A 72,089-nucleotide genomic window follows, 5' to 3' on the forward strand; every position below is an offset into this window, starting at 1 on the left:
ATGCATGATACGCATACCCTATTTCTGAAAATGATAACATAAAGAGACTTCTAAAAGATAACATAATGATATCAGAATGTTAACCAATGTGCCGTTTTTTGAGAACAGAAAGATATTATGAAACTGATATCTAAAAGATTTCTTAAATCGGATATCTTTAAACTGCAACTAGAGAAAAATAAAATAAAATAAAAAATTCATTTTTTTAAATTTATTTTTATCAACAATACATACTAAATTTAGGGGAAATTTTTATTAATTAATTAAATATAAATTATATTATTTTATTTTATTTTTACTTGCCGTTGGTAGGTTCGAACACGGGACCTTCCCAGGTAGCAAGGTGACGTTAATACGACGTCAATAATTCGTCATTTAAGGTCGCAGACGTCATGTTACCAAATTAAGACGTAATAGTAACGTCATTTTTTGACCTATTAATTACGTCAGTCATTTATCCATCCTATAACGTATTTCCGACGTCATATTCTTGAATAATTAATAACGTCAGTTAATTGATCATTTTACGACGTATTAATAAGATTTTATTAGTGACTAATTACTGACGTTAACTATAATTCTTTGTAATAATTGACGATTTGACCTCAAATGACAAATTATTGAGGTCTAGTGGACGACACCTTGCTACCTATAACTATCATTATTTAAAGATTGGTTAATAAATAACATTATTAAAATTAATATAATATTTTATATAATTAATACTATCAATATTTTAGAATTATCCCAGGCAGCACATAATATTTATGATAAATATTTATTAATATTTATTAATATTTATTTTTTTAAAATATTATATAAATATTTTACACATATTTTATATATACGAAAAAAAAATCTTTATTTAACATATTAAAATATAAATTAAATATTTTATATAATATTTATGATAAATAAAAGATAAAGATTTGTATAAGTAATATTTTGTAAATATTTATAAATATTTCATAAATATTTTTATAATATTTATGATAAATTTTTATGATTTGTCAAATCTAAGACCACAAAAATATTTATAAAATATTTAGATAAATATTTATAAAATATTTAAATAAATATTATAAATATTTTATAAATATTGCGTTTTGTCTGAGGTATAATTTAGCTTTATCAAAAGAACAGAGCAAAAACATATTTCTATAAGTTATTCCACGTGTTATTTTGCATATGTAAAAATCAGGAAAAAAACTGTAAATTTATATTTATTTATAAAAATATAAGTTAACTACAAGTTTCATGTTTCTCGCATCTATTGAACTGATCTATAACAAATATGTATTCATGATCATCAAGTGTTCATGGATCATCATAAAGGGCTAAGTAGCGTACGATCTTCGAAGTCAAGCAACGTTGACGGCGGTTCAGAGTTGGATGGGTGACCGCGGAAGTTAGGCAATTCCAAACGTGACTATGGTGTGGTGGGTCGTGATGCTTGTTGAGAAACAACGTAGATTTTTTTTATATTATAATTATGTTATTTGGATATTTTCATAATGCAAGTACTGCATATATAGGACATGTACCCAAAATATTTTCTAAAACGTCAAAATAACGGCTTTTACTACCTGGGATAGTCATAAAAATGACGTTAAAATGTCGTCTTTATTAAATGTAACCTAAAAACCTATATTTTTTCATAAAAATAACAATAAAATACCGTCAAATGTACGATACTAGCTTCTTGAAAATGACGTCAATAATATGAAAATAATGACGTATTTTTGACGTCAATATATGACGTCGTTAAGATGAGACAAATGTACGTCAGTTTTACGACATTTAGACGTCATTTTATCTCGACATTATGACGTCTGGTTCGTCATAAAATGACCAAAAAATGCCGTCAATTAGACGTCACCTTGCTACCTGGGTTGTATGACAAACCTTGTACTCTACCTGCTACGTCAATTTGACTCGATATGGGTACTTGTTATTGTCTACATATACCTATATGTTATAAACTGACTCAATTATATTATTTTTTATAAAAGCAATTAAATTTTGCAAAACATTAAAAATAAACAGCATTAATTTATTTACTTACTAATTTCGTTGTTAAATTTATCTTTTTCCATAATCTTAATAATTTGATGGAAATTGCGATTTATTTAGCACTAATACTTTGAAGCGTTTAAATGGTTAATTAGATGGTTAAGATAACTATATAGATCATATAGTTTAAGAAAAATTGAATAGTACATTTATTATCCTGTTTTTGTTCAGTACATGATGAATTTAGATTTTGTGCATTTTTTGTGCGCAGTAATTGTAGACAAACCGTTATTTTTGAAAACATTATCTTTATGATAATTTTTTTAAATATCAAACAGATCTCTCATTCAGGATATTATAATGTCTGATTTCTGAGTCAACTACGACGCATCGTTCCGTAATAACATTGATACAAGCGTGTTATGTTACGATTATAAAATTTTTTTAACATAATTAACGCCAAAACGATATATAACAGTTATATTACTTGCGTATAACAAATGTTACATAACAGGCTATTTCCATGTTATATAGCACCTACATATCACAAGAATAACAATGTTACATGACATGTAACTTTCATGTTATATTGCCGCTATAAAACGTGTTTACTGGGTATTTATCATAACTATTTTTCCTTCTTAAAAATATTTTATAAATATTTTGTGCTATCTGGGTTATGACTAACTAAATTTATTAGTTTTTCTAACTACGTGGCTGACATCCTTAAATAGTTATGAAGGCGAAGGTAGCAAAATTTCTCTTCAAGTAGCAAAATTGGAAAAAAGAGCATGATAAAAACCATGCTCTTCTCTTTCTTTTAAAATTGAAGCCACCCAAAATCTTTTTTTCTTGTAACGTTTTTCATTTACAAAAAGAGCCACAACTGCAGCAATGTTTCTTTTCCTTGATATTTCTTCATGTTCATAAATAATTTGCGCACACTGTAATAATCACTCTTGATATTTCTTTTGATACTTTAAATAATTACCTTCCGAAATCCACTCCATTTTAGGTTAGAATTTATTTGACGCTCCAAAAATCGCGCGCGCAACAGTCGCTGAATTTAAAACTTAATCGCCGCGATTTGTCGCCCATGAAAAGGATTCCTAAGAGCCCCCGCACAGCCTTTTGCATAACACATAACATAAATGCACAAGAAATTCGATTGGTTGAATTTCTTATGCACTTTGCATATGGACCAATCAATTTGCTTATGTACATACGTTATGCATTATGCAAAAGTCTGTACGGGTGACCTAAACATATAAGGGCCGCCGCACAGACCTCTGCATAACACGAAATGCATAATGGATAAGAAAATCAATCAATCAAGGCTTTCACACACAAAATGACATAACCCAGATAGCCAAATAAAGGCAACATGTTGTTATTTTGCTGTCACTTATTCCCTATTAATTTTATCAAACTAAAGCCAAGATGTTTCCTCAAACTGTCTGTTGTTCTGACATCATGTAAAATTCTACATTAGAATTCAACAAACTGACGGCAAGTTGTCATCATGCATGCACAATTGCTGTCAATGTGACAAGTTTATTATTCCTTAATACATGCACTTATAATTTTATAAACTCATGAAGGTTATTTGCTCTCCTGATTAACTTCGTTCCACGTTAAATTACAATGACAGCAAATTGTGGGCAAGTTCACACATACATGCAGTGCATTTAGCATAAGAGCTCTAGGCTAATGGCCCAGATAGCCAGTTTGGTATAATAAAGATATTAGCATCTTCCTATGCATTTATGTCGTCCGTTGTGCTGTTGTTTGCTAGCATTTGATGTCGGAAATAAAATTCTTTGCACGTTTCAAACATTATGGCCGGTATTCATAGTCGGATCTTATATTTAAGATCATCTTAAGTACTGTCTTAAGATGTCATCAGCCAATCACAGAGCCGTATTAGCATCTTAAGACATTGCTTGAAACGATCTTTAAATAAGATTCGACTATGAATACCGGCCTATGCTAGCATTATTTAAGATCAGTGTCGAATGCTAGCAAATAACAGCACAAGGGACGACGTAAATGCATAGCAAGATGCTAACATCTTTATTAGCAACATGAGAACAATTTGTGCTCATACATACATTTGTGGCTATCTGGGGGCCTTCACACACGAATTGACAACCATAACAGTATGATTTCGACCAATCACGTACTTGATTCAGCCGGTTACGGCAGGTTACCGTTACAGTCGCCCAATCCGACGCGTCGAAACCTTATGGACGGGATTCATAGACCGATCTTAAGCTCAAGCATTGTCTTAAGTCTAGCTTCGAGCCGACTTGAGACTTACTTAACCAATGAAATAACAGCATTGACGTCTCAAGATCGTGCTTGAGCTGGAACTTGAATAAGATTCGACTATGAATTCCGGCCTATGTTATGGTTATGTCAATTCGTGTGTGAAGGCCCTAATAAGCATCTTATGTATATCAATATGGCGACTTTATGCTGGGAACTGATTGGTTCAACGTTCTTATGCTATGCTTATGCAGATTATGTCATTTTGTGTGTGATAGCCCTAAGGGCCCTCCATAAGGGAGCGTCCCAGATGTGCACAGTAATAAACGGACACAGCAGGCTAAATGAAACGGACACAGACCAAATGCGCACGGACCAAATGCACACGGACCAAATGCGCACGGACCAAATGCGCACAGACCAAACGGACACAGTAACCAACAAACTTACCACATGAGTTGCGACTTTTCGGGCACCTCTACCGACGTCGTGGGTGCGGAAGAGGGGGCGAAGCCCCCCCTTGCACCTCCTCGTGTGTGTGTGTGTGTGTTTGTGTGTGTGTGTGTGCAAAGCATTCTCTGCACTACATAGGTTTGCAACTGTGCGCATTTGGTCCGTGCGCATTTGATCCGTGTGCATCTAGTCCGTGTGCATTTGGTCTGTGTCCGTTTCACTCAGCCTGCTGTATCCGTTTATTACTGTGCTCATCTGGGACTCACTCCTCCATAACGGATAACATAAATGCATAAAAAATTCGATTGGTTGAATTTCTTATGCACTTTGCTTATGAACAAATCAATTCCCAGATAGCCAAGCCTGCAGGAACAGATTTTGAGCAGAGCATGCTATCAATTTTTGACGACAGAATGGCAACAAATTTTATACAGAGTCTGTAATATCCAACGATGTCGGCAAACTGCTGTCAGAAATCAAGCAGAGCTTGCTAACATAATCTGACAACAGATTGGTAGCAGAAATCGAGCAAAACTTGCTGATATAACTGACAGCAGATTGGCAGCAGAAATCGAGCAGAGCCTGTTGACATAACCTGTAGGTAGATCGGCAGCAGAAATCAAACAGTATGTCCGTTTATAATCTTAATTGCCATTTAAATGCTAATTAAAACTTGCATTAATATGTTTCTATAGAAAAAAACGTAAGAACAAAGTTTGCGGCAGTAGAAATTATTGAGAAATTAAATTATATTGTCTAATACTTTTGGCCAATCCTGTATACATACATATATTTCTAATATATTAGGGATCGTAAGGAAATAAAATAATTATTAATTGTCAATACATTTTTAATAAGAGTTTAATTGTTCTCTCGCCGATATACATTGTATTGAAAGATTAAGTACTTTATTGTATTGAGCTACCGCGCGATAACGGTAAATTTGAAATAACAGAAATGATGCCTAAACTCTTATTAAAAATGTATTGACAATTATAATAATTTTATTTCCTTACGATCCCTAATTATATAAAAATATATGTATGTATACAGGCTTGGCCAAAAGTATTAGGCAGCTATATTTTTATAATTTATCTGAAGTTCTTTTATCTATATTATTTCCTATTGGTTACTTGTATTATACATAAGTTTAAAGTATATGTATAATACCGGCAACCAATAGAAAATAATACAGATAAAAGAATTTCAGATAAATTTAAAAAGCCCAGACAATACGCTTGTCTGAAAACTTTAAGAGAACTTTTTAAAGAAAACATTTAGATATCTTGGAAATGATGTCAAAATGGTAACATTTATCAGAGATATCTAAGAGAGGTCTTTGAGATATCTTATTGAAGAGTTTCATTTAAGTTTCTTAAAAATGTTATCCTTATGATATCAGCTTAATGGCTCATAAAAGATATCACACAATGCTGTCCGATTTTTGAGCCGTCCATGCGCGTCGTAGCAGAAATCAGACAACATTATAACATCCTGAATGAGAAATCCATTTGATATTTAAAAAAATTATCATAAAGATAATGTTTTCAAAAATTACAGTTTGTCTACAATTACTGCGCACAAAAAAATGCACAAAATCTAAATTCATCATGTACTGAACAAAAACAGGATAATAGATGTACTATTCAATTCTTAGAATATATGATCTATATAGTTAACCATCTAATTAACCGCTAATTGAACGCTTCAAAGTATTAATGCTAAATAGATCGCAATTTCCATAAAATTATTATGGAAAAAGATAAATTTAACAATGAAATTAATAAGTAAATAAATTAATGCTATTTATTTTTAATATGTTTTGCAAAATTTAATTGTTTTTATAAAAAATAATATAATTGTGTCAGTTTATAACATATTGGTATATGTAGACAATAACAAGTACTCATTCCGATGAGTCAAATTGGCGTAGCAGATAGAGTACAAGGTTTGTCATCCTAAGATCCCGGGTTCAAAACCTACCAGCGGCAAGTAAGAATAAAATAAAACAATATAATTTAAATTTAATTAATTAATAAAAATTTGTCCTAAATTTAGTATGTACTGTTAATAAAAATAATTAAAAAAAATGAAATTTTTATTTTATTTTTTTATCTCTAATTGCACTTTAAGATTCGATTTAAGAAATCTTTTAGATATCTGCTTGATTTCTGCTGCCAATCTGCTGTCAGGTTATGTCAGCAGATCCTGCTCGGTTTCTGCAATCAATCTGCTGGCATGCCATGCCAGCAGGCTTTGTCAACAAATACTGAGCTTAATGCGGACACAGAATGCTATGGATCTGTAATGGGTATCTGATTGAATTTGCTGCCAATCTGCTCGCAATCTGCTAGCATTTTGCTATTAGGGTAACTGTAAGATAAATAAGAACCGGATATTTGTAAAGGCCCTTGCACGTGCACTGTCGGATGATTAAAGAAATGATATCTCTTCAACTGAATCCTCAAAGATTCAAACGGAACTGTTCTAAAACAAAATCTGCTATTATCAACACGACGGCGACAGGATGTCGCGCCTAAAGAAATACAATACGAAATTAATCCGCGTAATATCCGGACTGCGTGTCGGAAGATCAGGTGAACCATAGCTAGGCATTTAACATAAACAGTCCGTAAGATATCCATTTCACGTTGGCGACGAGATGTCGCGCCCAAGAAATAATTAAGATTGATAAACCGGCGAGATATTTGGTAGTGAAAGCGATCCTAGCCGAAAAATATTCCGGATCAAATGATCGACGAAATCCTAGACGAGATATCTCCAATAAACATCCGCACACGTGCAGACGGTCTCACGCGCCTTATCAGCGGCCCCCGAAACTCGGTTCCCGCCAAGCCGCCGAATCACTCCCACTCTTACCGACTCTTGCGCTTCGCGCGTTTTCCCTACTCCGGAGCGCTAGCGGCCGCTGAGCGCAGCGCCGATTTTGCTCGATCCCATTGTCCGCGCCCTATTTAAATCCGCGCACAGAGGCCGGATCATTCATTCATTCATTATTTTTTTGACACTCGTTCAGTATACTATTCAGCGATTAGTTCAGTCACTAGTTCTCAGTCACGCGTCACTCTTTAATCTTCAAGTTATCCGCAACCTCTCTCGTACAGCTTTGCGATCAACTCATTGTCAATTAAGTTAAACAGTGCGTGCTCCGACAGACTGCCATCATCGACATATCTCTGCGACCACCTTCAACCGTCAACCTACATCTAATTGGAGCTATTGCTTCAAACTATATTATAACTCGTGAGTACTGATTAATTATTATTTACTTTCGCTCCCTAGAATATTTTCCGAAATCGAACTGTGCCATATTATAAGGAATCCTTTCGATAAGGATTAATTGTCGATCCACTTCCAAATAATTATGAAACAACTCCTCTAGGTACAACCCTCTCCCCTCCCTTGTGCCGCGATGAATTCTACAACACCAAAAGTGAGTAGGCTCAATGATTAAAACATCATCAGTGAAATTAGAAAAGCCGGTATATTCGTGCTTAACGAAACTATAGATTCCGCTAGCGAGCATTCTATCGCTTGCCAGCGATTAGGTAAACAAAACCGTAGATTCCGCTAGCAAGCATTCTACCGCTTGCCAGCGACATAAGTGAACAGAACCGTAGATTCCGCTAGCGAGCATTCTATCGCTTGCCAGCGATATAAGTTAGTTAATTATTCACAAGCACGAATATACTCGACGGCCCTAATTTCCCTTGACGTAGAAAAATGCTTAACTAAGCGTTCAATCGCTTAACCAAGCGTTTATTTGTAGACCATCAAGAAGAATCGCCACCGCGCTGGGAAAAAAAAAAGAGAAAAGATCCTCAAAGCTCAACAAAAAGCCCTAGAGCGGGCTTTCGAGGAAATTGAGAATTTCGTGGGCTACCCGCTGGAACACACCCCCCTTCCTCCTCCAGTCACAGACGCTCCGCCAGGAAGAGCAATCTCTTCCATTGACTTGTTCCAAGAGGACACCATTCCTCTGGAAAATTATAATCAGTTAACGTCCAACGCGCCTGAAATAATTACGCTCAGCGATTCCGACGACGATCCCCCAGAGTTGGAACCTCTAGATCCAACAGCAGAATACCATAGCGATACAGTAGCACAGATCATTGTATTTCCGCCAGAAAATTAAGTGATACATGTAATAAATACTATACGTTGTTTTATTAATAAATATATACATATATATATATATATATATATATATATTTCTTATACTTAACTACATCAAGGTCACACTAACCAAACCCCACAAGGTTTTCCATCGGCAACAAGCTCTCGCCATACCCGGGTAGAGTCCGTGTAAGCGGGCTGCCCGAAATTCGAAAGGAGAGCCCCCGCGTCGGTCAGGCGACCGAGGCGTCGCGACGCACACATTGAGAAGAAATATCCCTAGACCCGGACGTTACACCGGGTAGTTGGGAGCTCAATTGAATGTTTCCAAAGTGGGAATCCGAACGCTATGCTTAGTTACTTTGAGGAAGGTCGGATAAAATCTTGAAATAATAATTTCGTCATAATTAATAAAATAAAGTTAGTATGCAAAAATTCCTTATAATGTTCCGCAAATGTTCGATTAGCAGACATAATATCAAAAATCATTTTCTTTTACGTCAATCGATTCGAAATCATTTTCAAAACACATCTGTAAAATTTCAGAGTTTTCGAAATAATAATTTTGTTATAATAATGAAATAAAGTTAGTTTCTAAAAATTTCCTATGAGTTCGGTGCAATTAGGATAATTATTCAGTTTTGGGTCTCGCACTCAAATATCGTTCTAATTATGCTTATTCGACGCAGTTTTGCTTCAAACAAACGAATTTGGTAGAAAAAGGCGTCGCTCTGCCCAGGAAAGAGTGAGTCCCAGATGCGCACAGTAATAAACGGATACAGCAGGCTGAGTGAAACGGACACAGACCAAATGCGCACGGACCAAATGCGCACAGTCGCAAATCTATGTGGTGCAGAAAATGCTTTGCACACGCGCACGCACGCACACACACGGGAGGAGGTGCAAAGGGGGACCTTTGGCCCTCCTCCCGCACCCACCCCGTCCAAGTCGTTAACCTATGGGTGAATTCAGTAGCACAACCGCTCACTGAGCGCTCAGTAGCTGCTAATTGCGCTCTCTATATTTGTGTATTGGATGAAATCGCTCATTAAGCCGCTCACAGTGAGCGATCGCCATTTTGGCGTATTACGTCGCTCACTATCGCTCACTAGCCACCATTAATTCAAACCATTGTACTTGGTCTCGCGTATGTTAACCTCAATTCTTTTATATAATAAATAAAATATAAATAATAAGTTTATGAAACAAAAGGTTTATTTATTAAATAAATATCTCTCTCTCTCATTTGTTTTTATAAGAAAGTTCTTGTTGCAAATAAAACTACACGTTATATTCAAATAACCTCTACAAAATTTTAGTCATACGTAAATATTGAAAATAATACATTTATAAAAATATACTTTTTTGGTCCGTATTCTGAGCTGACATTTATCGCTAATGTACTTCTAAGTGTGCCTAAGATAGCATCTTATTGGCTGATTGGCATATTTTGTTGCATTTAGCAATAAATGTGAGTTCAGAATACAGACCTTTATGTTTACATATCACGTTTTGTTGTATTTTTCTGATAATAATTTTTCTATATTAATTATTTTATAATTATTGTCTAATAGAAAAGCAGTTGTCTAATAAATATATGTTGCTAGACAATATAAAATTATATATTGTGACGTGACAGCCGCAGGCTGCTGTCCATCACAAGGACTTGAGCGGCCCTTACGCGTTAACATCACGCGGATCCTGCGTCAATACAATACGGATACAAAAACGTATTATCTTGTGTTTTTGTGTGTGTGACGTCCAATGTGTTGTCCGTTTATTGATCGTTAAAATTTTTGCGAGCGCTGCCTCGCGAATGCGACGGAAATCGGTGGCCACAGCGATCTATCTGGTAATTTTTGGACATCTCGTCTCGTCGGAGAATTCTTCCTGGAGGCTTCAGAGTGAGCGGACATCAAGGGAGTATCGGAGACCCTTTTTGAGCGAGGGTCCGCAGGTAATACCGCCCTTATCTTGCCTACAATTTGCATCGTACGAGAATTCCGATACTGCCGCCGAATCACGCTTTCAGGATCCAGCGAAGGCACGTGAGGCCGGTGTTCCGACGGGGCGACTTCGAATCCGATCCCGCACAAGTCCCGACGGAGATCGCGACGGCTTGCCATCAGTAAACGCCCTAGTCGAGGAGGAAATAACGTCCCGGTGACGGAGGATGCGCTCAGCAAGGAGAAAGGAATCTGCCGCAGAGGAAGGCGCCAAAAATTCTCGTGCACGGGGCCCCACAATATCGACCACCGCGCTTGGATCGATCAGCCAGCGACGGCGTGTACGCCGCGCGTTGCGCGAAAATCGATTTCGGAAAACCGCGGCCAATAAGGGCGCGGCGTATCGGAGGCAAGATGGGGCGCGTCGCCAAGCGGCCCCCGTAAGATCCAGGATCCCGCACTCGTGCTGCGGACGTTATCTGATATAATGCGTGCAATCCGGAATCCCGAGCAGCGAACTTTGTAAGAGAGGACGCAGGAGCCAGAGCACATCCCGATCTGGACGAGGCTGAGACGAAGGAGCCGGCTTGGTGAGACGAGCGTCGTAAATTGTAAAGCCACCGATTTCATGATTGGGCGACTCACGAAAGAGTTACGCATTTATTATCTTGTAGCCAGTAGCTTAGAGTCACGGATTTATTAGAGTATCGTTGCTTCGCCCGATCGCGCCTGCCCGCGTGAGTTCGATCCGTGCTGTTTGTTTCGTGTTACAATTACGTTGTGTGTGTGTCCCGATTTGCAGCCGAGTCAATTATAATTTCGTCCTGTAGTCGTGTCGCGAGTTATTAACTGCGCTGTAAATTGTCGCGCATTTATAATTTACGGTTAGTAAAATTGGATTTAATCTGTCGCATCGGCATCGTGAATCTCTGTCAATTGCGCTTTCGTCTAATTTCATATCCTTGTCTTGTACTGCCTCGTTGGCGAGCTCAGAATAATTATCGCGCATATTACTCGCGGGATCTTGTAACGTGTGGAAGAGCACGAGTCCGTCACGTGCCGCGCGGGCTCGGAGTTACTGTTCGTCCCGATCGCCCTTGGCGAAACTGTTATCCCATCGGGAGTTAGGCATCCACCAACGACGCAGGATAAAGCGTAAACAAGTCGGAGAATTCCCGCGTACGCAAAATAATCCGTTCGTTAATTATCCCGTATTCGTGGAATTTAATTCCAAGCGGTCGTCAGCTTGTGCCGCGCGCGAATCACCATCGCCGCTCAACAGAGCCGTATAATCTTGTATCGTCCACTGCTAAATATATTTGTTAATCTTGTTAGATTTACGTAGTCTCAATAATTCTCTCGCCTCCCCGATTCCATCCGCCCGCGTCGAACTCCCCCCTCTGCCATTTTAGGGCTGAGTAGCTGGCTATCGGAGCCGCTAACGCCCCGGTCGCCAAGGCTTATTCTTTTCGCGACTTAGCTAGTTTGAGCGCAATCTCCCGTGGATTGCGAGAAGAGTGATCGTACCTGGCGCCCAATCGAATATTTTTGTAGAAAACCTTACGAGAAACGGTCGCCCCGACACCCGGGCGGCTAAGGGCCGCGACCAGGGACGGAGGCGAAGTTGGCCTTCGCTCGCGAGCACGGTTACAATATATATATATACAGTGGAACCCCGCGTTAGCGGACTGTTCGGGGCTCTGAGTCCGCTAACGTGGGATTATCTCCTATTGCTTGGTTTTACACCCACTCCGTGAAATTCAGGGACGTAACGGTATTGCCATCTAACCAGTTAATGTTTACGCTTAAGACTAAATGTATTCGATCATAAAATTGCAAGCAGAGCGTCTCAGATCAAGTCAATCGTATTTATAGCCGTCCGAAAAACTCACATCTCGTACCTCTGTAATAAATTATATTCCCGAATATTTTATATTCCCTACACTTCTAATTTATTATTATTTTCCAACATATAATTTATAAATAAAATATTATCAAATTAGAAATCCAGCTTTGATTGCAATCGGTGTTTCTTTTTTTATGTGATTACATTTAAACAATTTACTTTAAATTAGTGTTGGCTATTTTATTTACATGTGCGTGAATTTTTCAAATAAAAATTTATATAAAAATATATTTTGATTTATATTACACAAATAATATTTTGAAACAATTTTTTGAGACAATTTTTAATGACCATGTGGACAAAATAATAAATTCTTAAATTTAAAAAAATAGTAGCCATTTCTTAGTCTTAAACGAATTAATTACAGATTAAAATCTTGCACAAATCTTTAAGAATACGTCGTAACTGCTTACATACTACGTGACTACATTGCTATCCCCATACACGCTACTCATGTAGGCCGAGTGCATATGGAGGGGATAGTTTCCGCTAACGCGGAGTACGCTAACGCGGGGTTCCACTGTATATATATATACATATTCCAGGTAGCAAAAGTAGAACTGTACAACTGTGTGCAAATGTTTGACAATTTTTTCATACATAGTGAATTAAATGAAGACGTTATCTATTTTTTTGCTACATTTGTGTTCTACGAAATTATTTAATTTTTGCATGATGAATTAATCAACAAATGTCTGCCAAATGTATTCTTACATGCATCTTAGTAGGATGAATTCATCGTGTAAAAATTAAATAATTTTGTAGAACACAAACGTAGCAAAAAATAGATAACGTCTTTATTTAATTCACTGCATACGCATGAAGAATTGTCAAACATTATTTATATATAGTTGTACCTTCTACTTTTACTACCTGAATATATATACAAAATTAAAGTAATTAAATAAGTATTAAAGTAAAATTATAATATATTTGTAGATATCATGGCTCTTATAGAAAGTCAATATCTTATTGATGGTGTCTTCTACACTATAATAGAAACAGCAGATATTCATGAAAAAATACGAAATGGTGAGTTAAATAACAAATATACATAATAATTATATAGTTTAATTAATTAATGTAAAATACAAATCTATTTGAAAAGTATATATGAAATATATGAAAATATATTAAATATTTCTTTATTATATATTTATACACAGATGCTAACTTAGCATTACAATATGTGGATGAACAAAGGTCACGATTAGAATTTCAGCCACAATCTGCAACAGAAAAAGAAAATGGTAAATAAAACAAAAATATATCTTAAAAATAATAACAAAAAATATGTAGATGTAAGAGACATACTTTATTTTGTGTATTTTCTTCATATAATTTTTTTATGATAGCATTTCTACAATAGCAGTTCTTTTCTCATGGCCTTTCTCGATTAGATTTCTTATTCCTTCCTGATTATTTTCGATTTCAATGATTTCATCATTATCGTCATTTTCTATTTCTTCTTCAAAATCTTTATCGCAATCAACTTCTTCTGTTAATATAAAGTTATGTAAGATGCATGCAGATGCAATTGCATAATTAACTAAATTTAGGTTATACATTTCCAAATATTTTAATTTTTGAAACTTTCCTTTTAACAAGCCAAAAGCTCGTCCTATTGTCGATCGAATAGAGCTTAATCTTTTGTTATATATAATTTGTTCATTTGTTAAGTGACCATTGTCTTTATATGGTACCATTATATATATACTCAATGGATAAGCCGTGTCACCAATTAAGTGATTCATATCCGGAATTAAATTATGCTGCATGATGTTTTGATGGGAGCGTCCCAGATGCGCACAGTAATAAACGGACACAGCAGGCTGAGTGAAACGGACACAGTAACAAACGGACACAGACCAAACGGACACAGTAATAAACGGACACAGTAACAAACGGACACAGTAACAAACGGACACAGACCAAATGCGCACAGAGCGAAACGGACACAGTGCGAAACGGACACAGTAACAAACGGACACAGACCAAATGCGCACAGAGCGAAACGGACACAGACCAAATGCGCACGGACCAAATGCACACGGACCAAATGCGCACACTGCACGTGCGCACGGACCAAATGCAATCCATGTACATTGCAAGCAGAGTAAAGTCCACATAGGTTAGCGACTTGGACGGGGTGGGTGCGGGAGGGGGGCCAAAGGCCCCACTTGCACCCCCCGTGTGTGTGTGTGTGTGTGTGTGTGTGTGCGTGCAAAACATTCACTGCATCACATGGGTTTGCGACTTTCCGTGTATGCATTTGGTCCGTGCGCATGTGCAGTGTGCGCATTTGGTCTGTGTCCGTTTCGCTCTGTGTCCGTTTGTTGCTGTGTCCGTTTGTTGCTGTGTCCGTTTTGCACTGTGTCCGTTTGTTACTGTGTCCGTTTCGCACTGTGTCCGTTTATTACTGTGTCCGTTTGGTCTGTGTCCGTTTGTTACTGTGTCCGTTTCACTCAGCTTGCTGTGTCCGTTTATTACTGTGCGCATCTGGGACTCACTCGTTTTGATAAAGAGGGCTATTTCGAAAAACGCGTGCATCGTGCATTCTTCCTGGCATGCCTATGTGTACGTCTATAAATCGTTTTTTGCTGTCATATACGGCTTGCAAAATAACACTATGAAAACTTTTTCTGTTATAATGATCTGTCGGATTATTATATGGTTGCATTATCGGAATATGACAACCGTCGATGGCACCGATTACTCCCGGTATTCCACGAGAACGCTTTTCGAAATCCTATAAAAGGAAATAAATAATTATGAGTTAATTTTAATATTTAATGTTTTTTAGATGATTCCTTTATGTGGACGAAGAATACAATTCGAATACGAAGATTACTTCTAGAAGAATACGAAAAGAGAAAGGACAAATTTAGAAATTCTTCTATCAAAAAGAAGCTCTTATGGACTGAGATAAAAAACGAATTCACCAAGCATAATTATGTAGTAACTAATGATAGTTTAGATAAAAAATTTAGAAATTTGAAAAAGACATTTAAAAATACACGATAATAATAAAAAAACAAATACTGGAAAAGGTGCTATTACTTGGGAATATTATAATATGTTTACAAATATATTTGATAACGATAAAACTATTTCCATGGATCATGTCCTAAGTAGTATGAGATTTATGGATGAAAAAGATAAAACTGCAAATTCAGAAGTTATAGGTATACCGTCTATTGATTTAACAAATCGTATTAATATTTGTAAAAACCAATGGATACAGATTCTACCTGTAGTAGCACTACTGAAAGCACAATTACTAAAAGTGCAAAAAATTCAACAAGAGTCGTTAAACAAAATTATAATGTTTTTCGAAAAGATTTACTAGATATGGGAAAAAAAAAATTACAAGAATCTAAAAAATTGCGTGAATCAATAGACGAAATAGTAAACGTGCAAAAAGAACGAAATAAGATACTCTCAAATTTAACGGAATATTTTAAAAAGTCATGAAAGTAATAGAAAAGTACATAATAGAATTATTTACTATTTTTTAGTAACAAACTATATAAAGTATGTAATACATACTTGAAATAGTTATACTATATAATACGTATGCAATATGTTATAACTACATATATAAATTTGTTTAAAATAAACAAAAATATAAAATTAAAAATTAAAAAATAGCAAAGAATTCTATTACTTTTCTATTACTTCTGACTTTTTTAAAATACGTGACAAATACTTTAAATAGTTATACTTGAAAAGACTTATTGAGTTTATTTAAATATATAATTTTAAGTTTAAATACGAAAAGATCTCAAATCTCAAATACCTTATTTTACGTTAAATGTATACCTAGCAAACAAAGAACATTGCAGAAACATTGCGGCAAGTAAGCGGGTTTTCATGAGCGCTCAAGGAGCGGTTTTTCATGTACTGAATATACACTCAAATATCTCGGTCATTTATTACGGTGCATAAGTTGACAATTGTAAGTTTGTAAGAAAACAAACTTGATAGTAAGCTTATTAGAAAACAAGCTTTTATATTTTTGAAACAATTACATGTATGTAATAATAATAACATCCCACTTCTGAGATGTAAGTTTCTTTTCGGAGCTTGCTAGATTCTATTGGTCGGGAATTAATCTTTAAGGAATGGCCGGGAATTTCACTAACAACCACCGAGATATAGTTTCATAAAAAACGTAAGTATATATTTGTACTTGTTACAGGATTTCACCGAGTAACATTAGAGTTCTCTCCGCTACGTCTACTCTCGCTCCACTTCGACTTACGACTCTGACTGACTGACTCCAACCGCCGGTTCCTTCGGAGCTGCGAGCATGTATCCGGAAGTTTCCTTCAACGCCACCTAGGGTGCGTTCCGTTTCACGCATAGACCGCATGAGACAACACATCGCATGAGCGCATGAGTCCGTTCCGTTTCTCTATGCGCAAAACCAAAATGGCTGTCGCGCATAGACATCGCATGAGCTGCCTCATCTCGAGAGCTGAGGCAGTTCATGCGTTCTCATGCGCTGTGTGGTGGGGCGCGGGAGACCATTCCCATGTGCGCATGAATTGCGCATGGAGTGAAACGGAACGATCTTCAAGTTTTCCATGCGCTTCATGCGTGAAACGGAACGCACCCCTACTTCAGTGTTGCACGCCATCTCTTACGCGACTCGCACGCCACTCTAGTGCTGCCAACATTATTCTAGGGTCGCTATTTTTGGTTGCTCAAATCTAGGTCTTACAGCTCGGCCATTCTGGAAATCAGCTGCGTCTCGAAGCTGCGCGCCAAATATACAGGTATATATATATATTATTCTTATTCTAATTTTATTCTATTAACAGTACTTATACAATAATTAATCAGTGCTTATATTATTCCTTTTTTTTAGCTTGTTTGACGACAAGATCGTGTTCAGCGGTTTTGTGGTTAAATCCAAGGGCCTGATTCTTGAAGTCATTCGCAAGAGAAACGTATACGCAAATACTCGGTCTAACAGAAAGTTGTAAGTTTATTGGTTAATAGCCATACGATAGCCAATAAATTTCTAACTTTTCTGTAAGAATAGAATTTGCGAATACGTTTCTCTTGCGAATGAATTCAAGAATCGAGCCCCAGGTACGTCTTTAATCACGTAACGATTAAAACCAAGTTCTTTGTCAATTATATACGGTCCTTTGTAATTAGGTTTCAGTTTTGCACTTTGCCCAGTTTTAACGCGCGTTTTTCTGATTACCACAAAATCGCCTTCCTTATATATACTAGGTTTACGGGATTTCTTATCGGCGTATTGTTTATTGTAGAGTTGCGGTGAAGCAGTCGCCTCTGCCGCAATCTGTCGCTTATGAGTACGCTTTTCTCTTAGTTGCCATCCGTCAAGGGAGCGTCCCAGATGCGCACAGTAATAAACGGACACAGCAGGCTGAGTGAAACGGACACAGTAATAAACGGACACAGTAACAAACGGACACAGTAACAAACGGACACAGACCAAATGCGCACAGAGCGAAACGGACACAGTGCGAAACGGACACAGTAACAAACGGACACAGACCAAATGCGCACAGAGCGAAACGGACACAGACCAAATGCGCACGGACCAAATGCGCACACTGCACATGCGCACACTGCACGTGCGCACAGATCAAATGCAATCCATGTACATTGCAAGCAGAGTAAAGTCCACATAGGTTAGCGACTTGGACGGGGTGGGTGCGGGAGGGGGGCCGAAGGCCCCACTTGCACCCCCCCGTGTGTGTGTGTGTGTGTGTGTGCGTGCAAAACATTCATTGCATCACATGGGTTTGCGACTTTCCGTGTATGCATTTGATCCGTGCGCATGTGCAGTGTGCGCATTTGGTCTGTGTCCGTTTCGCACTGTGTCCGTTTTGCTCTGTGCGCATTTGGTCTGTGTCCGTTTCGCACTGTGTCCGTTTCGCTCTGTGCGCATTTGGTCTGTGTCCGTTTGTTACTGTGTCCGTTTCGCACTGTGTCCGTTTGTTACTGTGTCCGTTTCGCACTGTGTCCGTTTATTACTGTGTCCGTTTGGTCTGTGTCCGTTTGTTACTGTGTCCGTTTTACTCAGCTTGTTGTGTCCGTTTATTACTGTGCGCATCTGGGACTCACTCTCCGTCAATGAATCGAGAAAGTATTATTTGTCTTATTCTCGAAATTGAAAGTGATAATGATAATATTGCACAAATCATAACAGATTATGAAGATTTATTTGAAGATGAGTTGTTTATAGAAGCTCATAGATCATTACATGTACGTAATGAAAATTATTATGAAGTGACAGTTTCGCAATATTCTCTAAATAATTTTCATACTCATTTTCGCATGATACTTATTTTATAATATTGCTGTAATGTTGTTACCATTGTATAACATTTTATAACATTGCCGCAATGTTGCTGCTATGTTTTGTGTTTGCTGGGTATTTTTGTTTAATTTAAATTTTATTTTGTTTAAAAATAAAAAAATCATTTTCGTGTCAAATATGTATCTCAAATATGTATGCCAAATATGTTTTCATTTTATGTTTAAATTGCAAAAAAGCAATATTTTATTACAATTATTTTAATTTTTGAAACTTTTAATAAGCGAAAAATCGCCTAATATGTAAGACCAATTTTGTTGCGCCTTGCGGTACAACAAATGATTTCTGCCGTACCTTGCGGTGCGACAAAAGATCTTTAGGGATTCGTTGCTGCCCAAGGAGTAGGAACTCGCGGAAAAAGGCGGCTTTTGTTGGCAGGGTCCTCAAATCACTCACTCACTGATTTTACGTGAATTTAATAAAAAAATTTATTCTGCTTGTAATGTACAATAGCGGCGGTCGGCAAAGGTGCCGCGTCGGGTTACACTTGATTAGATACGGCGCGTGACTCGGAGTTAACGCGTCGTCTCTTCGCTCGCTCGAGGTTTGCTTGCGGCTAAGTCCCGAACTCGTAATTTACTCGTGCGGGCCGTACGTATCGGCTTGATTGCTAATCACTGATCCCACGGGCCGCTGTTCGGCAGCAGCTTAAATAGTGTCGCGGGTTTGATTATTAGTGGGGGCATCGGGCCCTCCGCATGACCATATATGGTCATTCCCGCGCGCATCTGGCGCGCGGGAAATATTTGCGAGTTTAGCAACAATTGCCAAAATGCAGGTATGCATTTCCGGTGGCATGATTGTTGCTAAGCTGGCTTCGCTAATTCCTTAAGGTGGCTGGTGCGTTGCCTAGTGCGATGACCGGCCGGCAGCGCATGAGGCATATGTTACCTGTGATAGCGAGCCTTCCTCGGCGAGCTATATGATAATTTTAATATTTTATTTTCTATATTGTATAATATAATTTTATTGGTTGTGAGTGTTTTGCTCACAACAAATTTGAAAAATTATTAGATAAGTTTAATATAAAAGAAATGCTTGCTCTATATACAGAATAGCTTACTTAATAAGATTATGTTTACTTAATAAGATAATCATGTTTACTTAATGTTTTATTTAAATATTAACATTTTTCATATAATTTTCAATTTTTTTTCTTTCTTCGACCTGACATTAAGTTCATAAGTTTATTCTGTTGAAAATGTATAATAATAAAAATTCTCTGTTTTTTTATCTGTCATGATATTAAACTTACACATTAGGCCTTAGAGGATGCCGAGTCGTAAAAGAAAATAAAATTTGGATAAACTTCCGAAAAGCCCATACCACCGATTTTTTTTATACTCTAGATTCTTACGTATTTCGACGTGCTGATTACGAATATGATAGTGAAAATTGGCGCAAATTTGATTTTCATGACGAAAACCTTGAAAAAACCATAAAAATCATGGTTTTTTTCTATTTATTCCCCTAAATAATGAGAATTTTGAAAAATACTTTAGATAAAAGTTATAGATCTCATCGAAATACACATTTTATGTTCTATTGATTTTTGCCGTAAAAACAATAGTTTTTGAGAAAAACTAGCAGCGCCCCGAGGCAGGAAGAGAGTGTGAGTGGACCTCGCTATGCGTGGAAAAGAGAAAGAGGTCGACTACTCCCAGTTTATTTTTATACTCTCATTCGCAGGTGGCAGAATTTACTAGGTGGAAGTAGTCGGCCCCCCCCCTCCGCGGGGGCTACGCCCCCGCTCCGGGTAGGGGCCTCAGATGGCTGAAAGTGGGGGTTAGCCGGAGTAGGGAGCTCCGCGTGGAAAGTCACAAACCATTACTGTATGCGGACCCCGTCCCCTCCCCACTATCAAGACCATTTTGGTGCTAGTGATGGTCAAAAACTTATACCACACCTAAAAATGGGTGGATCATGCTTCGCATGGAAAATTCCAATGGTACAGAAAACACATAAGCAAAGCTCACTTCCTTCCAGTATTAACTAATAAAATTAACTAATAAAACTCGAATTGTGTTACATGAGTTATATAAAGTTTTGAACATTTAACGTCGTTTTTCTCAAAAACTATTGTTTTTACAGCGAAAATCAATAGAACATAAAATGTGTATTTCGATGAGATCTATAACTTTTATCTGAAGTATTTTTCAAAATTTTTATTATTTACGGAGATAAATGGAAAAAACCATTTTTATGGTTTTTTCATGGTTTCCGCCATGAAAATCAAATTTGCGCCAATTTTCACTATTATATTCGTAATCAGCACGTCGAAATACGTAAGAATCCAGAGTATAAAAAAAATCGGAGGTATGGGCTTTTCGGAAGTACACCCTAAAATTTTACTGATTAAATCTTCCACGCTAAAAATAAAAAATATATTAATATTGACATCTAGTTTGTGTTTTTATAGTATACTCATTGCGCATTCTTTAATGGAAAGTGCTAAGTACGTATATTCTTTAAAAAACTACAACTTATTTATACGTTTTTGAATGATACATTTCTTATTTTAAGAATATACATTTTACCTGTTTAGACGATTGTTTGGTACCAAATTGTACCAGAACCAATAAGATAAATTTATTTATATCTTATTGGTTCTAGTACAGTTTGGTACGGTTTGATACTTGTACCAAACAATCGCCAAAAATCGCCTTTTCATAATAATTTTGTTATTTAACATTATTACATAAAATTATTTTAAACAATTAATAAAGAAACGAATTATACATGAATATAGTGTCATTTGTTAATTGTTACACTTACATTATGTTTTTATTTTTGAAACACAATAATTTTCTAATACAGGGTTTTTTTACTTTTATTCAAATAAAATTATATTATTGAGTTTGTAACTACATGTATCCTGTTATATAAAAGACAAAATCATATATTTTAATTATAATGTAAAGTTGTAGATATAATATTGATTTTCTAGAATCGACTAATATTAAGAATTTAAACGCAAGCAAAAATGGATTCAAAGTAACCAAACCAACCACATCGACACCAAACAAACCAAGTACATCGACATGTAACTTGCTAAATGACAATTATATATGTAATACTTATTTGGACGACGTCCCCCATTCATCCACTCGAGATAATAATAGCCCAGCAAACGAAAAAAGATTGAAAAGAATTGGAATGGGATTGCCAGAAATTCAATTAAGAACTTTCCGAATTCCATTTTGTCAAAAAAAGGGATTGAAATGGTTTTTAATACCATGGAATTCTTTATTTCGGAAAGAATTTGTCTTTCTTGAATCCCATCCAATTACGACACAAAAAACATAACGGAATGAATACCACTGAATGCCAAGTTAGGGATTGGAAAGTTTCATCATGAATTCCATTGAATACCATTGATTCCGTGAACGAAATGAATACCATTGAATGCCAAATTAAGAATTAAAAATTTTCGTATTGAATTCCATCTATTCTGACAATGAAATGAATACCATTGAATGCCAAATTAAGAATTAAAAATTTCCGTATTGAATTCCGTCTATTCTGACAATGAAATGAATACCATTGAATGTCAAGTTAGGAATTAAAAATTTCCGTATTGAATTCCATTGATTTCCGTCTATTCTGACAATAAAATGAATACCATTGAATGCCAAATTTGGAAATCAAAATGTATATATCGAATTCCATTGAATTCCGGCGATGTTTACAACAGAACAAATTCCATTTTATTCTAATTAAGAATAAAAAACAAGTATACGTTAAATTCCTAGTTCTATCCCATCATTATTTAAATCTATATTATATATTGTCATCCCCTATCACTTATAAAATTGAAAGTCATTCTTATAAATTAATTATAATTTCAAAGTTCCATATTAGTTAAATTTTTGATATTTTTGGGATAAACAGACTAATGTAAAACACTTTTTTTTAAATACTAAATAATGGATATTGTTACATTAAAATAAAACGTTTTATTTACAAAAATTATATTAAAATATTTTTATTGCAATTATATATACAATTATATGTACAATTAAGTTGACAATAAAATAAATTATATTATCTTTCGTTTTTTAGCGTACAGCGTGACCTCGATGAGAATTGTATTTTTACCTACTCCGAGTAACCAAAGCATGTAAAGTCATATAAGACATAGTGTTTTTTAAAATAATATTAAGTATTATAATACACATTCTTACAATAAATAACATTATCAATTTTACATAAAATTATTGATTTAAGATAATTTAAAAAAATAAAAAGTTTTAATTAATCAGCCTCGAATACATTAGGCATTGAACAAACATACATTTGTTCTCCAATGTCTACTAGAACCATCTTTGAAGCAACCTCGACTATTGACACTAAAAATTGATTACTTGTTAGCGATCTTATCTTCCACATATGTGGTATTTCAATTTCTCCAAGAATTACCTTCTCTAAAAGCAATTCACTGACATTGAAATAACATCCAGTATCGGGAAAACTGATTATTTCTAAAATTTGTGCAATTTTCTTTGATTTTAGCTGAATAATACTATTATTCCATCTTTTGGACCGCGTGTAATTTTTAGTTTGGTATAATTGGTTATTATACACACATTTCTCATATTTTACGCCTCCAGCTGTGTATACATCTGCAAAATATTTGCCCGATCCAAAAAAAGTTACACCCTCTGTAACTTCTACGTTTACAGTTGACCGATTGCCACAAAATAGTTTATCACAATAAATTTTTACATTATTCGGTAAAGAATTAGTAGCTACGCCTACTCGATATGACATAACTTGCAATGATTTTTTGGCCATTTGTTGCTCTACTCCCTTTGGCCCGTTGACTAGTTGCTTCAAAACAAAAATGTTACTTTCATACGGGAAAACCGATGTCGCCCAAAGAGGTCCTGATTTTCTAACAGATTGAACGCAATGAAGAATAGAATGAACATTATATCGCATTGCAATCGTTCCATACAAATTTTCAAAATCTGCTACAAACTTCAAGAGATCTACTTCGCACTGATCCAGTTCAGAATGCGAGATTGAGGTCTTTTGTAAAATATACACGCTTTTGACAAATAGTACGTAATGTTCGAGATTTTTCTTTGGCACTAAATCCATACAAACAGGTATAGAGTAATATAACAACCATGACTTCCAATCTTTTGCTTTAAAATTACTATAATTAGTCATTGATTGCGGCAACTTCCGCAAATCGCGAGGAGGTTGAATTCTACATAATCTTTCGTTAATGATTTTCCTTGCATCGCGACTTAGAATTTTTGTAAATAAGTCCCATATGTGTTTTGTTACGCCTAAAATGACTGTATGCATGCAATCAAGCGGAAAACCCCACACCATATCAAAATTTGATAATGATGCAAGTACCGAAGCTCCCTTCACTCCTCGACTTTGTAATCCAGTTTTAGCCGATACTTGCACATCATATAAATGAGTTTTATGAGTTCTTAACTCGGATTCTTGGTACTTGAAAGGATAACGCATAGCAGAAATATATAGCCCAGGATGATAACAGTAGCTACACCCAAAATATCCATTATATTGTATTCTATTTTGGACTACTGGTCGAGCTACAGAATCCATTGAACAACATAAAACAGTCGGCGCATATGAGATACAAACATTATCAACCGTTATGCCAAGATCGACACCGTCTTTACGTAAACGATTAATTTGTTTAATGAACTCCGTAATGTATGTATTCATAAGTCGAGGAGTCGGCTCATGTTCAACAATCATGATACCTACCATCAATACATATTTAAAGCGCATTGTTGGTGGTAAATCATTGAAAATGAGTTGAAGAGGCCAAAAACTTCGTTTTGACTTATGAAATAATGGCGCTCCATCAGTATTAATATTACATGTTAAAGAAGTGGGATAGTCCATAATCATTTTACGATATAATTCCCCGTCGCTTATATCACTAATATCTCTACTTTCTTGTGTAACGCGCCGAGCATTAATTTTTTCAATCAAAGCATTCCGAACATTTTTATCCTGCATAAGTAAATCTAATTGGTACCGTAAATCTATAGATAAAAACATATTTGTGCTTGACAAACTTATATTGTGTTTATGATTGCAAAACTCGCACAATATTTGATTCGCCTCAAAATGTTTCTTTGTTGTAGAATATAATTTGCTGTAACAATTAGTGCAATAATAATGATAAGTTATTATATTATCCGGTGGGTCGATTTGCTTCGCGAATCTATGATTTGATATATTAATATTACGAAAAGCTGGTCCAGCACATATATGAAGAAGTTCCATTATAGATTTGCGCGCTTCATTTGACGCACGATATCGCAAACAGTGCCCAGCTACCATCGAGACAACATCATCTACACTTAAACCCGCCGCCGGAAACATTATTGCACTACCTGTGCGTGTATGAAATTCTTCATTTCGCACGTCTAAATCATCTTCATTTTCTTCTTCAATGTCATCAACACTCCCAGTGACACTTCCTGCATCCGACGTATTTTCATCAAATGCCATTTCTTCGTAAGATGCATGTACCCATTTTTGATCTTCAAATGAGATATTCTCTTGCACACATTGTGCAGATTGTGGTATTGTATTTTCGTGACTAACACCAGCACTGCCAATGACTTCTTGTTCAAATATTCCAGCGTTACAAAGCTGATTCGAACACGATGGTTCACAATCAGTAATCCCTACGAGGAACACAAGATATGTATTATTATACTCTTGAAAAGCCATTAATATGACACACAAAAGATATTGAAAAATTACTAAAATAAAGATATATATTTCATTGCAATTCATCAAATTAAACAAGAAATATTTTTGTTTCAAAATTAATGATATAATGATATTAATTTATAATAATAACTAATTGCGTAATTAATTCGGAGTAAACAGCTATGGTTTAACAAATCAAAACGTATATATTTCATTAAATTTTAAATAAATTTGTAGATCTCCAAAATTCACAAAAACATGATTACGATAAACATCGTTCTAAATTGATTGAAATTTATTTCATGTAAAATCCAAAATAAAGTATTTTTGATTTGTCTGAAATCTTTCTTCTAATCTTTTTTTCGCAATAATTATAAAAAAATCTATTTTTTGTTACAATTGATTTTTGCAATATTAACCGTTACTATAGCTGACTAATTAATCTCTTCAATATTTTCTCTGCAGTATCTTAAAGAGTTATCTTTTATTTTTATATAGCGTTCTTCTTTATTTACGTTTATTTTTTTCGCCGAACTGTAAGAGTTTTAAGAAGGAAACTTTTTAAGGTAAATCCTGTAGTGTACACAAAGAACTGGGCTAGTGCTCACATAAACTGTATATATTTTAAGGAGTTTTTGAAGTGACTGATTTTGAATCAGATTTGCAAAATTAATTTGTTTAAGCAAATTGTTATAAATTATTTGTTTAAACAATTTCTTTAAACAAGTTATTGCAAAATTCTTTTTTTGAACTTGTACTTATATATGTAATTTTTTTATAATTTTTTCCTAGAACATAATTTTGATTTTTTTTAAATTAAATTTTGCAATAAAACTTTTACAACCCGGTAAAAAAATTGTACGCAAATAAAAATGCTTTATAAAAATGAAAAATAGCTCTTTAAGGTACCGCATAAAAAATATTACAAAAATTAATTAGTCGGCTACAATAACAATTTAAATATGATAAAAATAACTGCTCATAAACCTCCTTTTTTTATTTTATGATAATACAAGACAGTATCACATTTTGCACCTGGAAAATATTTATTATTACAAAAATATTTATAATTACAGCCCAAAGTATTACAATTTTTTAATTTATGTACTTTATATGATACACGTGAAAATATACTGTAGTAAAGTAAAATTAATAAATTCTTGTCATAGTATTTAGAGTTTGTGAACAAAACTATGATACTAACTTCATATATTAATATGAAAAAATAAATTTTATTGTCAAGGCACAGCATAGAATTGAATACTAAAATCCTGGCTAAAGTATTATTTTTCTCAATAAACTTTCTTTACAGTTTTTCGAGGAGAGGAGGAATATAGATGCTAGTTAGCATCAAAAATATTAAATTGCTTGTCAATTTATTTTGTGACATTACGTTCCAGCTTTATGTAAGGACAGTGTTTTAAGACCAACAAATATGCGGCGCTCAGTTCGCGTGAGCTATGTTTCGTATATAAATTCACACAAATAATTAATAGGCACTAAGAACCACCATAGATTTTCTGCAGACCAACATAGGTATTTCTATATATCCTTGTTTGAATACTAGATATTGTCACTAAGTTTGATTCTTATCCAGCATTGGCTCTAATAATAAATATTTCCTTGTTCCCAAATTGAGAATGTCATACTGTCCTATATATATTTTCATATATAATATTATACAAATTTTCTTTTTACTTAAAAAAATAATAACTTGATCAACAAACACAAAAAACATTGTAATGTCTTGGAATAAAAAGTCATCATACAGCAGATAAAAGGTATTTATGAAGAACGCGATAAAGAAAAGGTGATAATAAACAAGTGCCCAAAAGTTAGAAGTTCATTACTTATTATAATAAAATTGAAATAAGTTGAAATAATATTAAACCTGTGCGTTCATCTACACGACGTAACATTGCGTCGTATTTCTGTTTCCATTTCTTATATGTAGCTTTCGATACCATGTCCTTGTTGAAGTTTCTTTGTAACCATAGTTTGTATCTTTTTCTTTCCATGTTGTATTCAGTGTTTCAATATTCACTGCAATTCAATGCAACAAACAAAATTAGCAATATACAACAGTATTTTACTACATCAATTTTACAACAAAAACACAGATAAAAATATTAATTAATTTTATGACAAAACTATAAAAGACTACAAATGTTTTGAATTAATTTGCATACATTTCAACACATTGTTACGTTCAAGTAAAGTGAAAAAATAATGCATGTTTATGGCATATGAAAGAGATTGATTAGGTTTATTTATTCGCTTGAAATAAAACATAAAGAAATAAAGCCTCTATAAAAAGTGCAAAAGCATATATTTGTTACATATGTGCAAAGGCCTCACTATGCAAAACAAGTTGATTTTTATTGTAAAGCAGGATTGATAAAGTGTGTTGCTCACGAGCTTTCCTCTTTTTCTCTTTCTTCTACCTTATTCGAATGAAAGAGAGAAAGAATTACTCGCGAGCAACATTTCGTCAGACCTATTGTAAAGTTATGTACATATATACAATAACGTTGATACTTATTAAAATGATAAAAAATCTTACCTTGAATACCGTAAAATGATCTCTGCTATCTGCTTCCAATGACTGCGTATAATTTTAATGGAAGGGGGGTATTTTCAAGGTAAGATGTACATACAGGTTAGCAATGCAGTCTTTCAAAATCTGAATGTCACATACTTCAAACGCAAATATTCGAAAGTCACAGAAATATGTGACTTCTTTCCGCGAATGCACTGCACAAGACGTAAATCACGTAGTTACGTATTATAAATTACGTATTACACAATATAACCTGAGTCAGGTATAAATATCAACGGCCGCCTCGTGGCGTCATGATATTAGACCTGTTCTTTTTAGCTGCACTGATGCACTGGTGCAACAAGTTAAAGTGAGACAAATATATTTTTTCTCATTCTAACTTGTTACACCAGTGCAGCAGTGCAGCGAAAAAGAACAGACCAATTGTACCTTATGGCTTTCGTTTTCGGTACGAACTACGAACACGTGCGTCCCGGCTGCACGTGACGTGCAGTCAATGATTGGGCGCACGGTATTGGTAGCCGGCAGGCAATATCGTTCTCGATTCTCGGTGCCTGGCGAATGTGATTTTCTCTGCTTTCGCGTGCTCGGTAATTTCGACGTCCTTAGTCCTGATATCATTTCTTGAGCTGTGTATTCGCGTTCGGTTCTCTTGCCTGCATAGCATTAATCGATTCTCGCGTCGTTTAAATCTGAGCGATTTCTCGTGTTCGATTTCTGCCCAAACCGGCATTTTCGTGTTCACGCGACGTGTGTGTGTTGACCGTCCACATTGCGTGGGCCGAAACATGTATGCGTACGTGCGGATTCCGCCAACAAAAAATGTCCACGAGTTTCGGAAAGTTGTGCCGGTGAAAGATATTAAAAGGTTCAATTCACAAAATCCACTTAATCCGCGACAATTGTATAAAATTAAGCACAATGGAGATATCATCGTAGGTCACGTTCTACGTACTGCAAGTAAGTAAAAAAATTATATTGTCTTATATATTTAAATTTTTTATTGTACCAGATTATCAAAAATTTCCTGAAAAAATTCCTTTAAAAAAACATTTAATGCAACAGATTTTTTATATAAATTTATTGTTAAATATTTTTATTATTAATTTATTATCATTATTTGTAGATACCAAGAGCGAATTGGAAGCAATGGTGGCAGGAAAAAGGATGAATGTCCCACCGTCACAACATCTACTGTCACCATCTGACAGCTTTAGCACTGATATTGAAAACTCACCAAAGTCTGCTAAGGTACGTTAATATACTAAGAAACAATAGCCTTGTTCGTTTTGTCTATTCTGGGTCTACTCGGAGCAAACCCAAGCAGACCAATGCATACTTTAATAGGTTGGCGTCATCGGAATCAATTAGAGTGCGTTGATCTGCTTGGGTTTGCTCCGAGTAGACCCAGGACAGACAAAACGAACAAGGCTAATGACTCTACAGTAAATTTATTATGTTTTTTTTATAGAGGAAAGGTGAAAATTTAGAACATATAAAACAACATAGGCTAAAGCAATTAAAAGAACGTCAGGCTTTGTGTGCAATTAATGCACAGTCTGTTGAAGAATACCAGGTATGAAAATTTGACACAAATTTTTATAAACTTGATATAAAGTGATTTATGGAATTATGACAAACACATTATTAAATAGGAACATAGCACTTGCCGCAACAGCAGCTCGCCGACTTCCAATATTGAAATAGAAGATTTAAAACATACTATAAACGCATATAAAGCCCAATGTGATTTTTTAAAAGACAGTCTCCAGAGAAAAGAAAAAATAATTGCGGAAAAGGAGGAATGGATTGTTAAACAAAAAGATATGGAAGTAACTATTGCGGCATTACAGAAAGAAGTACAAACATTACGCCGATTGAATATTGAATTGCAGGAAGCTGCAATCTTAAAAGGAAAAGAAATCCAAAGTTCGTATATATAGATATATATATGTTTAATATACACAACATAGCAGCTATATTGTATAATATGAAATAATAATACAATTATTATTATGTAATTGATCACTTTTTTACAGATTTCAATGAAGGCAACAATTTAAATGTGGTTACAGGAAACAACCTAACAGTGTTAAATAAACATCCGGCAGTTGGTTATATAACGCCTGATAATAAAAGCGTAAGTGATTTCAATGTTTGCAAGATTAATTTACAGATATTTCTCTACTTACAACAGGATTACGTTCGTAATACTTTGTTTGTAAATCGAATTTATTTGTAAGTTGAATGAATAGCATTTATATTTTATGTAGTTTATATGATAAATGAAACTTTATTTAAGCAAAATAATTATAACTAAAAACGATTACAGATCTATTTAGAAAATAACGAAACAAAATGTTTTTCTAAATTATTTTTAATACATTTAATTATTATTATAAAATTAATATTTAGCTTAAACACAGATTAATTTCACCAAGTGATTAAAAAATAAGATTTTTTTCTTAAAAATAAAACTTAATATAACATTTAATATTATAAAAATAATATTTAATTTAAATCATTGATTAACGAGTGTTTTGTTAGATTAATTATAATTAATCTACTTGTTTATTTTTAGTCAATAGCATACCGGTTGTACATAAATCCGAAAATTTATAAATTGAGATAGTCACAAGTAGAGGGATATCTGTACTTATCTTCAAGTTTTCCAAATTTCCTGAATATTTTCTAAAATTTATAACATTCGCGTGGGAAAACACTTTTTAAAATTTATTTCATATATTTATTATTGTACATTTAGTCATTCGTAACTTCCATGTAAAAAATTATTTTTTAATTTTCTTTTTAATAAATATTTATATATTTAACAACATCAAATAGTAATTAAACAGATATGAAAAAATGTCTTTAAGTTTGCGTTATTATAAATTGAATTTTTATTTATAACTATAATATTTATTTGTTTTGACCATTTTTATGTAATATACAATAATAAATTACAATAGTCTTTTTCAGATATATGTTACGCAAATTATTGAAAAAATTTTAATAAGTTAAATTTAAATTTTCAATGTAAAAATAAATTATTAATTAAAAATATAGATTAAAAAAAACATCAACTGATTGGATAGTTTTGCAAACAGTACCACAGAATTTTACATAATGAAGCAAACTAATATTTATAAAAGATTGTTATCTAAACAATTTTAACTTTTGTTATTGCTCCCCGCAATAATAACCTTTGGAAATCTGCCCAAGTTTTTTATTACAATATTTTCTTTATATGTCATATCTACGAATGTAATATAACAATTAAATCTTGCAGATTCATCTTGGATATGGCGAATACTTGCCCAAAACTGCATATGTTGCAGCTGCTTGCGATTGCAGAAGGCCTGCAATTTTTGTTCGGCAAATCGCGATTTGTCTGTTTTCTTTGGAGACGCTTTTAAACAGCACTGTAACAGGCAAAGGAAGTAACCGAAATAGAAATTCTAAAAAGCCGGAAAATGCCTTAGATTGCAACAAAATTTTAGCGATTAAAGGTAATCATGTGTAATATGTAATTTCGTATTATCTCATCAATGATTTCTTTCTCTTTTATTATTGTTTTTCTTTGTATAATCGCTTTTCTTATTATTAGACGACGAATAAAATATATCATAAAACAGTCAACCCTTAACATTTTTTACAACCACAACGATATTGAGATTTTAATTTTTTGCTGAAATTGCAACCGGTGGTGTACAAAGTAATCATATTTATATCTACGAAGATAAATTTAATTCTCTTTAACATTAGAAACTATATTAATGCTTTTAAATATATGTATCTAATTATATTTGCGATAATAGAAGAAAACACTGGTCTAAACATTTTTGCTGGAAACATTTGTTTTAGAGCAAAGGCTGCAACTCAAATAAATGAAAACAAAGTTTTCTAATTTTATTGTTGCATATTTTGCATTATTTTACAATTTATTTAGAAATTTTGTTTGTTAAAGTCGCTATTAGTCTTCAAAATAACATGTCATTGTTTAAGGGTAACATAAGACATGTTATTTGAAGACCAATAACAATTTTAACAAACAATTAAAATTTCTCATGTAATTTACAAAATATTGCAAAATACACAATAAAATTAGTAAACATTTGTAATATGTACCTACGTTTTATTTTTTGCAAAAGTTAGAGTTGAATTGAGTTGAGTTGCAGCTTTAGTTGTGTTGACGAGGCCCTTTGTTCTAAAACGAATGTCTTCAACAAAATTAAAAAACATTCAGTGTATCTTTTATTTTTGACAAATTGTAATGGAGCAAACATTTGAAAGCACCAATTTCTAATTAATATTCAAGAGAATTAAAATTATTTCCACAGATAAATATGGATACTTTGTATAATACCGATTGTAACTTTAATAAAACATTGAAATTTCAATATTATTGTAAAAAAAGTAAAGGGCTGATTGTTTAAGAGTAAATTTTATTCTTTGCCTAACAATACAATAACATTTTATTTTCTAATTCTCTTTGATAATATACTATTAAGTACTCTTCTTTTCTTTAGCTATATACTATCATTATTTAACGGTTGAAAAACAAATTCCACCAGCAGAGGCGGACAAATTGGTGGAAAAAACTAGAAATATTTTAGCTAAATTTATATCTTCCTTAAAAGATTGTAAGCAATTTTGTTTCAAAATGCGACTATTACAGTTACAACTTCTTTATTGAGATGTTTTTGTACCGACATATTTATAATATAAACATTTTTCAGCGCATACATGTACTACAGAAAAAGAAACTCATGCAATGGATGAGGTTCTCAATTCAGAAGAAGAATTGGACATCGAACAAAACATTGAGCAAAATGTTGAATCGAATATTCAACGGGACACTGATGAATCGAACATCGACTCGTTAAGAATGGAAGAAGCTGCACAAGTGCCTAATGAGGAGACATCTACATCGAATGAAAATGACAACGATCCGGACTTTGCTGTCCTTATCCCAGCCGAGTCATCAGACAGTGGTGGGTACAAATAAATATAATACTTATTTTTCGAAACCACTTATACTTATCACAATTTCTTTTTTCCAGATTCTGATTAAACCGTGAAGGTTTTGGGACATTTTAGTGTCAAGAGTCAAGATTATATTTATATCTATTATAAATATTAAGTGTTTTTATTTAACATTTTATTTTTACATTTTTTATTTTTACAAGTATCTTTTGTTTAACTTTATCTGATTTTTTATGTTTTGTTTGATTATAATTTTTAATCGAAAGTTTTTTATTAATACTTTATGTTAGATACTTGATTATTAATATTAATGTTATTTTTTGTTTTTTTATAAATTTTAATTGGTATTTTTATTTGTAATATTAATAAAAGTTATAGTAACAATTATATGTATGGTAAATAAAAAGTATAGTAATTATATAGTAAATAAAAAAACGTTTATCTATAACCATTGAAATTTATTATCCTTTCCTATTTTCATAAAATTGTGTGTGTGTGTGTGAGTGAGTTTGGTCATTACGGGATTCATTGGAATTTAAAACAATAATTTTCTAAACCATCTAATGCCATACAATTCCATAACCTCTACGGATTCCATAGGATTGAATGGGATTGAAAATTTCTTTTTTGGATTCCATGGGATTAGATCATCTCATTTCGAATCCCATCTAATTCCATCTAATTCCGTCAAAAAAGGAATTCAAAGGTATTAAAAATTTTTAATACCTTTGAATCCTTTTTCGTTTGCTGGGAGTATGTATTTTTTAAAGAATTGAAAAAAATTTATTATTAGCCTTAGTCTACATGCAAGGATTTAAACTTTAATCCATAAGAAATTGACCAATCATAGTAGATTTTTATAAGAATACTCAATTGTGATTGGTCAATTCCTTACGGCTTAAAGCTTAAATCTTTATTGTAGACAAGGCCTTATTAGATAGACGAAACTTAATATTTTAAAGTGAACATTCTTCTTCTATAGATAATGCTAATTATTTCAAAGAAATTATTCGCCAGCAAAGTTATTTTAAGACTCAGTTGTGGCAGATGGCAGACGATTTGAGAGAAATAAAAGATGCCATAATAACAGGTAATTTACTGATACAACGAAATGAGAACAATAACCAGCAGCAAAATGGAAGGTCAATTTATACTTTTTTTGATATGCCATTAAAAACTGTGGAAGATATTGAAGAAGCTGTGGAACAATTTTTAATAAATGAGCAAAATTTTTAACGTTCGGTAAAATACACGTTTTTTATATATTTCGCAAAATAAAAATTAAATATTATATTGTAATATAATATATGAGTTTGTTACAGACTACAGAAGCATGTGCAGTAGGAGGTTCATCTCCTTACAATTTTATAAAACGAAATTTGTGCCGATTGGTTAGTAATGAGCTTGCACAACAATACAGCTGGTTGGGCGCTAAACTTAAAAGAAAATTTTGTAATCTTCGAATTACAAATATGTTAATAGGTAACTATATGATTTATCCTTTCTAAAAAAAGGCATGTAAAGTCTTTTTCTTTTAAAAAAGACATGTTAAATCGATACTTGCATCTATCGAAGTATTGTTGCCTCTTCTGTGCTGATTGGTTTTCTTGTTGCATTCATTTCGTGAGCAGCTGTCATTGTGGAGTTAGCAAATAATAATTCGTACAGAAAATTATTGCAATTTGTTTTTAAAAAATAAAGAATGTAAATCTAAATAGCGCGCAAAGCGCGCATCTGTTTTATATGTAAAAATATATTAAATTTTAAAATATTTTTGTAATAACAAATATGTATATTTATATCATTTTTTAATGAAAAAGTAATTCATTGAAAAGATAAGTAAATTAATCTATACAAGTATTAAATTACTTCTATTACAGCTGCAGGTGTGGCATATTCTAATTCGACGTACACTGAAATAGACCTGGAGAAAGCAATACAAAAGTGGTTAAAAAGGCCTAAAGAACGATATGACGCTGAAAGAAAGAAACTTCAAGCACGCGAAAATAGCCAATAATTCTATAAATGTATTACGATCTCTACAACCATGGCAAATCTGCTGGCGTTAATACAACAAGGGATGAAAATTCTTTTGGAAGTGATAGCATACGACACAAAACTAAGTATAAGAAATAGATAAACAGCAGTGGACAAATATTAGTCAGAAAGATTTCTGACGATATACTTTGCTATTATATATGGAAATAGTTTGATTTCTTCTGTAGTTGAGTCAAGCATCTTAATTCTCAATTCCTTAATATATTAATATAGTATACTTCATGTATGTATGTATGTATGTATGTACCCAGCTAGCAAAATGACGCAAACTTTGCGCGAAGTTTGCCGCAAACTCGAGCAAACCTTTGCAACAAAATTACGACAAGGTGTGTCCGCATTAAGCTTAGCTTTTGCTGAGAAGGCTTGTTGTAATTAGTATGACGCATATTTTATGCAAATAACAGGGTAAAATTTGCTAGTAAAGCATAACAACACATTTGCAGCAAGAACAAGGCAAACCTTGCTGTACACAATATGATAACAAATTTGTGGCAAGAATAGAGCAAACTTTGCTGTACATAGCATGATAGCAAATTTGTGGCAAAAACAAGGCAAACCTTGCTATGCACAATATGATAGCAAATTTGTGGCAAGAACAAAACAAATATTGTCGAAATTTAGATCAACAAAAATAAAATATTAGACTAATTAGTCCAATATCAAATGTGAATGGTGCAATCGTATTTGGTTCTCTGTTCTCGACGAGCCCCTTTTATTAATCCAGTAGGTAAATCTTTTTCACGAGAAATGCGCCATCTCGAGATAGATAGTAAAGTCAGAAATAAAGTTTAAAACCCGATAATGCAACCCTGTTATTTGCATAAAATGTGCGTCATACTATTTGCGACAAGCCTTGCCAACAAAAACTAAGCTGTTTACGGACACACCTTGTCGCAATTTTGTTGCGAAAGTATGCTCGGCAAGTTTTATTTTGTTCTTGCTACTAATTTGCCATTATTCTGTGCTTAACAAGATTTCCTGTTTTTGCCATAAATTTATTGTCATGTCGTGTAGCAAGGTTTGCTCTGTTATTTGCTTAAATTTTGCATTTTATCGTGTCGGAACAAATCTTGTAATTTCTATACGTAATATTTATGTACAAGTCTTTCTCTGTTATTTGCAGCATCGTGTGATGAAAACTTTTGCCGTAAATTTGCTCGAAACTTTTAGAAAACAAAGCAACAGACAATTACTTGTCATAAAATTGTTGTCAAAATTGAAACAATCCTTGCTGTAAAGCTTTCACGATATGTGATTTTAACAGGCCTGGCTAGCTGGGTATGTATGTATGTATGTATGTACGTATGTACGTATGTACGTATGTACGTATGTATGTATGTATGTATATATATGTACATACATGAAGAATACATATATTAATATATTAAATTTTATCACAATTTTTTTTAAATATATATGACTATATTATACATATTGTTTCTGTCTTGTGTTTATTTTTATTTTGCATATGTAATAGTCAAATAGCGAAATGCAATTTATAAAGATTGATTTAATGTAAGATCAAAGAACAAAGATTAAATAGTTATTAGTTTTTTAAAGACTTATTTATGGTTCTTTATATATATTTCTTTATATTTTAATGTAATATAGATTGTAGACATAAAATTTAGAACATTGAGTGAGATAATGTGCATTATTACATTAGAAATTTGTGTATAGAGATATATATATTTATATATGTAATTTTGTTTCATGTAATAAATATATAATTTGATTCTGCATTTCAAATTTATCATTGCTCATAAATTCCTTTATATTTTTTAAACATTTATTTTAGCAATAATTACGAATACTAGGGCACTAAAAATGATGTCCATTTGAGGTCCTTTTAGGTCCATTTCAGGTCCATTTCAGGTCCTTTTTTGGATCCAATAGACGTCTGAAGTTGTGAACAACGAGCGTCCATAAGACGTCCATTGGACGACCGTCGAACCTTATTTGGTTACTCAATGGACGTCCCGATGTCCAAGCTCGGACGTCCAGTGAACGTTCAATGGACGTCCATGTTGTTGTGAGCGAAACACTCACAACCAATAAATTTATATTATAGAATAAAGGAAATAAAATATTAAAATTATAAGATAGCTCGCCGAGGAAGGCTCGCTATCACAAGGTGTCAGGTGACACATGCCTCGTGCGCTGCCGGCCGGTCATCGCACTGGGCAACGCACCAGCCACCTTAAAGAAGTAGCGAAGCCAGCTTAGCAACAATCATGCCACCGGAAATGCATACCTGCATTTTGGCAATTGTTGCTAAACTCGCAAATATTTCCCGCGCGCCGGATGCGCGCGGGAATGACCATATATGGTCATGCGGAGGGCCCGATGCCCCCACTAACGATTAAACCCGCGACATTATTTAAGCCGCTGCCGAACAGCGGCCAGCGGGATCAGTAATTAGAAATCAAGCCGATACGTACGGCCCGTACAAGTGCATTAAGAGTTCGGGACTTAGCCGCTAGCAAGCCTCAAGCGAGCAACGAGACGACGCGTTAACTCCGAGTCGCGCGTCGTATCTAATCTATTGTAACACGACGCGGCACCTTCGCCGACCGCAACCAGTGTACAACAACAGAAATAAATCTTATATCAGTTTAAATTAAAATCAGTGAGTGAGTGATTTGAGGACCCTGCCTACAAAACCGCCTCTTTCCGCGAGTTCTAACTCCTTGGGCAGCAACGAATCCCAAAAAATCTTTTGTCGCACCGCAAGGTACGGCAAAAATATTTTGTTGAACCGCAAGGCGCAACAATGTGCTGTCTGGGTAGTGAGTAGAGTACCCAGATAGCACAAGGACATCCAGTGTATGTCCAATGGATATCCGCTTCTGAACATTTGGACATCCATTAAGAGTCCAAATAAGGTCCGTCGGACATTCGATGGACGTCCATAGGATATACGTTTGGCACAACTTTGTACGTTCATAGAAAGTCCTTTAATGGACATCCATGGGATATAAGTTTGTCACAATTTCGGACATTCATAGAAAGTCCGAAATAAACCAAATTTTGGACCTATTATGGTTTGATTATTTCTTTTGAAAAAAAAAGAAAAAAAAAGAAAAAAAAGAAAAAGAAGAAAAAGAAACGAAAATGAAAAAGAAACAATAATATATTATAACAAACATTTAAAAAAATACCAATAATTAATAATGTTAATAATAAATAAAAAAATAATACATATTATTTCATATTACATATTTCATATTCTATCTAAAAGTAGAACAATTAAAATAAACCTTTTAAAAATTAAAAATAATATAATTTATTATTATTTATAAATTAATGTTAATTAGAAATATTGTAAATAATACATATATATATATAATTTACAATATTTCTTTTAGATTACATAATAAAAATAATAAAGATGTAACGAGCCGTTCCTCCGCCACGTTAAGGCATCTAGATACGAGGCCGTTACCCTCCTACCTCGTGTAGTCCCCTCCGCTTATCTCGGTCTCCCCGCACATCTCCGCTCCTCTTGTCACCAAACGGGGGCTATAAAAGCCCTCCGCTGGTGATAAGGAATCAGATCTCCCCGGTCTAGCGTACTGAGCCGACCGATCCTCTCAGCGAATTGAGCTGAGTATCCAAAGCACGCACTGAGTGCCAAACTTAACCTCAAACCGGCTTCCTAACTAGCGCGCACTGAGCGCTTCCTCGCGCCACGCTGTGAGTGGCAAAACACCGCCCCGCTCGACACCCGGATCCCGGTACGCGTATTGAGCTACCGATCCCGACTGCACACGGGGACCCCGTACTGAGGGGAAACCGCCGACGCGGAGGACCATCCACGCGGGATGATCCTCGACGATAACAACAGCTGATCGTCGAACAGCTGATCACCGTGGCTGTCGAGCCGAGCTCCGCGCCGCACCGCGCAGTCGCGCACCGCCGCGACCAGTCATAACGCCGCACCGACCGACTCGGCGAATGCGAACGCCGCACCGTACCGCGCAGCCGCGACCGTAAAGCCTAGACTCCATTAACGCGTTGAGCTGCGGCAACGTTGTGTGGCGACGCATTGCGTTCGACTCTATAGGTGCGTTGGACAAAACCGTGACGCACTTGACGCCGCCGAACGTAACCTTAAATTCTGGATTGCGAAACGCAGTGTATCTCTTGCAGCATACATAACTCTAAAATTGCATAGTGCAAATTATTATTTAAAAAATGGATGAAAATCTTGCTCTGCTTTTATGGCTTCGAAGGAGGAAACGGCGAAATCGATTGAAAGAAAATAGAAGAACGGCTCGTTGGTGGATTCATCCAATAATTAGAGAACGATTTGAACAAGGTGCATATGAAAATTTGATATTGGAATTGCGAAATGATCCTGAGCGATTTTTCAATTTTCATCGAATGTCACATAATCAATTTGATCAATTGCTAGCTGTAGTTGAAAGTCAAATAACAAAACTGCACGTAACAAGAGAACCCCTGAGTGCTGGATTACGTCTTTCATTGACTATACGGTACCTTGCTTCAGGTGACAGCATGATAAGTTTGCATTATTTGTACCGTATTGGTAAATCTACTGTTCCAAAAATTATTACGGAAACGACTCATGCTATTTGGGTGGCACTTATGCCAAGAGTTCTTCCACGACCTACGGCTGCAACATGGGCCAAAGTTGCTATAGATTTTGAACAGAAGTGGAATTTTCCTAACTGTGTCGGAGCCATTGATGGTAAGCACATTCAAGTACAATGTTTCAAAAATACGGGCTCGGCTTTTTATAATTATAAGAGTCAATTCAGCACAGTTCTACTTGGAGTGTGCGATGCCAACTTAAGATTTATTTATGTGAGTATTGGTTCTGCTGGAAGAGAAAGCGACGGTGGTATTTTTCGAAACACGGATTTTGGAAAGCATTTAATGGATGGAACTTTAGCATTACCTCCACCAAAGAATCTTCCAAATACAAATATTTCCTTGCCTATGGTGTTTGTCGCAGATGCAGCATTTCCACTTCTAACGAATATGATGAGGCCATATCCAGGTACCAATTTGACTGCGGATAAAACCATTTTTAATTACCGTCTTAGTAGAGCCAGGAGATTAATCGAAAACACTTTTGGATTGATGTCATCACGTTGGCGAATCTTTCGAAAGCCAATTATTGCATCGATTCCAATTGTAGAAAATATCATTAAAGCTTGTGTTGTTTTGCATAATTGGCTTATAAATGAAGATCTTCAAATACTACCTGCTCGTAGAAGATACATTCCGAATGATTTGGTTGACCGTGAAGATTGCTGTGATAATACAGAAAATGTGATATGGAGAGTGGAAGGACAGCTACCTTTATGGCAGAACTTAACTGCAACTACATGTAGAAACTCTTCAAATGAAGCAAAACAAGTTAGACAGGGATATACAAAGTATTTTATGGAGGAAGGTGCCGTAGATTGGCAGTGGAGAAAAATAGCAAATTTTGAAGAACGTTGTTTATGATACAAACAAAAAATGGTAAGTGTAGAAATTGTACAAGTATAAAGAACCGCAAGTACCATGCTAAACAATGTTGAACATACGTGACATAAGATTTTTAATACACATAAAAAAATGATAATGAGATAAAGGAAAAACTTTTTATAATGTATATATTATTCAATAATTGAATTATTACTTAATATTTCTGACAAAGTATTCAAAACGGTCTGTTTTAAGCGCATTTTGTCTCTAATATTTAACTGTTGAGTATCGCGACTTATGGATAGATAGAATAAATCATCTGATGTAAAATTACTTAGACTGTCCCTTTTCGTTTTTTCACTGGTGATATTTAAAATTGCTTCGTCCACAGGATCTAATGATTCACTTTTGCCTGGAAAATAAAAAACTTTAGTTAATAAATACTTTAATAATTAATAAAATAATTAGAAACATGTTTAAATAATGATACTTTTAAAGTAATTAAAATATTAAAAATTAAACATGTACAATAAAAGTACATATAAATGATAAGTGATATATGATAAATGATAAGAAATCGCAGTAACTAACGTTTTTTAGCTCGACTTGAATTCGAAGGACATGGTGACGTTGAAGGAGGCCGAGACATTAATGATGAATACGAACTACTAGCTGTTGAAGAGCATGGAGAATTTAAATTTCGAAGCACAGGACTAGGAGAGTTTGACGAGATATAAGGCGTATTATTCGTCAAAATAGGAGTTAACAGTTCCCTATTTTGTTGTGATGAAGAACTCTTCATATAATCACCTAAAAAATAATTATTACTATTACAACATTGGAACGTTTCTTGAGCTATTTTTGTACACTTTTGTGTTATTGTCTTTATAATTTTTGGGTAATTCAGGACAACCAATTTTTGTTCTATGTCCCATTTAATTGTGATTTCAAAATCAAAATTTTTCAATTTTGTAATAGTAATTAAATGTTTTATTTCATAAGAATCTATAATATTCACCATTAAAAAACAAAACGTACTTATTTCCACTTCGCAGTTTTGTGTCGATGACGATGTTGACTGTATTGATGATACAGTTGACTGTATTGGTATTATATACTGTGATGGTGTAAAAACTTGAGTTATTTGGACATTATCATCTTGTAAATTAGAAATTGTTCTGAAATTATACAGCTAATTAATAAATAAGATTAAATTAAAACGTGAATAAACTTACTGTCTTGCTTCCACAGTTTCTGTTAAAAATTCTAGATGAGGCATAAGCGACCATGTTGTAGATTTAGTTGCTGCTTGTCCACTTTTTGTTAAAAGTTTCTTTTTTTCTTTTATGTATCTATCACGGATAGACCGCCAACGAGATTTAACAAAATCATCTATAATGTAAAGTAAAATAATACATAAAATGTTAAAATAATATTATAATAATTTTGAAATTAAAATAAATATTAATTTATTTTAAAGCTGATAATTTATATTTTAAAATTGATAAATATAATTACCAGGTACATTTAGTTCTCGTGCAATTTCTGCCCACTTTTTGTTTTTCACATTATTGTCTTTATAATGTTTATTTTTTATATCCCATATCTCGGAGCAAGATTTTACATAATGAATTATCAATTCATTTAAATCCTCACAACTTTCATTTCCAGAATTCATGTTTGACATTGCATTATTCATGTGTAATAACAAAAATAATGCGATTGAGGTTATAAGCCTACATAACCATGGTATACATAATCATCATGATCGTGGTTCACGACTTCCGAAATGTTCCGAATATTACCGAACATTACCGAATATGTCTCTCCGCTGCGTCAAAATCAAAATTTTTCAATTTCAACGCACGCTGCCGCAGGCGACTTGCGGCAGCCTGCGTTGAAGATTCTGATTCGTCGACACACATTGCCGCATGCGTTGCCGCAGCTCAACGCGTTAATGGAGTCTAGGCTTAACACCGCAGCCAATCCGACTACCGCCGCGACCGACACGAACGCCGCCACACATTACACCGCCGCGATTACACCGCCACGAGCATTGTAGTCTGTAAGACCGGCCGCTACCGCCGATCGACGCACCGACCGATACACGGGCCGTACGCCCGCCGCAGCCAATCCGGCACCGAATACCCAACGCGCACATGCGCTACGCGACACACGTTGCCATAACCAATCGCCCGCGACTCGCATAGCGAGATCTTAGTTGTAAGTTATTAGAGTAGGGAAACTGTATATATTAGATAAGTGTAACGTCCCAGCGTCCGGAAAATTTTGTCCAAAAGTTTTCTCGCGAAACTTGTCCAGATGCATGCGCGCTGAGTTACCTTACTCAGTAATGCGTTTCTATGGCTCATTCTTACTTTCGTTTAAGTCGTCATTATATAATAATAATTCAAATATTAAGCACTTAATCGTACTTTAAAATTACGTACATATATATATAAAAATCATATATTACATATATGTATACTTTAAGTTATCTAGCATTATTTTAACTCTCTTATCGGTACGAACGCATAGGCAATCGGATCGTTTAAACTTCTAAATTCTTACTCTCGTATTGCTTATGGGTTCGTCGAGGATTAATTAACTGTAAGATAAATAAGAACCGGATATTTGTAAAGGCCCTTGCACGTGCACTGTCGGATGATTAAAGAAATGATATCTCGTCAACTGAATCCTCAAAGATTCAAACGGAACGGTTCTAAAACAAAATCTGCTATTATCAACACGACGGCGACAGGATGTCGCGCCTAAAGAAATACAATACGAAATTAATCCGCGTAATATCCGGACTGCGTGTCGGAAGATCAGGTGAACCATAGCTAGGCATTTAACATAAACAGTTCGTAAGATATATCGATTTCACGTTGGCGACGAGATGTCGCGCCCAAGAAATAATTAAGATTGATAAGCCGGCGAGATATTTGGTAGTGAAAGCGATCCTAGCCGAAAATATCCCGGATCAAATGATCGATGAAATCCTAGACGAGATATCTCCGATAAACATCCGCACACGTGCAAACGGTCTCACGCGCCTTATCAGCGACCCCCGAAACTTGGTTCCCGCCAAGCCGCCGAATCACTCCCACTCTTACCGACTCTTGCGCTTCGCGCGTGTTCCCTACTCCGGAGCGCTAGCGGCCGCTGAGCGCAGCGCCGATTTTGCTCGATCCCTTTGTCCGCGCCCTATTTAAATCCGCGCACAGACGCCGGACGATTCATTCATTCATTCATTCTCTCATTATTATTCGACACTCGTTCAGTACTAATTCAGCGATTAAGTCAGTCATTAGTTCTCGGTCACGCGTCACTCTTCAATCTTCAAGTTATCTGCAACCTCTCTCGTACTTCGCGATCAACTCATTGTTAATTAAGTTAACCAGTGCGTGCTCCGACAGACTGCTATCACCAACATATCTCTGCGACCATCTTCAACTGTCAACCCACATCAACCATTTAATTATTAGTGGACCAAACTATCGCTTCAAACTATATTATAACTCGTGAGTACTAATTAATTATTGTTTACTTTCGCTCCCTAGAATATTTTCCGAAATTGAACTGTGCCATATTATAAAGAATCCTTTCGATAAGGATTAATTGTCGACTTCATTTTCCAAATAATTATAAACAACTCCTCTAGGTACAACCCTCTCCCCTCCCTTGTGCCGCGATGAATTCTACAACACCTAAAGTGAGTAGACTCAGTGATTAAAACATCGTCAGTGAAATTAGAAAAGCCGGTATATTCGTGCTCAACGAAACTGTAGATTCCGCTAGCGAGCGTTCTATCGCTTGCCAGCGATATAAGAACAAAACCGTAGATTCCGCTAGCGAGCGTTCTATCGCTTGTCAGCGATATAAGAACAAAACCGTAGATTCCGCTAGCGAGCATTCTATCGCTTGCCAGCGATATAAGTTAGTTAATCATTCACAAGCACGAATATACTCGACGGCCCTAATTTCCCTTGACGCAGAAAGATGCTTAACTAAGCGTTCACTCGCTTAACCAAGCGTTTATTTGTAGACCATCAAGAAGAATCGCCACCGCGCTGGGAAAAAGAAAAGAGCAAAAATCCTCAAAGCTCAACAAAAAGCCCTAGAGCGGGCTTTCGAGGAGATTGAGAATTTCGTGGGCTACCCGCTGGAACACACCCCCCTTCCTCCTCCAGTCACAGACGCTCCGCCAGGAAGAGCAATTTCTTCCCTTGATCTGTTCCAAGAAGACACCGTCCCTTTGGAAAACTATAACCAGTTAACGTCTAACGCGCCCGAAATAATCACGCTTAGCGATTCCGATCACGATTCTCCGGAAGCCTTTAGATCCAACTGCGGAATACCATAGCGATGCAGTAGCACAGATTATTATATTTCCTCCAGAGAATTAAATAATACATGTAATAATCCTATACGTTGTTTTATTAATAAATATATACATATATATATATATCCAGATTCATTAATCTTAACTACATCAAGGTCATACTAACCAAATCCTACAAGGTTTTCCATCGGCAACAAGCTCTCGTTATACCCGGGTAGAGTTCGTGTAAGCGGGCTGCCCGAAATTTGAAAGGAGAGCTCCCGCGTCGGTCAGGCGACCGAGGCGTCGCGACGCACACATTGAGAAGAAATATCCCTAGACCCGGACGTTACATAAGCATATATTAGAATAAATCATAGTTGTAAATATATACCGCTTGCCTCCGTTATTCATTCAACCAGCCCGCCGCCCGAACCCTGAATTGCCCGCGGCTATCCGTAGCCCATCATAATTAAAAATTCACGGTTACAAAGATAAATTATATAAAAGTAAGATCCAAGTGCGGACATAAATCAGATATTGAGCATAGGACGTTTTGAATAGAACACCGTTTTAATTCCAATAATGGATATCCTATGAATGTCCATTTTATGTCCATGGACATGTGGACCTGAATTGTACTTAACATGGACATCCTTGGAACATCCAGTGCTATTTGGGGTATGATCACGATATCAAGAGACAGGACATTTTACAAGACCGAAGACAGTGGTCGTTGTCGCATAATTACGATCCGACAAGATCAAGACACCGTTCGCTACGTTTTGCAAAGAACAATTACTGCAAGAAATATTCGCAATGAATTTCATTTACATAACGTATCTGAACAAACGATTTGTAATTGTTTAAGAGAGACACCGAGAGTCGTCTGTGTACTGAACATTTATTTTAAAGTCTCTTTGTACGTAAACATTACTTGTAAACATTACGGTATGTATATGAGTAAGTGCGTACTCGTAATGTTTACATGTAATGTTTATGTATAGAAACTTTAAAACAAATGTTTTAACAAACACACAGACAATTCTCGTGGAGTATTGAGCTTGTATACGAAATTTTCAAAATGCCGCGTAGACATTTGAACGCATTTGAAACAACATAAAACGACATTTAAGAAGTCGCAAGGAATAGCCGCAAGCGCGCGCGTGACGAACCGCGAGATTCTTACCTTTGCTGTGAAACACACACACACACACACACACACACACACACACACACACACACACATACACGCGCGCGCGTGCAATGTGCACAATCCAACCGGCATCTTCCACGTGGTACATATTGGATAACGCCGATAGTAAGCGTCATTTAAAAAGAAATATAAGGTTGACTTTGTAACTTGGTCAAAAGGGTGTAGAAAAATTGTTGATAAAACGTTTTAAGCAATTTCAGCAATTTCAAGAATGATAAACACGTGGAATACAAATGTTTTATTTCATGAAAGTTAGTGTTTATTACTGGGGAATAATCGTACTATAAAACTTTGCTTTAGCGATGTGATTGTATCTTTCTTCACAACAGTACCTTGAACTAATTGAAAACCGTAAAATATGTGATTTTTTGATGTAATCTTTGCACGCGATTTGTTGTTAGAAAAAGTAAATCTGTGAAAAAATTAATAACAACACACAAAAGTGCAAACTTTCAACTTTCCAATGCTTTTTTGCTGAACGCAGTACGTTGATTTGTTCACGAGTAACAAGCGATGAAAGTCAAAATGATCATTTTTCATTAAAATCTCAATAACTCGATCAAAAAAAAATCGTATGGCAATGTACAACCATTCAAATTAAAGGGAAAAGTTTCCGCTTTAAGAAGCAAGTAACAAAAATACTCTATAGTTTTTTTCACGCGAGATGCAGCGCAGCAAATTCGGATAAAAAATTTTCATTTTAACGGGTCAAGCTTCATCATTGTGCCACGTTGGTAAAAAAAGGATAACTAAAATCGCCAAAAAACGAAGTTTGAAAGAAGAAGTTTCAAGCTTTAAAACGCTTTTTAGATTTTGTTTCTACGATGATTTTTCGCTGAATTGCAGCAGTTTGAAAATAACCTAAATTTTTGGTATACAAAAAGTGTTCCCTATTTTTTTTTATGATTATCCCAGGTAGTAAAAGCCGTTATTTTGACGTTTTAGAAAATATTTCGGGTACATGTCCTATATATGCAGTACTTGCATTATGAAAATATCAAAATAACATAATTATAATGTAAAAAAAAAATCTACGTTGTTTCTCAACAAGCATCACGACCCACCACACCATAGTCACATTTGGAATTGTCTAACTTCCGCGGTCACCCATCCAACTCTGAACCGCCGTCGACGTTGCTTGACTTCGAAGATCGTACGCTACCTAGCCCTTTGTGATGATCCATGAACACTTGATGATCATGAATACATATTTGTTATAGATCAGTTCAATAGATGCGAGAAACATGAAACTTGTAGTTAACTAATATTTTTATAAATAAATATAAATTTACAGTTTTTTTTCCTGATTTTTACAAATGCAAAATAACATGTGGAATAACTTATAGAAATATGTTTTTGCTCTGTTCTTTTGATAAAGCTAAATTATACCTCAGACAAAACGCAATATTTATAAAATATTTATAAAATATTTATAATATTTATTTAAATATTTTATAAATATTTATCCAAATATTTTATAAATATTTTTGTGGTCTTAGATTTGACAAATCATAAAGATTTATCATAAATATTATAAAAATATTTATGAAATATTTATAAATATTTACAAAATATTATTTATACAAATCTTTATCTATTTACCATAAATATTATATAAAATATTTAATCTATATTTTAATATGTTGAATAAAGATTTTTTTCTTCGTATATATAAAATATGTGTAAAATATTTATATATTTTGAAAAAATAAATATTAATAAATATTTATCATAAATATTATGTGCTGCCTGGGATGATTCTAAAATATTGATAGTATTAATTATATAAAATATTATATTAATTTTAATAATGTTGTTTATTAATCAATCTTTAAATAATGATTAATAGTTATAGGTAGCAAGGTGTCGTCCACTGGACCTCAATAATTTGTCATTTGAGGTCAAATCGTCAATTATTACAAAGAATTATAGTTAACGTCAATAATTAGTCACTAATAAAATCTTATTAATACGTCGTAAAATGATCAATTAACTGACGTTATTAATTAGTCAAGAATATGACGTCGGAAATACGTTGTAGGATGGATAAATGACTGACGTAATTAATAGGTCAAAAATGACGTTACTATTACGTCTTAATTTGGTAACATGACGTCTGCGACCTTAAATGACGAATTATGGACGTCGTATTAACGTCACCTTGCTACCTGGGTAATTATAAATAAAATTATAATTTTAAAAAGAACATTTGAAAATGGATATGTCCAAGTAACATATATTTTACCTTGTATGGCCCTTATAATTGTTTTTTGGCTACTGATATTAAAATAATCACGTAGACCTTTCCACGACGAGTGTTTAGCAACTTCATTGCTAAAAACTTTTCAGTATATTTTAATCAAATTTTCTTTTCCGCAGCTTCCGCCTATACGAACTAAACAGTACAGCTAGACAAACATAATGAGATTATATGTATATATAACATTAATTGCAATATATAATAAATTAAATAAAAAACACCATTTAACTTACAAATTTGTTATATTTTTCTACATTTTCTGCTAAATTATTTTTTAAAGCCTTGACATCATCAATTGTTTTAAGTGGAAGAGAACGCTCCATATTTGTCAAAATGCAGGGGCATCTGGAGTCTTCTTCATTTTCTTTTCTACAGCTAATAACACAGTTTTATTCTCTTTAATTGTTTGTGATAGAGAAGTTATCACTTCGTATATGCTATTAAGGGGATGCTGGAGATGGGTCTGTTTTACCGATTAAACGCGATTATTGTTTTTCTAAAAAATCTTTTTGTTGATTAAACAGAATTAAAAATCCTTCTCCAGAATTAAAATATAGAGACTAACGGAGTGCGCAGTTCACAAGTTTATATGAAAAACGAACAAAAATTAAAAAATCACAGTTTTGTGATCGACTCCTGCGGTCGACTCGTAAAAACATTTTCTGCGTATAAAAGTTTTAGACTTTGTACGTACAAAACAAGCGTGCCTCGCACATTGCATTAAAAGAAAGAACAATTCTGTGCTTTTAGAAATGAGCCTAGACGCTTCAGTATAATGATTTCTTTTAATGAAAATCTTGTATGTATGTGTGAGTGCGGATTCTTAAAAAGTCGGTAAGTAGAGTAATATGAAAAAAAAATTTGGTTCTTGATATAAAATCCAATTCACAGATTGATATTAATATGTGTACTTTAATTCTGGAAAAGAATTTCCAAATCTATAAAAGAAATATACACGAAATCTCATTAATGATGTGCACGAATGACTCTACATTATCGACCCCAATCAAGTTTGAGAGGCAGTCCAGCATCCCTTTAAAATGCTCTAAAAAATTAATAATATTAAGAAATTAATACAACAAAAATAGAAATTACAGAATGAAGAAAAATATATAATACCTTCCATGCTATTTGACATTGATGTCATTTTCGTATGTAAATCCTGTACACCTACAAAATTAGAGAAGGACTAAAATAATTTCAAAATACTTGTTAAGAAAAACTTTAAATCTTATTTAAAAATATGTATTATATAAAGATAATACGTATAAATAATAACGTCGACTAAATTGGAAAATCTCCTAACTCTATTTTTAGACAAAATTGAGATATTAAGTGCATATCAATGTACATAATATGTATAATAATATGCACATAATATTTCTATTTTATCCGAAAATTGAGTTAGGAGGTTTTCTAATTTAGGCGATGATAAATATAGCAAAAAACCGTTACTTTTATGAGATACTATTGATCCGTCAATGACCTGAACGTCTTCTTCAATGGATTCAAGTGGCTTGGAAGTACTTGGTTTAGTAACAGGCATGTTAGTCATTGTAAGAGTCGGTGGGTTTGGCAAAATCGATCTTGACTCAGAATCAGAAGATTCGGAATAATCGGAATTAGAATTAGACGGAGTTTTTTCCCGTTGGGATTTGTTGGATATTCGTACATTTCTCTTTCTTTGATGTTAAATATTGTTATCATCGCATGATGAATAATTTGTAAATTTTGCTCTAGCCTGTTCTAACGTATCTTGGTTGGGAGAAAATCATAATTTTCAAATTATTTTTCAACAATATTAATAACTTATAAAGACTATAGATTAATAATAAAATATAGGTTACCATAATATCCATGAAATTCGATAGGATATAGAGCCCACTTTAAGTCATCATCATCAGGTAAAGTTTGTTTTAATATTAACGTATTTATATTTCTAACCGATGGCCACCAGCATTTTGTTGCATTTGATCGAAGCCGTGAACTCGGTACCTCAGACACGATTTCTTCTTCATCATCGCCGTCTTGGGTAAACGTTACTACTGTATATGGTTTTGTCATTGTTGATTTTTTCATCTGTAAAAGTAATATATAACAACTTTGTTAAATAATATTAATTTCTTACATTTCTATATATGCTACATCTATATCAGTATACTCGCCATAAAGACGTATCTTGATGGAGTAAAGGTAATATTACTGCTTCTTCTTTGCCTAAAGGCAATTTTACACATTTTGTTTTAATATCAGTCAATGAAACAGTAACCGATTTGTATTGTAATTCTCTGATTTGTTTAATTTCAATGCTTAAAGAATCGCATTTTATCGGATTTTAAAAAAATGACTTGACATTCAAATATTTTTTACCCTGAACGAAAAATCTGTTTATTTTTTAAATAAATTTTTGTAAGCACAATTGTTGTACTATCAAGCAAACGGCAACAATTATCAGCAGATCGTGTACTAATATAGAAGTCCTTGCATTGAATTGATTTTATTACCTTTTCACAATTAGCATTTGAATTATTAATAAACTGTAAAATTGGATAATTCTTTTCTTGCGACAAGTTCAAATTATCTTCTTCCATACAACGACAAATTAACTGTTCTAAAGGTTCCCAGAGAACATTATGACGTCTTAAAGACGTCTAAAAGACGTCTTATATTTCTATAAGACGTCTTATAAAACTATCAGAAAGACGTCTTTTAGACGTCTTTAAGACGTCTTATGACCCGATTTAAGACGTTTTTAAGACGTCTAAAAGACGTCTAATTTTTTTTATTTATGACGTTTTTGAGACGTCTTATATAAAAATTATTTTAGACATCCCTGGCGAAAAAATTTCTACAAAATTCTAAAAAACTACAAAAATTTACAAAAGTGTTCCAATTCTGGCATTTTTTTGTAGTTTTTACAGAAAAATGCTAAATTTGAAACACACTTTTGTAAATTTTTGTAGTTTTTTAGAATTTTGTAGAAAATTTTTCCGCCAAGGATTCCAAAAGCTAGGTTTATTATTTTTTATTTTTTATTATTTTAAACAAAATACTTTATATTTATATTTCATTATTTTTATTTTATTATTAAGATAAGTTTTTTTTACAAATACAAAATTTTATATTATATATTTCAATTTTATGTTTTCGTGATTGGAAATTACAGAATTTTACAGAGATACTGGATTCAGTCACATATTTTACAGCAACTTAAGCGCAACACTATTATCGTCCGGTTTATTAATTGTCAAAAACTGTTGTCAGAAAGGTTAATTATTTCCAATAACAGCCTACACACGCGATACGTACGAGAGTTAAAAAGTTGTGTTGTATTAACGTATCCACACTCGGCTGCGTTACACAGCAAACCAGGACAAAACGTCCCAACACACACGCGATACGTGCAAGAGTTCAAAAATTGATACGGGATAAGCACGTCGATCGACTTGATCGCATCACACGGCAGATTTGGTTATGTGCGTCATTCGACGTCTTAAAAACGTCTTTCTCAGACGTCGTAAAGACGTCTAAATGGCGTCTCAAAGAATGTCTTAAAAAAGACGTATTTTAGACGTCTTAAGAGAGACGTCTAAAATAAGACGATTTTAAGACGTCATAAAGACGTCTTTTGGTAAAGTCTCAAAGACGTCTCTTTTAAGACGTCTTAAAGATGTCTTTTAGACATGCGTGTTGTCTGGGTTGATTCTTAAAGATTCTTTAAGAATCTATTAAATCTATTAAAGGTTCTAAAGGTCGCAGATTTAAATTTTTTTTAATTTTTTGCATGTAATTTTCGTACTTAAATGCGCTGAACTTATCTAACGGCTCCCATAAGTTTACATAATCACATAAATGAATTAAATTATGCTATATGAGACATGCTGATTTCCATATAATATACCTTAATTTTCCACAAAATACAACAATAAGCTATGTGCATAATTAAGCAGTTGTACGCAATATTCTTTTGAACATAAAATTCAAATGGCTACACTGAGGCTTAAGAAATAAATGTACTTATCACGAGATAATTTGTTGTAAAATATTACGGACCCGGTGTACAACAACAATTGCCTAAATTCGGTACCTTTAAATGTGTAATACCTTTATTTTATCATAACATTGACGCTCACCGAACAGATGCCCGGAATCTCGATAATACTATGCGAAGTCTTCGACGCAATTGTCGAAGATACGGAACCATAAATGTAATCACTAATTATGATTTATTTATTACAAGAAGAAGCGTTTATTTGTTCGGTTCCCAACAAAGAATGGGACTAGTAACGAACAGACCAAGATTGTCAGGGCGAATAGACTATATCCGCTCGTGACCATAGGCGCCGTTGGCACCCATGTAAGTCGCGCATGTGACGCGGTGGTCAACGAGCAAGAAAGAAGCACGTACGAGTGAGTGAGAGTAAACTACTTGATGCCCACTGATTGGCGAAGAGATCAATATGACAACAGATGCGCCAATCAGGGCGCGTCGGGTGGGGTGCACGAGGCAAATGTAACCATCGACTTAGAGCATCGACTGTGCAACGCGAATTGAAAGTGAGTCCAACTGTGGGAGAAGGACGACACGAATTGGCGGGATATATCTGTCTTTCTCTAGTCAAGACTGTAACATCTGTCTTCAAAGCCCCGTGCAAAGAATTTTTCATAAAAAGTAAATAAATAATAATAACGTATTTCTTGAATGCAAAAATTTTTATTGATTTTTAAATAATACAATTTTTGTATTTTTTAATCTTATTCTAATTTCTTCAGGAAATATACATTTATTTGCATAATGTAATCGAATATTAAAAAATTTATTCAAAATTTTTTTTATTATAATAAATTGATGTTTTTCTGAACATTCTTCTTTGTTATGTGATAATTGGTATAGAATATTTTTTATAGTTACTTTTAGTAACAATTCATTTACATTTTCTTCTTAAAAAACACTTACTTCCCTAAAAACTTTTACTCTTTCTACGATCATACATATATCAATTCTTATATCTGTAGAAGCTGAAGTTAGTTTTTTTTCACCTTTTATGTCTTGCAATAAAGATGCTTTACCAATACCAATTATCCATTTTTTACAATGTAAACATTTAACAGTTTTATAAATTTTTTTATAATAAAGCCAGAAATGTAACCAACAATGTGTTTAACATAAGTAAAATTAGTATTAATAAAACTATATGGAATTGAATAATTGTATTCTAATAATATTGAAACTTTAACATCTTCATTTGTAATTAAGTTTATGTTTTCTACAGTTGTAGAATTAATACTATTATTAGTTAAAGTTGTATTGTTATTCTTTTTTAAATTATTAAGTTGTAAGATACATGTATTATCTTGCTCTTCACAATTAGTACTATCTAATTTAGAAATTTGTGCGTAAATTAATAGCCACTTAAATGCTGATTTGAATTGTTCACTTGACGGATTATTGTTGTGTCCATTACGAGATCTAATACTAGAAAAAAATAATTTCAAATAATCCTGCGATAATTTGTATGTTAATAAATATTGAAAAGAACTATCATTAACTGTAGAGTATTTTTCAAAAATAGACAGTGCATTTTTCATAGAAATTAATAAACCTAAAAAACCAATTTTTCTATTACTTTTTAAGATATTTATTGTATTATCACGTAGAGATGTTATGTAATGTTCATAATCAACAATTTTTGTTCGCATTTCTTCAATATTATCAAATGTAAACGCTTTTATGCTTGAAGTTTTTACGTAGCGTTGTCGAGAATTAAGCATATCAAAAATATTATTTATGATTAGACAAAATTTTTCTGTTTCTAATGATTCTGAAAATTCAGGCATTTTTACGACAGTTTGAATGAAATTTAGTGCTTTATTTACACTTAAACTAAAAACCTAAGTTGCTAATTTAACTTTCATTTTTTCACATCTAAAATTAATATGCCGTTTTCCAATTTTTGTTGCGGGATGTAATCCATACTTATGTTGATAATAAACTAATTATTTAATGTAATTCCATTTAATATTATTTCCGTCTCCATCATAAATAATTTTTTTGTCTGCTAAAGTATTACGTATTAATTTTATAGCATGGCATGCATCAAATATTATATAAATAGGTTCCTGCGTTACAGGATGTGGAAACGATAATGTGGGATTATTTAAATTACGTAATTGTGCTCCTAAACATTCAGCCATAGTAATATTAGATGCTGCACCATCAAAAGTAAGTGATACAATATTAATTCCAGTAATATGTAACTTTTTTAAACATTTTGTTATAAAATTTGCTTTCTTTTGGCCGCTTAATTTATGGATAAAATGATAAGCTACTGGAATTTTCCAATGTTCGTTTATATAAACAACTAGAATTACCATTGCTTGCGTAGCCCTATCTAATAATTTAGATCTTTTAACGTGATTAGAGTTGTCGCTATTATTATTATTACCACAATTGTTTATTGTAACAAATCCATTATAATTTTTACCATCCCATCTTACATGCTTCCTAATAGCCATGTCATCTATCATATAATACTACAAAATAATTTTTTTCCAATCTTCTTGGCTTCAACACTCTTAGCACTTAATATATCTATTTCTGCTTTACACGTACCAGGGTTAACAATAACATTACTGAGCCATTTCCTGATAGTTGAAGGATGTGGAAGAGAAGGATATAAGCGTCTCACATATTTATACGCTTTAGGTGACAGAAAAGACAATGTAGATGAAAATATTCTAGATTTAAGTCCATATTTAGCAATTTTCTTTTTTGTTTTTGTCAAAAATAATACCTTATCTTTAAGTATTTAAAATATTTATACATATAATTAACAGCAAGTTATATAACTAATTATATATTTAAAAGCGAGTACAATGATTTAATTACATTTCTAACAGTTTTATTTTCGATATAGTATTATTTACTAAACTTTTAATTTACTTTCAATTAATTTACTTACTTCCCAGACAGCACCAGATATCGTACGAATATTATACTCTCATACGTAATGTACTGTGATCATACCGAATATACGTAAAACATTCATATAACGTCTCAGTAGAATGTCATTTTGATATATCCTCAAGATAAACTTAGAATATAGCGACTGAACTTCGCAACTCCTACTGAATATACTGAGATTATATCTAATATACTCAAAACATCCGTAAAATATCCTATGATATATCTCATGTATATCTATCACATCCCAGACAACACGCATGTCTAAAAGACATCTTTAAGACGTCTTAAAAGAGACGTCTTTGAGACTTTACCAAAAGACGTCTTTATGACGTCTTAAAATCGTCTTATTTTAGACGTCTCTCTTAAGACGTCTAAAATACGTCTTTTTTAAGACATTCTTTGAGACGCCATTTAGACGTCTTTACGACGTCTGAGAAAGACGTTTTTAAGACGTCGAATGACGCACATAACCAAATCTGCCGTGTGATGCGATCAAGTCGATCGACGTGCTTATCCCGTATCAATTTTTGAACTCTTGCACGTATCGCGTGTGTGTTGGGACGTTTTGTCCTGGTTTGCTGTGTAACGCAGCCGAGTGTGGATACGTTAATACAACACAACTTTTTAACTCTCGTACGTATCGCGTGTGTAGGCTGTTATTGGAAATAATTAACCTTTCTGACAACAGTTTTTGACAATTAATAAACCGGACGATAATAGTGTTGCGCTTAAGTTGCTGTAAAATATGTGACTGAATCCAGTATCTCTGTAAAATTCTGTAATTTCCAATCACGAAAACATAAAATTGAAATATATAATATAAAATTTTGTATTTATAAAAAAAACTTATCTTAATAATAAAATAAAAATAATGAAATATAAATATAAAGTATTTTGTTTAAAATAATAAAAAATAAAAAATAATAAACCTAGCTTTTGGAATCCTTGGCGGAAAAATTTTCTACAAAATTCTAAAAAACTACAAAAATTTACAAAAGTGTGTTTCAAATTTAGCATTTTTCTGTAAAAACTACAAAAAAATGCCAGAATTGGAACACTTTTGTAAATTTTTGTAGTTTTTTAGAATTTTGTAGAAATTTTTTCGCCAGGGATGTCTAAAATAATTTTTATATAAGACGTCTCAAAAACGTCATAAATAAAAAAAATTAGACGTCTTTTAGACGTCTTAAAAACGTCTTAAATCGGGTCATAAGACGTCTTAAAGACGTCTAAAAGACGTCTTTCTGATAGTTTTATAAGACGTCTTATAGAAATATAAGACGTCTTTTAGACGTCTTTAAGACGTCATAATGTTCTCTGGGATATTTCCAAAATATCCGCGTAATATCGAAAGTGAATCATGTCAACGCTATCTATGATCTGTAACGTTACGCATTTTCGTCTGCCGTGTGATGCAGACACGTGGTGAAGTGTAGGGTGTGAACGTGCGAACACGAACTCACGAACAACGTGGTTTTCTCAGGAATTACGCCCAGATAACTCTGGTATGTACATAAGATATAATATAGTAACGTAAACTATAATAATATATATATATTGTATATATACATATATTATTTAGGTTATAACCTACAATTATCTGAGCATAATTTCCCAAAGCACCCCAGCGTATTCAACAGATATTACGCTTCATTTTTTGCGATAGCTTCCTGATGTGCGAAATGATTAATTCCTCTTCTTATTTCTTCTTGCTAATTCTGTATGTTTAATTCCTTGTTCCTTATTCCTCTCATTATGCATGAGCCCATATAATGTGAACATACTGTAGACATATTGTGAATATACTGAAGATATACTTTAGACATACGTATAACATTCTTAAGATATATTCGGTATATTCTCATAAACTGCCAGCGAAATTCTATGGGATAAGGCAACGCGGACATAGTACGTTATGAGTATATACTCGCCATATCACAGACGTATCTCTAATATTATACGAATATTGCAATATACTTTCGCAATATCCTATTATCGTTCTCATAATCTACATGTGCTGTCTGGGTTGTGATGACTTCACCTTTTTAAATTTTAGTTTATAACGTTTATTTAAATCTTTCCAGCGATCTTTTATTTTACAATTTCTTTTTCTTAACTTTTGAACTTGTTGTTTTAATGATAATATTATTTTCTCCTTTTCTTTTAATTTATTTTTTACATATTGTAATTCAATATTTTCTTCTGATTGTGAAGGATTTTCTATACATGTTTTTAACTTTTTCATAGGAATTTCACTTTCTGTTAATTCACCAACTCTACAAACAAATAAAATAAACAATAATTAGAACAAGTAATAGATTAGAATTGAAATACAGATCGAGATAAAATAGAATCCATTTTCAGGCACGTTTTAATAAAAGTAAAATATCTTGAAAAGTCTTTAATACTTTAATACTAAATATCTTTTTATTTCATTTAGATCAGTTTGTTGAACTGTTTCTGTATTTGCTTCACTACAAAAGCTTACATCCATCGAAGCTGTTGCGAATGTATTTTGAACTGTTTCTGTATTTGCTTCACTACAAAAGTTTATTTACATCCATCGAAGCTGCTGCGTATGTATTTTGAACTGTTTCTGTATTTGCTTCACTACAAAAGTTTACATCTATCGAAGCTTTGATACAAAAAATAATTAAAATATAATAATAAAAGATTTATTTTATATCGATTATTATATGAATTATACCTCTTTCTTTCATCAAATATAATGATGGACAACTTCCCGTTTTTAGAATTTTTTCCCACCAATATTTCCATATCGAAAACAGTTCTCTTCAAAATGCAGCATACAAAGAGCTGTCCGTTTACCTATTACTGCGTTACTTTGTCCTATAATATCCAGCCACTTTTATCTGTCATCTTTATTAACAGGAAATCTATAAATTTATTTTACATGATTATTTTATTTTTACTTAAAATATACAGGGTGTCCCAACGCATGTGGACCACCACTCGTAAAAAGGTAGAAGGGATCGAGATGAACATACAGGTCCAATATTTTCTTGGGTTAGGTTTACAAATAATCGAGATATCAATTTTTTTAATTGTGCGAATGAGAGCGCGCCGCGGCGCGCCGTAGGAAGAGCCGAGCCGCTCGAGCCGTAGCGCGGCCCACTGTGTGAAGCATTGGCTGCCGGCGGCGGGGAGAAGGAGGAGAAGCGGCGCCGCTGCCTGTGCTTCGCCGCCCTCACGTCCCGCAGCACCGCGTCTAGACTCGCATCAATGGCTGCTCTCGCCTCCCACCGCACCGCGCCTAGACTCGCGTCGTTACGCACATTCGCAATTACTTGACAAAATTATTTAGCAAAGATAGGGACAAATTAAAACCGTAATAAACTTCTGTGATTGAAAAAGTCGAAAGAGAGAAAGCGATGGTGACTTATGGAATCTTAAAATAATCTAATTTCTATCGTAATTGTGAATATAGTAAATTAATGATAGTTTTCGGTACATTGACGATATATTCTTTCTTTTTTCTAAATATCTTATTTATAGTATCATACAACTCGAATTTTGTTTCTTATCGAATTGTATCGTACTGTTAAATCCTTGATAAAAACATTGATAAAAATTTGTAAATTTATTCGTCAAATCATTATCGTAAATTCACGATTGATTCTCAAATTGATAGTTTTTTTTTTCGTCTATTATAATATTTGCTACATCGAGTTCTCTCATCGTTATCTTTTTTCTCTTACATGATATATTCATAAATATTTCTTCATATTTAATCAAAATGATGCAACAATGGAACAAACTTTTCTAACAGAAAATGCGAGAACGATAGAAAATAATATCATTTCTTTAAATTTGTTCTTTTTGATTTAGAGATGAATTATAAAATAGAAATCAATTAGATTCTTGTGTTTCTATTTTAAATAAATCACTGAAAATCTATCGTAATTAATAAAATGCAATTAAAGATAGAAGAAACTTTAAATTTTCTATCGTCATGAAAGAAAACTTAGAGTTGTATTGACAATACGTGATGTTGAACGTTAATCTCTAAGCATAATTATCGTAGAAGACGCATCACCCCTAATCTAAAGAAGAAAAGAACAAATTTAAAGAAATGATATTATTTTCTATCGTTCTCGCATTTTCTGTTAGAAAAGTTTGTTCCATTGTTGCATCATTTTGATTAAATATGAAGAAATATTTATGAATATATCGTGTAAGAGAAAAAAGATAACGATGAGAGAACTCGATGTAGCAAATATTATAATAGACGAAAAAAAAAACTATCAATTTGAGAATCAATCGTGAATTTACGATAATGATTTGACGAATAAATTTACAAATTTTTATCAATGTTTTTATCAAGGATTTAACAGTACGATACAATTCGATAAGAAACAAAATTCGAGTTGTATGATACTATAAATAAGATATTTAGGAAAAAGAAAGAATATATCGTCAATGTACCGAAAACTATCATTAATTTACTATATTCACAATTACGATAGAAATTAGATTATTTTAAGATTCCATATGTCACCATCGCTTTCTCTCTTTCGACTTTTTCAATCACAGAAGTTTATTACGGTTTTAATTTGTCCCTGTCTTTGCTAAATAATTTTGTCAAGTAATTGCGAATGTGCGTAACGACGCGAGTCTAGGCGCGGTGCGGTGGGAGTCGAGAGCGGCCATTGATGCGAGTCTAGACGCGGTGCTGCGGGACGTGAGGGCGGCGAAGCACAGGCAGCGGCGCCGCTTCTCCTCCTTCTCCCCGCCGCCGGCAGCCAATGCTTCACACAGTGGGCCGCGCTACGGCTCGAGCGGCTCGGCTCTTCCTACGGCGCGCCGCGGCGCGCTCTCATTCGCACAATTAAAAAAATTGATATCTCGATTATTTGTAAACCTAACCCAAGAAAATATTGGACCTGTATGTTCATCTCGATCCCTTCTACCTTTTTACGAGTGGTGGTCCATATGCGTTGGGACACCCTGTATATTACTTTATAATTCACATGAGTAACCTATACTCATTTGCATGTTTAATGTTTAATTAATAATTACAGATGGAAAGATCTTCGCAGCTCTTTGTTGTTTGTCCATTTACATATAAAACACGTATACCCCATGTTTATTTATTTTTAAAAACATAATTATTAATTTAACCTTCTTATTATAAAAAGGATAACGTATGTACCACATTTCAGTATCTACGTTCCTGAGCGACCGACACTTAACCAATCAGATTCATAAACAAAGACAGAGCTAATTGGTGGGAACGTGCTATCTCACTCTTTTTTATGAACCCACTTTTGCATGGGAATATAAGAGGGATGGCGCAGTCCATGCTCTAAGTCGATGAATGTAACAATTCACCGGAAGAACGAAGAAAAGTCCGCATGGGATGTTCGTACGAGACGGATGTGTTATACGAGCGTTCCGGATCTCGAATAGGATCGCCCAAAGATACTTCGGGAATGACTAGCAGTAACGGACACATCGAATTAAATCGAGTTGTGATAACTACCCGCAAGCTATCGAGCTATCGTGTGCGAACCTTCGGCGTTAAATTAATTCGCGAGCGCGTAAAATTTCGCAAGGGCAAGGCACGTTATGTAAGAGGCGTGTCCGCGCTCAAAACATTACGCCATGCGCAATTAATCCGCTTGCCGAGTCGAGTGTAAGTGCGAAGAAGTTAATAAACAGAGTATTATAAAAATACATGTGTTGAGATTGATTGTCATCACCTTCCCTGGGCGAGTCCATCATCGGGCGGCTATCATCCCATTAACAAGCGAGTGACGAGCATCTTCCCTGAAAACAATCAGCTTACAATGAGTATCCATAAAAGGACAATTGTAAATACGAGACGATGAATTACATCAATTTCCATTCCTGGCCGAGTGTTAGACACAAATGAGATCACACCCTGGCGGCGGGGACAATCACCGACCGATAATGGCGACCGTTTTCCTATAAAAATCGAAAGTTAACTCTATGTTTTCCGAGATCATTTTAATATTTTACATTTGGTCACAACCTAACCGATACGTTGCATATATAACTTACATAATGTGATCAAACAAGTTTATTATTTTAATAAATTCCTAGATTTCTTAGGAAAACTTACGATATTCTAAAATACTACGATCGCTAGGTCAGTTTCACCTTTTATTGCCAAGGAATGTTAAGAATGGCACACGTTTGTTCACGTCAATATTGGCCACGGTCACGATTGGCCACGTCATTATTGGCCACGCGTCAATATTGCCCACGTCAATAATGATCACGTCAATATTAGCCACGCGTCAATATTTTTCACGTCAATATTGGCCACGCATCAATATTGCCCACGTCAATATTAATCTTTTTTTTTGTTTAGCGTGGAAAGTCGCATGTAATGCAAAGAAAGCGTTGCATGCACACACACACACACACACACACGCGCGCGCGGGGGCAGAGTGCAAGGGGGGTCTTCGGCTCTTCCTCCCGTATCCACCCCGTCCAAGTCCCAAACCTATGTAAAGTACCCAGCAAACACAAAGTTACATGTAACGTGCCTGTTAGTTATAATTTCCCACTCAACAATGTAATTGTAATATAACACGTGTGTTATATTACAATTACATTGTTGAGTGAGAAATTATAACTAACGGGCACGTTACATGTAACTTTGTGTTTGCTGGGTAGTGACGTGGCCAATATTGACGTGTGGGCAATATTGACGCGTGGCCATTAATAAGGTGGCCAATAATAACGCGTGGCCAATATTGACGCGTGGCCATTATTGACATAGGCAATATTGACGTGGCTAATATTAACGCGTGACTAATATTCACGTGGCCAATTCACCCCGTGGCCAATCAAGATCGTGACCAATATTGACGTGCGCAATCGGGACCGTGGCCAATATTGACATGGGCAAACGAGACGCTCTTGATGTTAAGCTCGTATGACATCCGTCTCATGAACTATGTTTCAGAATTCCAGAACCTTCCCGGGATACGCTCTTGCGATCTGCGTTGGTAAAATGGCCATTCCTTATAGGAGATGTCCAAATCCTGTGTCCAGCTTGTTGGTACGCAGCAAGTAGATATTTCATCAACCACGGGATGATGGGTAAGTATAAATACTCAAAACACTTTCATTTTGTTAATTGTCATACAGTTTTTATTTCTGATGCAACAGTCTGTACGTATTACACTGGATACATTTCATGCAACGTGCTTCTCGTACGCGTTACAATTTTCTAATCCATTTATCTTGCTTTCACGGATTTCGAGACTGGCACTTTTACGCACCGTAACAAAAACGCGAGGGTCGTCCGTTATTCGAGAAAATGCTGAGAATCGCGTTTGTTAATAAATTCGCCCATTCTCGAATATTCTGTAAGTAGGCACCTTTCGAGCACACGTCCGCACTGTACAAAGTCGGAAACGGACTATCTCCAGCATTTCCGTTATCCCTGCCACTCGGCATTCTCCGATTGGCTGTCGTCTCCTTCGCCAATCGGTGGATGTCGAGGTGCTATCTTCTTCTCGCACTCTTCCTACCGCATTCATGCATGCGCTCTATCGGCGAAACGTTATGCGCCGTTCTCTCGCTCGTTGCTGCCATGCGGCCCTTTTTCATGACAGCGTCGCTTGCCTGTTGACGTCCTTTCATGTCAAGACACAGCGTTTTTGTAAAAACGCAGTTAACTCTAAAGGGCCATCTACAATGGAGAATCGTAGGCCGTAGCAGTAGTCGTAGAAAATGTCTTCACTTCGTATTGCTTTAATGTTTACAGCCTACAGCAGACATTGAGCCAATTCATTGCGTGCTTACGATGAGCGTTGGGGCATTCGGGATTAGTTTTTGGTCGCCTTTCTTTGATGGCCGGCTTGTATGTTATTGCTACGTCGTTTTTATTCTAGACAGCATTGCCGTAGTTTTAGTGCTGTTACGGCTAAAACACTCCATTGTAGATGGCCCTTTAGGATACTGCAGAAATTTGCTCTTGTGTTACGCGATTGGTTATCGCGTTTGCGATTTAAGGTTTACTCGCCAATGGCGTTGCCCGAACGCCAGCTTCGCGTTTCCTTTGATTCTTAAAATGATTTTACATGCGACGTAACTTGCGTAAGCGTAACTTGCGTCGACCAATCACATTGTCCTTAACATGCGCTGAGACGATTTGGGAGCGTCCCTGAGAGTGCGGTCCCATGGAACGGATTATGCGGAAGCGGAACGAGCGGATCACCAATCGCGGAATCATTCTAATAAAACTCTTTCAAAGATTCCGTCAAAACGGTCCTATGATTGGTGATCCGCTCGTTCCGCTTCCGCATAATTTGCTTCATGGAACCGCACCCTGATGCGCACAGTAATAAACGGACACAGCAGGCTGAGTGAAACGGAAACAGTAACAAACGGACACAGTGCGAAACGGACACAATAATAAACGGACACAATAATAAACGGACACAGTAACAAACGGACATAAACCAAATGCGCACACTGCACATACGCACGGACCAAATGCAATCCATGTACATTGCAAGTAGAGTAAAGTCCACATAGGTTAACGACTTGCACAGGGTGGGTGCGGGAGGGGGGCCGAAGCCCCCCCTTGCACCCCCGTGTGTGTGTGTGTATGTGTGCGTGCAAAGCATTCACTGCATCACATGGGTTTGCGACTTCCCGTCTGTGCATTTGGTCCGTACGCATGTGCAGTATGCGCATTTGGTCTGTGTCTGTTTGTTACTGTGTCCCTTTATTACTGTGTCCGTTTATTACTGTGTCTGTTTGTTACTGTGTCCATTTGTTACTGTGTCCGTTTGTTACTGGTCCGTTTGTTACTCTGTCCGTTTATTACTGTGTCCGTTTGTTACTGTCCGTTTGTACGGCCGCGAGTCTCCTTCCAGCGGAGGAGCGAGTTTCTCCGCCGTTGGAGCGGGAACGGCGGGGGCCTCCGGAGGTCTTCTCGCTTCCGGTGGGCGACCGGGGGGCTCCCCTCCTCCCCATCGTTGAGGAGGGAAGGATATTTGCTCCTCAGGTTGGGTCGACCATGAGCATGAGAACGGCGGCCCGGCATGGGGGATCGTTCTTGGGACCTCGAGGGCTGTGGCGGGTCCGGTCTCCCCGACCTGCTGCTGCCCAAGGATTTTATGGGGCTACCGGGGTGGGCGCCGGGGGGGGGGGTCTTCGACGCATTCGGGGGCCTTCTCGGTCCCGAGAAGCGTGGCTGGGAGCGAGAGTTCCCGCCTCGCGCGACCGGAGGGGGAGGGCAATGCGGGGGCGACCACGGACGCCAGTGGTGCTTCCGCACAACGGAGGGGGGGGGGCGCTCGGGGCGTGTCGCGGTTGCGTACTAGTTTGATCCCGTGGCTCACCGGTTGCCCCGAAAGCAAGTAATCACCGAGGGGTTTAGTGGATATGCCGTCATGCCTTTGCGATTGCGCGGCGGCGAGTCCCACATAACCCTCGCCCTTTCTCCGGGGCGAGTGTAGGCGTGAACTGCATTCTCCTCGTTAAAAGAAAGGTACGTTTACGCAAGTTACGCCGCATGTAAAATTATCCTTATTCATGCTGCTGAGTTGGTAAAACTAATTCAAACACTTCGCAGTCGATCACGACGATATTCTCGTGTCGCTGCGCGATGCTGAAAGTGATTAAAATAAATGTCGTGTTTTCATTGGCGTGAATACGCACGAGTACAGAGATGTTACCCGATATGATTAATCTCTCGTCTGTTAGTGGATGTAAATTAGATGGCCTGTACATGTTGTTACGTTCTGATCCAAGTGTCCGTTTTGGGTCAATACATTTAAGTAATTTACCAAGGGATGGACAAGTTTGTGGGAGCGGTGCACTTGCACACGGTTCAAATGGACATGGTGCATTTGGACACCGTGCTTTTGGACACGATATCTTGCGCACGCTTCAAATGACCACGGTGCATTTACACACTGTGCATTTGGACACAAAATAAATTTTATTAAAAATGTACACCAGTTATATGCACACGTAAAATTTGACCACCGATATTTGCACACGAAAAAATGCCCACCGTTCACTTGGACACGTAAAAGTTGCACACCATTCATTTGCACACCGCTCACTTGCCTACACCAAGAAATGCGCACCGATCATTTGCCCACGGAAAGATGCGCACTGATCGTTTGCACACAATGTATGAATATTTAATATGCGTTTGATTGAAGGTGTGCAATTGAACGGTGCGCAATTGAACTGTGCACAATTGAACAGTGTGCAATTGAACAGTGTGCAATTGAACGGTGTGCCACTAAACGGTGCGCAATCGAACCGTGTTCAATCGAACGGTGTCCAATCGAACTGTGTCCAATCGAACGGTGTCCAATTGAACGGTGCGCAATGTTTCGTGTCTAATAGCACGGTGGGCAATTGCAACGTGTCCAATTGTACTGTGCGCCATTGAACCTCTCCCTGTTGATTCCACTACTAACAAAGTTATCGGGTTTCAAACGCGAAGAGTGGTTTAAATTCTTGGATACCGCTAAATTGTATTTAAACTGTGCACCACATAGAAGTATCGGCACCACGCCATTCCATTTATTATTTGGAGCATATGCGCGTATACGATCTTCAAATTCGAGAGTTAATAGATAAAGAATAGGTTGACAATTTCCTGAATAACCGAGCCGAATTGCGCAAACACACGAAAGAACATATCGCGAAGATACAACAAGAGAATCAAGATACTTTCAACAAAAAGCGTAGGGCGGCTACGAAATACGAGAACGATTTAGTGGCGATAAAGAGTACCAGTTAGGCCTTGGTCTAAAACTAGCAAATAAATACTTAGGTGCTTACACTGTAATAAAAGTGTTGCGCAACGATCGTTACATTGTACAAAAAATAGGGGAACACGAAAAACCATCGAAGACCTCGACATTCGCCGACCACATGAAACCGTGGACAGATTTTGTAAGTGATGACTCTGACGACGAGTGCAAGGACAAAGACATCCGAGGACGAATGTCCTTGCAGGATGGCCGAGTGTTGGATGTGGCGAAGGAATGAAAGTCGAGAGCGTGTGTGTGTGTGTGTGTGTGTGTGTATTGTGATTCAGAATGTACAGGGTCCGCCATCTAACTTTTTTTTTGTAAACATGCAATAAAACACAAACGGTTCATCCGATTTCAAAATTTATTTTTTCATATTAAAGTACAATCCTTCCGGTTAATTGTGGAATATAACTTCATTCAAATGGCTGCCTCGGCTGGCCTTGCAGTACGCCATACGGTCGGTCCAGTTTTTTAGTACATTTTCGATTGTATGCAGCTTTATTTCAGCTATGGCTGCACGAATGTTGTCCTTCAAGGCTTGAATTGTCTCTGGCTTGTCCACATAACACTTATCTTTGACAGCCCCCCAAAGATAATAGTCTAACGGCGTCAAATCACAGCTCCGAGGCGGCCAAACGACATCCGAATTTCGACTGATAATTCAATCTTCGAAGACTGTGCGCAGAAGATCGATTGTAGCGTTGGCTGTGTGGATCGGAGCGCCGTCCTGTTGAAACCAAATGTTGTTCAAGTCTTCCTCTTCAAGTAATGGGAAGAACCAATCGGTAATCATGGCGCGGTAGCGCTCGCCATTGACCGTAACAGCGGCTCCTGCCTCATTTTCAAAGAAAAATGGCCCAATGATGCCTCCAGACCAAAATCCGCACCAAACCGTCACTCTCTGAGGATGCATCGGCTTCTCCATGATAACGTGGGGGTTTTCCGTCCCCCAGATGCGGCAATTTTGTTTGTTGACGTATCCGCCAAGATGGAAATGTGCTTCATCCGAAAAGATGATTTTTTGGTAAAAATCAGTGTCATTTTCAAGCTGATCGCAAGCCCAGTTGGCGAAGCGATAACGCATCGGATGGTCTCGTGGCTTCAACTCCTGAACCAATTGAACTTTGTACGGTGTCATACCAAGGTCTTTATGCAAAATTCGTCTCAGCGATGTCTCCGAAATGTTCAATTGTTGAGATCGACGCTTCACTGATGTTCCTGGCGTCTCACGCGCACTCTCGGCAACAGCAGCGATATTCTCGGTTGTGCGCACTGTTTTTGGCTTATCACGCGTTGGTTTGTCAATAATAGTGCCAGTTTCTCTCAATTTTTTCAAAAGAAAACGCACATACGGAGCTGACGGTGCCTCTTTTCTTCCCATTTTCATACGTAATTTTCGTACACATTCCGCAACATTACCATCATTTTCAAAGTAAAACTGCACTATTTTCACGCGTTCCTCAAGCGTATACACAACCATTTTCGTTCAGCGGAAGGATAAAACTAAGTTTCTGTCAAATCAGAAGTGACATTAAGGTTACCAATGTCGAAATAACCGCTAGTTCCAAAAAAAAATGCTACATGGCGGACCCTGTATGTCGCGGTGCTGGACGGAGCAGCGATGACCGTCAGCGACGAAAAGCGCAGCATATATGCGATATTTCTTTTTTAATAATGTTGCGCACCGCGCGTCGCCCGATACATCACTGAAGTAGCAGTCAGCTGACGATATTTTCGATCGACCGGTTGCCGGGGAAATGTTTATAAACATTATTCGATTGACAGTTTAGCGTCGGACTCTTGCCGAGGAGGACGTGTCATGCGCTTATCCTGTTTGAAATTGTTTTACAATAAAGTTACTTAAATACATATTACGGTTTTGGTTTTCCTTCGGCGCGAGTGTGTGTGTGTGTGTGTGTGTGTGTGTGTGTGTGTGTGTGTGTGTGTGCGCGTGTGTGTGTGTGTGTGTGTGTGTGCGTGCGTGCGTGCGTGCGTGCGTGAGTGTTCCTACGGTGACTCGACGCAAAATCTGACGCAAACACTTTGGAATTTTACCTCATGAAATGAACGGACACTACACATTCCGCGAAATGTTCCCTCGCAAGTAGTGAATAATGAAACAAGTGGAAATTGTGGAGTGCACGTATGTACATGAGCATACATAATTGCTTCCGGTTCCTATACTAACTTTTCCGAAGATGACATGAATGTGGTTCGTAAAGGAATAGCAAGCTATCTCGCAAATTCTGTCTCCAATAAACGGATAGAAAATAGAACAATTAAAAACACTTGATTCTATCAAATAATGACCAACAATTAACCACTAACAAAAAGTTTTGTTCAAAAAATTTCAAAAAATCTGAAAGTGCTCCATTTCACTTTACAAGTACATTTAAATTTGCAGCGTCTTTGCATCTAATTATACAAAACGATAATTCACAGCCACAGACTAGAAGACAAAAAACGTATGTACAACTAGACAAACAAACAAAAAAACAAAAATTATACTTTAATAAAAAACGTAAGCAAAAAAAGAGAAGGTACGGAAAAAATTTTAAAAACTTGAAAAAAAATAAAAAAGGCGAAAAAGTAAAATATAAATAGAATTAAGAAAAACAATATAAAAAAGAAAACGGAACCATTGTTCGCCACGTCCTTGTCGTGGTTCTGGATATAACTGAGAGCGGACAATGCATTAATACTTAAACAGTGCATTACCAATGCGGATGACTTTAAAGTATGACTTAAGATGTTTGTAAAGATTAACCATTTTTTTAATGAACAATGAAAGCCGTCCTCGGACAAATGATGGTGGCATTGTTTCGTACTCGCTTTCTGAAGTATTTATAATTTTTTTCAAGTCTCTACCGATATGCGTACAATTTGGCTGCTAAATTGTTTCTAAAAGTTTATAATTTTTTTTTATATACAATAACAGCTGTCCCGGACAAATAATGGTGGCATTGTTTCGTACTCCCTTGCTGAAATATAATGTGATTTTTTTCAAATCTCTACAGATATGCGTCTAGCTTTGTTCCTCTTTAGATTTAATTCCGTCACTCTAGTAAATTATTTAAATTATTTTTTATTATTATTGTTAATCTTTTATATTTTCATTTATTTTACCTTACTTTGAATGTATTATTTGTTTGCTATAAATTTTTAATTTATTTTATTATTTTTTAACCCCGGGGCCCCAGCACCATATTCGGCCCTGGCTGCCACGCTCTGACTGCTAAGTCTGGCTGCCAGCTTCAGTTTCGTTTTGTTGTTTCAAAATCAATTTTTCGGAATAAAGGTAATTAACTCGATTTCTTTTTCAAGATTATTTTAACTTCCTTACTAATTCTGTCGCTGCTATTTGTGTGGCAACAAATCAAATCTAAACTTTATCGCTGCCGAGAGCGTTGAGCCAGATCTTTCGAGTCCTATCGCTGACGTTAGCGTGGCAACAAATCGCCTGAATCCTGACTCTGCCCCAGGTGTGGCAACAGAGAATCTTAAACTTAAGTCCTAAATGTTAGATGTCTAAAAAGTGATAAACGTGTGAGAATAAAAAGATTGAGATATCAATCAATTAATCAAGCTATAATCTCAAATCCTCTTTTGTTAATAGCAGAATTAAATAAACTTTTGACCCGAACTTCTGAAAAATTCTTAAACAGAACAAATTTAAATTTAAAAAGATTGATTTCCAAGTTAACTTTCCGCATTTTAAAACTATCAAAAAAACAGACCCTCGTTATCAAGTTTATAAAATTCGTTACCTTTTCAGTAAAGATTAATAAACCTCACAAACTTGGAGTGGCACTCACTTAGACACGGTTCAAATAGACACGGTGCATTGGGACACGGTGCTTTTGGACACGATATCTTGCGCACGGTTCAAATGACCACGATGCGTTTGCACACGGTGCATTTGCACACTGTGCATTTGGACACAAAAGAAATTTTATTAAAAATGTACACCAGTTATATGCATACGTAAAATTTGACCACCGAATATTTGCACACGAAAAAATGCCCACCGTTCACTTGGACACGTAAAAGTTGCACACCATTCATTTGCACACCGCTCACTTGCACACCATTCACTTGCACACCGTTCAATTGCCCATCATTCGTTTGCACAACAAGAAATTCGCAGCGATCGTTTGCACACAGAAAGATGCGCACCGATCATTTGCACACGGAAAGATGCGCACTGATCATTTGCACACGGAAAGATACGCACACATAAATTATTACTTACAGGCAATTTAAACAAGACTCCGAGTTGAGAAATTTTACATAAAATATCAAACGAAAATCGAGCAAAAGGCGATCTTGATAAAGATTTTGTAATGTTTATGATCAAATTATTTGATCAACAACAAGAACAGATCCGAGATAAAGAATTACATAGGTTATATTCAAGAGTTTTCTCTAATACCATTTTCAGTAATCCTGTTCAGCGATAAACAATTGAAATACCTAGCTTCGGACAAATCGAGACATTTACAGCTGGATGCAACCGATTGTCACACAACCTAAAATTCTTAATACTGCAACTACGATCTATTACTACGCACTGTTGTTGCCAGGAAATACAAACGTTGGACCATTGCCTGTTGCAGAACTTATATCGGCGAAACACGATATCATCAATTAAGCATTTTCTAGACATTTTTTATAACAAACTTGAAAAAATAACAACAAAAAAATTTTAAAAGTTGAAATTGATTTTAGTCTGGCATTAATATAATCAAGCTGCAGAGCATTTAATGATATGACTTTATCAAGTTACATCCAGCACATTTATGAAAAATGCGAAAAGAAAACACCAATGATAGAAAATGTGACGATAAATCATATATGTTCTTCGCATTTTATAAAGATTGTGATTTAAAAAATTAAAAAATGCTTTCCGGATAGCAAAAAACAAAAACTCATGCGTTCTGCAGCAGCATTAATATTAGCAAATATGTTACACTGTAACAACGTATCAACTGCTGCTGGAATGTATGGCGTATTTGTAAAATTGTTTGGAAATGAAGTTCAAGTCGTCGATTTCAGTCATCTATTAGAATCTGTCAAACTAATTACGGAAGACGTGAGCAGTAGCTCGACTATATATTCACCACTGCAAGCTGAAACGTCTTCTTTTGACAGAAAATCATCACCTTATTATCATACGTCTAAAGAGATTGAAATAAGCGCACGGAAAAATAGCAAAATCAGTTCAAAACCGAATATATTTTCTTGAAAAGAGCTCTTTGACTACGTCGCAGATTTCTTGATATTTTATTTTTCTTTATAGTCGGCCACAGGTATTACACAATTCCATTTGAATCGCGATAGCAATGCTTCAATTGAAAATTATTAAAAAATTTTAAAACATCAAATACTGGATGGAGAAACGCGTATTTTTGCACATTTCATTATGGAAAATTTTAAAATAATTGAAGCAAGATTAAAAAAATGACAATTTCCATTAAAAATCGCGCGTTGCAAGGAACGAATTCGGGAAATCATCAGCAACGATAAAAATGATGCTGTCGAGACCTGAAAGAAACCAAAGCTAATAAACAGGTTTCTAAAATATCCCAAATTTATCGACAAAAATATGATTGAGCAATGTGAAGAGGCTACAACAATTTGCGATAATGGTTCTTGGGGACATTTCAAAAAATGTACACCAAAAGATGATTC

At 35.1% G+C, this 72,089-nt stretch overlaps 4 protein-coding genes and 2 long non-coding RNA genes across 14 annotated transcripts; 3 read left to right on the forward strand and 3 right to left on the reverse strand.

The window, feature by feature from the left end:
• Window positions 1-11,089: 11,089 nt before the first annotated feature.
• LOC118647249 lies at window positions 11,090-16,146 on the forward strand. Its single transcript, XR_004964546.1, has 3 exons — window positions 11,090-11,468; window positions 13,663-13,973; window positions 15,527-16,146. It is a non-coding gene; the product is annotated as an uncharacterized LOC118647249 (long non-coding RNA).
• Window positions 13,853-39,371, reverse strand: LOC105840552. The gene is made up of 4 exons (XR_004964545.1): window positions 38,856-39,371; window positions 15,234-15,472; window positions 14,038-14,495; window positions 13,853-13,952 (listed from the first exon to the last, which is right to left on the reverse strand). It is a non-coding gene; the product is annotated as an uncharacterized LOC105840552 (long non-coding RNA).
• Window positions 23,122-28,666, reverse strand: LOC118647246. Its single transcript, XM_036291736.1, has 3 exons — window positions 28,362-28,666; window positions 27,690-27,841; window positions 23,122-25,770 (listed from the first exon to the last, which is right to left on the reverse strand). The coding sequence occupies exons 2-3, from the start codon at window positions 27,814-27,816 to the stop codon at window positions 23,339-23,341; spliced, it is 2,559 nt and encodes an 852-aa protein (XP_036147629.1). The 5' UTR covers window positions 27,817-27,841; window positions 28,362-28,666; the 3' UTR covers window positions 23,122-23,338.
• Window positions 28,819-33,572, forward strand: LOC118647247. 2 transcript variants are annotated; one of them, XM_036291737.1, is made up of 9 exons: window positions 28,819-29,318; window positions 29,485-29,609; window positions 29,830-29,934; window positions 30,014-30,287; window positions 30,398-30,498; window positions 31,648-31,867; window positions 32,888-33,001; window positions 33,098-33,352; window positions 33,422-33,572. In XM_036291737.1, exons 1-9 carry the CDS (start codon window positions 29,147-29,149, stop codon window positions 33,430-33,432), a joined length of 1,377 nt encoding a protein of 458 aa, XP_036147630.1. In that variant the 5' UTR covers window positions 28,819-29,146; the 3' UTR covers window positions 33,433-33,572. The 2 variants fall into 2 exon arrangements, with proteins under 2 accessions (XP_036147630.1, XP_036147631.1); XM_036291738.1 differs by lacking the exon at window positions 32,888-33,001 and having other exon boundaries at window positions 28,827-29,318.
• A 59-nt stretch (window positions 39,372-39,430) lies between the features above and the next one.
• Window positions 39,431-42,067, forward strand: LOC118644040 (protein ALP1-like). 7 transcript variants are annotated; one of them, XM_036291745.1, is made up of 3 exons: window positions 39,431-40,116; window positions 40,384-40,428; window positions 40,646-40,787. In XM_036291745.1, exons 1-3 carry the CDS (start codon window positions 39,600-39,602, stop codon window positions 40,705-40,707), a joined length of 624 nt encoding a protein of 207 aa, XP_036147638.1. In that variant the 5' UTR covers window positions 39,431-39,599; the 3' UTR covers window positions 40,708-40,787. The 7 variants fall into 7 exon arrangements, with proteins under 7 accessions (XP_036147638.1, XP_036147637.1, XP_036147633.1 ...); XM_036291740.1 differs by adding an exon at window positions 41,445-42,067 and having other exon boundaries at window positions 39,448-40,116; window positions 40,192-40,898; XM_036291743.1 differs by adding an exon at window positions 41,445-42,067 and having other exon boundaries at window positions 39,448-40,116; window positions 40,384-40,898.
• Window positions 41,016-42,744, reverse strand: LOC118644073. Of its 2 annotated transcripts, XM_036291747.1 has the most exons (5): window positions 42,363-42,744; window positions 42,080-42,236; window positions 41,883-42,022; window positions 41,436-41,654; window positions 41,016-41,256 (listed from the first exon to the last, which is right to left on the reverse strand). In XM_036291747.1, exons 1-5 carry the CDS (start codon window positions 42,541-42,543, stop codon window positions 41,036-41,038), a joined length of 918 nt encoding a protein of 305 aa, XP_036147640.1. In that variant the 5' UTR covers window positions 42,544-42,744; the 3' UTR covers window positions 41,016-41,035. The 2 variants fall into 2 exon arrangements, with proteins under 2 accessions (XP_036147640.1, XP_036147639.1); XM_036291746.1 differs by having other exon boundaries at window positions 41,436-42,022.
• Between the last annotated feature and the right edge of the window lie 29,345 nt (window positions 42,745-72,089).

This window comes from Monomorium pharaonis, chromosome 9, assembly GCF_013373865.1.
Source record: "Monomorium pharaonis isolate MP-MQ-018 chromosome 9, ASM1337386v2, whole genome shotgun sequence".
NCBI classification, from domain to species: Eukaryota; Metazoa; Arthropoda; class Insecta; order Hymenoptera; family Formicidae; genus Monomorium; species Monomorium pharaonis.

What these genes read in the sequence shown, in the direction of transcription:
- LOC118647246 (XM_036291736.1), bottom strand. Translation starts at nt 27,816, where the DNA reads ATGGAAAGAAAAAGATACAAACTATGGTTACAAAGAAACTTCAACAAG. An exon ending in TCGTGTAGATGAACGCACAG is followed by an intron (nt 25,771 to 27,689) that starts GTTTAATATTAT and finishes TGTTCCTCGTAG; the next exon opens with GGATTACTGATTGTGAACCA.
- LOC118647247 (XM_036291737.1), top strand. Translation starts at nt 29,147, where the DNA reads ATGTATGCGTACGTGCGGATTCCGCCAACAAAAAATGTCCACGAGTTT. An exon ending in ACTCACCAAAGTCTGCTAAG is followed by an intron (nt 29,610 to 29,829) that starts GTACGTTAATAT and finishes TTTTTTTTATAG; the next exon opens with AGGAAAGGTGAAAATTTAGA. An exon ending in AGTCTGTTGAAGAATACCAG is followed by an intron (nt 29,935 to 30,013) that starts GTATGAAAATTT and finishes ATTATTAAATAG; the next exon opens with GAACATAGCACTTGCCGCAA.
- LOC118644040 (XM_036291739.1), top strand. Translation starts at nt 39,600, where the DNA reads ATGGATGAAAATCTTGCTCTGCTTTTATGGCTTCGAAGGAGGAAACGG.
- LOC118644073 (XM_036291746.1), bottom strand. Translation starts at nt 42,543, where the DNA reads ATGAATAATGCAATGTCAAACATGAATTCTGGAAATGAAAGTTGTGAG. An exon ending in GAAACTGTGGAAGCAAGACA is followed by an intron (nt 42,023 to 42,079) that starts GTAAGTTTATTC and finishes GTATAATTTCAG; the next exon opens with AACAATTTCTAATTTACAAG. An exon ending in TTCAAGTCGAGCTAAAAAAC is followed by an intron (nt 41,257 to 41,435) that starts GTTAGTTACTGC and finishes TTTATTTTCCAG; the next exon opens with GCAAAAGTGAATCATTAGAT.